This window comes from Lupinus angustifolius, chromosome LG19, assembly GCF_001865875.1.
Source record: "Lupinus angustifolius cultivar Tanjil chromosome LG19, LupAngTanjil_v1.0, whole genome shotgun sequence".
In the NCBI taxonomy this organism is placed as follows: Eukaryota; Viridiplantae; Streptophyta; class Magnoliopsida; order Fabales; family Fabaceae; genus Lupinus; species Lupinus angustifolius.
The window spans coordinates 12,950,304-13,002,662 of NC_032027.1; the positions used below are offsets into that span (position 1 = coordinate 12,950,304).

The 52,359-nt window shown below is 31.8% G+C and overlaps 3 protein-coding genes and 1 pseudogene across 3 annotated transcripts; all 4 read right to left on the reverse strand.

Moving 5' to 3' along the window:
• LOC109333997 (polygalacturonase-like) lies at positions 15,544–17,044 on the reverse strand. The gene is made up of 4 exons (XM_019569574.1): positions 16,898–17,044; positions 16,461–16,772; positions 15,838–16,356; positions 15,544–15,675 (listed from the first exon to the last, which is right to left on the reverse strand). The coding sequence occupies exons 1-4, from the start codon at positions 17,021–17,023 to the stop codon at positions 15,544–15,546; spliced, it is 1,089 nt and encodes a 362-aa protein (XP_019425119.1). The 5' UTR covers positions 17,024–17,044.
• LOC109333998 (polygalacturonase-like) lies at positions 20,538–22,125 on the reverse strand. Its single transcript, XM_019569575.1, has 4 exons — positions 21,979–22,125; positions 21,542–21,853; positions 20,919–21,437; positions 20,538–20,756 (listed from the first exon to the last, which is right to left on the reverse strand). The coding sequence occupies exons 1-4, from the start codon at positions 22,102–22,104 to the stop codon at positions 20,538–20,540; spliced, it is 1,176 nt and encodes a 391-aa protein (XP_019425120.1). The 5' UTR covers positions 22,105–22,125.
• LOC109333999 lies at positions 25,536–27,979 on the reverse strand (annotated as a pseudogene).
• On the reverse strand, positions 31,900–36,426 carry LOC109334777 (aspartic proteinase-like). The gene is made up of 14 exons (XM_019570715.1): positions 36,309–36,426; positions 35,220–35,609; positions 35,071–35,131; positions 34,610–34,704; positions 34,363–34,475; positions 34,101–34,269; positions 33,969–34,008; positions 33,774–33,838; positions 33,432–33,545; positions 33,231–33,295; positions 32,915–33,071; positions 32,713–32,832; positions 32,262–32,350; positions 31,900–32,177 (listed from the first exon to the last, which is right to left on the reverse strand). The coding sequence occupies exons 2-14, from the start codon at positions 35,601–35,603 to the stop codon at positions 32,093–32,095; spliced, it is 1,557 nt and encodes a 518-aa protein (XP_019426260.1). The 5' UTR covers positions 35,604–35,609; positions 36,309–36,426; the 3' UTR covers positions 31,900–32,092.

A 52,359-nucleotide genomic window follows, 5' to 3' on the forward strand; every position in this document is an offset into this window, starting at 1 on the left:
TTTCAAAAACCTTGCCAAACAAATCCAAAATCAGTTTAACCATAAGATAATATATATTCGATCTGATCATGGTGACGAATTTGAAAACCATCAAGTTGATAAATTTTGTGATAAATATGGTATTATGTATAAATTTTTGGCCCCTCGTACCCCTAAAAAAAATGGAGTTGTTGAGAGGAAGAATCGAGTCTTAGAGGAGCTTGCTAGAACCATGCTAAACGAAAGCAAGGTTCCTAAACATTTTTAGGCTGATGCAGTGCATACAGCTTGCTATGTGATTAACCGTATACTCTTGAGGCCTACTTTTTCAAAAACTCCTTATGAACTTTTAAAAGGCCGAAAACCTAATATTGCTCATTTACATGCTTTTGGTTGTAAATGTTTTATATTAAATAATGGAAAGAGAGCTTTAAGTAAATTTGATTCAAGAGCTGATGAGAGTATATTTTTGGAGTATTCATTGCATAGTAAAGCTTATCGAGTCTTTAATAAATATTGAATGCAAGTAGAAGAGTATATGCATGTCCATTTTGATGAATCTTCTCCAAAAGAGAGAAGCAAGGTATTTTCTGATGATGTTGCAGGTGCTTTAGAAGAAGCATACTCTATGGACATGGACCATGACAAAGAAGAAGCAGAGCAAATTGTCCAAGATGAGCATCAGGACCTGCCAAAGAAGGATCATCCACTCGGCAAAGTGATATGTGATATAACTACGGGGGTGGTAACCCGTAGCTCTTTACGCAACTTTTGTAACTTCGTTGCTTTTGTATCTCAAATCGAGCCAAAGACCATCGATGAGACCATTGAGGATGTGCACTGGGGTATAACTATGGAAGAAGAGCTAAACCATTTCAAGCGTAATAATGTATGGGACTTGGTCCCTAAGCCTAAAGAACATCCAATTATTGGTACTAGATGGGTCTTTCGTAATAAATTAGATGAATCTGGCTTGATAATAAGAAATAAAGCACGCTTAGTGGCCAAAGGCTACAACCAGGAGGAGGGCATCGATTATGATGAGACCTACACTCCTGTAGCCAGATTAGAGGCCATTAGGATGCTTTTATCCTTTGCATCGATTATGAATTTTAAGCTCTTTCGAATGGATATCAAGAGCGCCTTCTTGAATGGCTATATTCAAGAGGAGGTATATGTAGATCAACCTCCTAGCTTTGAAAATTTAAAATATCTGAATCATGTATATAAGCTCAAAAAGGCCATTTATGGCCTGAAACATGCTCCCAAAGCTTGATATGATATATTGAGCTCTTTCCTCTTGGAAAAAGGGTTCGTGAGGGGTATGGTTGATACTACCCTCTTTATTCGTCGATTAGATAATCATGTATTATTAGTTCAAATATATGTTGATGATATAATCTTCGGATCTACTAATGACATTCTATGTAACGAATTTTCTGAGATGATGCAGGGTGAATTTGAGATGTCGATGATGGGTGAGCTGACCTTCTTTCTTGGGCTACAAGTCAAACAAATGGAAAGTGACATCTTCATTCATCAATTGAAATACTGCAAGGAGTTACTGAAGAAGTTCGACATGGAAAAATATAAAAAAGCTTCAACACCTATGGTGTCCACTTGCTATGTAGACAAAGATGAAAAGGGAAAAGCAATCGAGGTAACCAAGTATCGAGGGATTATCGGCTCATTATTATACTTAACTGCGAGTCATCCCGATATTATGTTTAGTGTTTGTATGTGTGCAAGATTTCAAGCTTTGCATAAAGATTCACATTATACTGTTGTTAAATGCATCATGAGATATTTAAAAGGAACAACTAATATGAGATTATGGTATCCTAGAGATGCCTCATTATCCTTGGTAGGATATTTTGATTCCGATTTTGCGGGATGTAAGTTGGATCGGAAGAGCACTAGTGGAACTTGTCACTTTCTAGGTAGTTCCTTAGTTGCATGGCACAGTAAAAAGCAAGCGCGTGTTGTTTTGTCCACCACCGAAGCGGAATACATTGCCGCTGGTGTGTGTTGCGCTCAAATCCTATGGATGAAGCAGCAACTTAAGGACTTTAGACTTAACCTAGAAAAGATTCCTATAAAATGTGATAATACAAATGTTATAAACCTATCCAAGAATCCTGTTTTGCATTCCAGAACCAAACATATAGAAACTAGACATCATTTCTTGCGTGACCTTGTACAAAAAGGTGATTGTATGCTTGAATTTGTTGAAACTACTAAGCAATTGGCTGATATTTTCACCAAGCCCCTCTCACGAGATACTTTCTATGTTTTTCGAAGAGAACTTGGAATCCTTGATGAAAATTATCTGGATTAAAATCGTCTAAAACTTTATTATGTGCTTCACATGATTAATGTCTTATATGCTTCAAAATGTATATTTTTGTGAATGCAGTATATTCCTATTATGACTCATGAGCTTGTATGATAAGCTGAAAATGTATATGTGTTTGAGTAGAAATTGCTTGATATATGTTAGAAATCTATGCATGCTTTTAAAATCCAAAAACCTCTTGATTCTACAAATCTGATACCAGTTAATCGATTAACTATATTTATTAATCGATTAAAATGAGTTCCAGTAGCAAACATTTCATTTTTCACTAAATTTAATCGATTAAGATTCCATTTTAATCGATTACCTGGGCTCATATTTTAAAAAATCTGGAATTTTAACACTGCTTAATCGATTAAATAAAGCTCTTAATCGATTAACGGCAGCAGATAAATTAGAATCAGTAGTGTTTTTGCCATTTTTTCAAACCCTCTCTTCCCCCTTTTCTCTCAAAATCTCAAAAGTAACAACAAAATTCGAATTCATAGCTTAAAAGAAGAATTAAGTCTCATTTTTACCCATCTTTCTCTCAAATTCCCATCTTTATCTCAAATTCCCCAAGAAACCCCATTCCCAATTCCAAACCCTAAGCTTTAGGTTCCCTCCCTCATCCTTCTTCTCCTCTCATCACTCACGGTTTTCAATCCACAATGGAAAGAGGACGTTCGAAGAGGTTCAAGACAACTGCTTAATGCACTCGTAAGCCTTCTAATGCTTCATCTTCAAATCCGAACGTGAGGCACGACCGTGGAGATTTGTACTACTCACTCATACTTAAGGAGACCCTGTTGTCAAAGTTTCAGGAAAGGAAACCCATGTACATAAGGTATGTTGATCTAACCTGGATGGCAGAACAAAATTTTGAGTTTCCGTAAGGTATGCAAGCTCAGGGAGTTGTGTTGTTTTTGGAATTAACGGGTAATCTTTACCCGCGTTAATTAGAGAATTTTATACCAACTTTCGTTATAAGGATAGAAAATATTGGTCTATGGTTTCAGGAAATCTATTTGAGATGGATAGTGACATTTTTATGAATGTGGGTGGCTTATCCACTATTGGTGTTAGCTTAGCTGATTGTGAATGGCTTAAGGATTTTGATGTTGTTGAGGTTTACAAACCATGTCTGAGAGGTCCCCATCTATATGTCCATGGAGACCTAAGTAAATCTGGTTCATTATCTATAGAGAATAGATTGCTTCACTATCTGATTGCTTACATTCTAGTTCAGAGAAACACCAATCATGCACAACCAACTGTTAATGATCTGAAATTCATGTATGATGTTAAGGAGAATATAATGGTTAATTGGCTTGAGGAGATCCTGAAGGTCCTGTATAATGTCTCTACATTGCAATCCAAGTTGCTGCTCTATAGTATCTTCATATAGAGAATCATTGACTATCTGCATATTGACATATATGACACCATCGTCATAGAGACTTCTGATGAAGATCACGTTGTTGGTGAAAGCCTTATCCACAAGATGGGTATCTACAAGTATGGAAGTACTTGGCAATACCAGGAGGATTACACTATCGTGGATTTGGATCTGTCTGATGATGAGGATCAGGTTGGAACAGATCAGCCTAATGCAGAAACTCAAGGGGAGCCATCTGGAAATGCGCCGCAGGAACCATCCTTTGGATTAGCTCAGTTGGACGACATAGAGCAAAGGTTGAATAACATAATGGATTTACATTTTCAGTCGTTGAAGGACTCCTACCATACAGATTTGGAACAATTCGAGGAGCGTCAGGTTACCTACATCGATAACCACTATCAGGCTATGAGGAGCTTTATTCACAACACTGCTAAGACACAAAATGAGAGATTTTGTGTAGGATTTGAGAAGCTGAGATTCCTCATCCGTGGTGATAGTAGTCTGATTGTACCTGATGACAGAGATCCTCCTCCTCATCCCTAGATTAGAAGTCCTTAGACCTTAGGTTGCCTTAGGTTTAGTTCTTCTATATGGCTAATTTTCAGGATTTATGCTGCTTTGTACTCTTGAGACATATTTTCTCTTATGCTTTTTGGGTTGTAACTCTAACTATCTACTTTTGCTGCACTACTGTGACTTGATATGCATGCCATTTGAACTGAAATCGTTACTATTTTGATTTTTAATTTGCTTACATAACATTCCTATTTATGTCAAATATAGTATGAATACATGTTTAATGGTCCTTAATCATGTTTGGTTATATGTATGTCTTATGTTTGATTGAGCTTGCTATTTGAATGCTATAATATAAATGCTTGATCATTTCATGATTGATTAGTTCATGTATAACCTTCCATGCCATTAAATCTGTCAAATTGTTGTATTCTGTGTTTTTAATCGATTAACCTATTGTCTTAATCGATTAAACCCTAATCAATTTGTGCATGTGTTCAATTTTTCCATCAACTGGTTGATTAATTACATTCCCAATATTAATTGATTAATTACAGTTTGAGTTCACTTCATATCTCTTCTTAATTTTGACTAAAATTCATTTAGTTTATCTTTAATGTCAAAAGGGGGAGAAAGGTTGTTTTGTTGTTTGATGTGTGCAGGTTGTAAAATAAAATTCAGTTTCCATTGTCTAGCTATGTGCTTTAACTCTGAAATCAACAACCATTCATTCTATAACCATCTTCAAGCTATGCATCAAAAACAATTTGGTGTTGAGTTTGTCATCATCAAAAAGGGGGAGATTGAAAGTGTAAAAGTGTCAAGATAGCACTTAGTTTGCCTATGTTTTGATGAAGACAAAGGATTTAGTGAAAACTTAAAGATAACTCAACAAACCAACATGCCAAAGATTCAAGAGCTTCATGTCTAAACTAGAGTCTTAGATATGTGTCTTAGTTATTGAGTCTAGGTTAGGTAAACCTAGATGCAAAGCTCACAAGTTCTAAAAACCATCATATCATTTACATGAGACATGCCATCTAGTTTATTATATGTTCATGCATTAATCATACATGTTATTTGTGCATTTTAGGCATAACATAATAGTAAAACATGTATAGTTGATGAGCATAACATATAGGTAGTTTACCATTTAATATCTTAACTGAAAATATGTCAGTTAATCGATTAAGTATGGCTTTAATAGATTAACGTGAAAACAATTTTAATCAGTTTCAACAGATAACTGAAAAACAGAATTCAATTATTCTAAACAACCCGTTAATCGATTAAAAGGGCACTTAAACGATTAACTGGACATAAAACAACTTTTCTATATAAACTGTGATTTTACACCATGCTTCACACATTCATTCATTCATTTTTAGAATTGCTAAGTTGCACATTTTCGTGCTAATTGTATGTCATATAGGCAGAGAGAATAGTGAGAGATAGTATCATGGTTAGGGATTAAAATGTCATCCATTGCATGTGATTAAATGTGTTCATCATTCTATCTTTTCTTGCATGATTCTTTCATTTCTTTTAGAGATTTCTTAGGATAGAAATTACATGTTCTTCATGATTCTGATCTTATACATATTCATAATAATTTGTGAGATTTGTATAGGGTTTATAGCTTGTTCTTAATTGTAATATTTGAGCTATTTTGTGCTTCACATTGCTTTGTTTTTGTTGTATTTTTGTAACAAGGAAAGTCATCTCTTGGTGTCGTACCACCAACGAGATACAGAGAGTCTTCACCAAGACTTGGAGGTCTTGAGTTTAGAACATACTCTTGGCTGGGGCTGGATCGTAGGAAAGGTTTTCCTAGGCGATAAGTGTGGTCAAACCAAGATAGGAGTTCTGGGATTTCAAGAAGGTAGCGTTCAAGGTCTTGTAATTGGAAGTGTGTATTTAATATACATTGACTTCAGTTTTAGTGAAGAAAATCTCCCAAGATCGGAAGGGGGGATTTGATGTAGTTTTGTAGTGGACTGCAAAACGAACTAGTATAAAAACCTTGTTGCAGCTATTTCTTACCCTTATCTCTTTACTGTTTTAAGTTGTTTTTAATTGTCTATTTTACTGATAATTTGAATATAGTAACTCTGCCATATAAAGATCATTTTTGTTCAAATATATCTGTTGTATCATTTCTGTCTAATCAGTGAGTGGTTGTGCAATCGAGCCATTCAGCAACTGTCTCTTAAGTATGATTTAATCGATCAAGGCAATCCTTTAATCGATTAACTGAGTGATTTTCCAGAATAGGGTTTTGGTGTGAATAACAGTATTTGGGAACCGCGACACCTATTCAACCCCCCTTCTAGGTGTATTCTGTCACTGACACCTAAAAGATATTTATCCAAAAAAATTATTTATTTGTTCAAAAAATAAATTCTTTTATTTTTGGACTAGTCTCGATTATATATCATACAAAAAACTACATTTTTTATTTGTTAAATGGTACTATGGTATGAAAATACAAATATAATAAAAAAAGAAATAATTTTGTTTGATCGTGGGTGGGAGAGAGTATGTAGTCTTACTACACCTGGACACATGACACGGTCTGATGGGCTGAGTTGAAGGATGCACAGGTTCAACCGTGGTCTTGTGTGCGTGTGATCCTGTGCTCACACTAATGCATAGATCAAGTGTGGCAGGTTGCACCTAGACTAAGGATATGTTTCTACGTGTGATTGGAGGACTAGAAAGTCAACACCAAGGAAAGGAAAGTATGTAGATATGGCGGTTGTGATTCTGCCAGGGAAGGAGAGTTAGTTAACCAGATTTCTAAAATTAAGTTAGTTAATCTCTCAACTTCGTTAACAAGATTTCTTGATTTTAGGAGACTAACTAACACAGATTTGACCACATATTACTTGTTAGTTTTTTTTAATTCAAATAGAAGCTTATGGGAATATGACAAGCATATTTATCTAATTATTTTATAAAAATAGTTTTAATTATTTTTTATTAATTTAATATCATAATTTCGAAAATACTAAAATAAATAAAATAAAGTTACTTTATATTTGAATTTTGGTTAACCTAATCACATAGATGTAGGAACCTTAACATCATGCTAAGGCACCTGTACTGCCAAAATGATTCAGGATTTGCTAAGACACCCGTGCTACTAAAATGATTCAGGGATTTGCTGAGACACTTGTGCTGCCATAAGAAATCAGGGATTTGCTGAGGCACCCATGTTGCCGTAAGGAATAAGGGATTTGTTGAGGCACGCATGTTGCCATAAAGAATCAAGGATTTGCTAAGGCACCCATGCTACCAAAAAGAACCAGGAATTTGTTGAGGCACCTGTGTTGCCATAATGGAGGTTTTGGTGCAAAGCTAGAAAATTCACTTGCGGAATGTAATGTTCCGCACTGGTTGTTAATGCAGACATTGTGTATAAATGTATTATGAGATGTATGATATGCAATTTTTGGTTTGTTTGTTTATGTTTATTAGAGAAATGATGTAGAGATGCATGTTTAAATGTTTGGTTATATGCAATGCAATGATTTATTTACGCTTATTGGAAGAATAGTGTAGGGATGCATGTTTGAATGCTTGGTTATATGCAATGCATTGTTTTGTTTATTTGTGCTTATTAGAAGAATAATGTAGGGATACATATTTAAATGCTTGGTTATATGCAATGCAATATTCTATTTGTGTGTTTGTTTGTTTGTGTTTATAGAAAGAATAATGTGAAGATGCGTGAATGAATGTCTAGTTATATGCAATGAATGATTATGCCGTGATTTTTTTTGTTTTTGTTTGTGATATATAAATGTGATTATACATTGATAAATATAGTTATACTTTAATGTATGTATGTCATGTATGATATGAGTACTATATATTTTGTTTGAATGAAATGAGGAGTAAGATCTGTGTACAAATGTTCTAATGCATCACTTATATATATATATATATATATATATATATATTGGCGGAACTCATCAACCTTTGTAGACTCAACTAAAATGGTCCTTGTTGCTTGATGTTGATTGGCACCATAGTTTTCTTTCATCAAAATATGCCTCAGTTTACTTGAAGATGTCTTTCTCTTAAGGTGATCCATAAACCGCCCCAGTATGACCTTGAGGACAATGACTAAACCTAGCTATTTTGCTCTAGTATAGGCTTACATAGAATTTTTCTCGAAAGTGTTGATGCTTTTCGTAACAACAAAAATTTCTCCACTGTGCCTGTTATGAACTCTTGTCTTCACTCAGGAGGCTACAACTTAGATTCTCCAACAAGTTGCCCCAGTTTGGGTGATTGATGATATGCAGTAGCAAGTCTTCAACTTGGGGTGTTCATTTAATTTTTCCTAATTTTTGCCCAGAATACCATATGTAGGCATCTGTCGAAAATTCTCTTATTTTATTACGATATCAAGTCGCCTTCATAGGTTTTCGACTTAGGATCCCTCATCTTTTTCTGGGTTGTCCATGTGGGTTTTCAACCTAACACTCTTTTGATTTTTTTTTTGTTTTATTGCTTTTTTTTCTTTTTGTGAATACCCCCGATGTGGCAACTTGAATTAAAAGGAAGTAGAAGACATGTGGAGTCGTTGTTGAAGGTGTCTTTGAATATGATAACTTAAGAGCTTTCTCCTCACTTGAGGCATTTTGGCTTATTTTGATCGAATCAATTTGGAGTCAAGAAAAGTCACTTCACTATTGCCCCAATTTTAAGTTTTTTATAAACTTTCATAAGAACATGATATCAATTCCAAAAATTGCCTCAGTTTGGGCTTCTTGTGACCTTCCACTACCCTAGTGTGAGATAATCCGAGTCATTCTTCTATTCAAATTGATTTGGTAAACTTGGACTGCAAGGCTTTAGATCATGAATCATCTTAAAACCTGCCCCAGTTTGAGAGGCTTCCAATTGTCTGTTGCTTTTATTGCTCTTTATTTCGTGCATAACGTTTTTTCTAAAACAATGATCATGGAAATTTTGGTAAGTGTTTGGGCTATGAGTGGTGATGTGGTAGTGATGATAAAATTTAGGTTTGGCTTGGGTAGATATGGTGGTGATGGTAATGATAGAATTCGGTTTAGGTTTGGCTAATGTAGATCTGATGTTGACTATGATAGAATTGAATTTGTCTTTGGCTTATGAGTGATGGTGAAGTTATGAAGGATGAATGGTTGAGATTTGATTATGGTTGATGATATTTAATTTGTGTTTTGGCTTGTGTTGATATGATGATAGTGATAATGAATTTTAACTTATCATTAAAGATGAGATATTTTATCAATTTTTTGCGAGATTTGTGGAGTCAGCATTTTTTGGTCATGATGCACATCTTAAGCAAATATGTCATTGACAATGTCTTTTTAAGCTTGTACCATGGTTTGACTAGGGTTTTCAAGAAAAGGATATAAGGTTCAAAACTTGTGTTTCCCATAACCACCATTCACCTTTCTTTTTTATCCTATTTTCAACATTTTTCAAACATGACATTCAACTATTAAAAGAATTTTTCAGGTTTTGATAAGGATGACCTATGATTAAGGCGATAATTTTTCATGAAGGGTTCCTTTTGTGATCTTTGATATTGCCCTTTTGCCCTAACTTCTGTCTGAGATATTAATTGAGGATTCTCAGTGGAATTTTTTACTTCTTTTTTTTTGTTTTTTTAGGAAGGAACATTCTTTGTATTTTCTTATCCCTCGGTCACATGATTAATGTAAAAGAATATTTTTCTTTAATAATTGAATGTCAAGGAAAATTAATGAAAAGTTACTCTCTCTGGGCTATTGAAATATTGAGGGTTATTAAAAAATTATATCATTTCATAATGTCTAGACTCAAATGGGGTGACTAGGGATATCTCCAAGATGTTTAGGAATTACAAAAAATATTTTGTGTCATTAGAAACATTTGCTTGAAGATGTACATCATTTTTTTTATTCTTACATTTGAATCATCCTCCATTTTACTTTTGAATCATTTTTTCAATCAAATATCTCATATTAATGCATAGATTAATTTTATTTGGGTTATGTGTTCTCTTTTTTGGGTAAATATGATTTGTAGAGTGTAGTGTGGGATGTTAGTGTGATGTATGAGAGGTTAAAATCTGCATGATCAATGCATTAGTATATATTTGTTAAAAAGATGTGCATTTGAAAGTAAATCTTTCTGAGTGAATGCTTGAATGGTTTAACCTTGATTGTGGTCCTCAAGTGAAGAGAATTTTTCAAATTGGTCTCCTACTTTGCTGGGGTTGAAGATAACGCACTATCGAGTATGGACTCAACCACAAATTGAGAGTTCTATGTCTTCTTAAATGTCTTCAGTTTCAATATTGATTGCTTTCAATCGAGTCTAATAGTATTGTTCTTAAAATCAATCTTTCATTGATGAATGCCCTTAGCACTGAGATCATGAGATACATGTAGAAAAAATGATTTCTTATTGATGCATGATGTGCATAAAGTGAATTTTTTTATCATGTTACATGAATTGAGATGCAACTTATAACTCAAAATGATGTATGAAATGCAAGAAACGTGTATGACTATGCATATGTTTGGATGTATGAATGATGCAAGGAAGCAAATCTTTTTATTATGCATGAGATGTGAGAATGCATGTAATTTTATTTGTTCTTGAATGAATAAGACTGCTGGAAAATGCAATTTATGATATGTACGACTTTGAATGCATGAAGGTTATGATATATAGGAAGATGTATGACATTTTTTATTTTTTATTTTTATGATAATGAATGAAGATATCAAAATGGTTAATGAAATGACACAATCTTTGAATGAAGTGTTTTTTATGAATCTACGCGTGAATGAATGTATAAATAAATATGTGTATGAATGATGTACTTTTCATGAATGAATGAATGATTTTTTTCTTTTTTTGAATAATTTATTTATTTATTATTTTTTGATGAATGTATGCATAAGTGAATGTATGTATCAGTAATATGTTAATTTTTTAAAATTGCATGTATACATGAGTTAATGAATGCTTAATAAATTTTTATGCATGAATGAATGTCAAGTTTAATGAATGATTACTTTTCTTTCTGAATACATGAATGTAATTTTTTTTAGAATGATTGAGTGAATGAAAAAATGTAGATGAATGTATGATCATTATATTTTATTTTTTTAAATGAGTGTATGAATGAATGTATCATTTATTTATTTATTTACTATTTTTTTAAATGCATGTATACATGAAGTAATGAATGAATAAGTAGAAGAGTGTATGAATAATGTATGCAGGGATAATTAAATGAATGAATAAATGTATAAGCTACTTAATGAAGATTTTTGTTAATGTGACGAATGAATGAATAAGTCAATCGATTTTTTTTTTATTTTTGAATGTATGATTGAATGAATAAATGATTTTTTATTTTCGATTGCATGAGTGAATGAATGTGTGAGTAATGTACTTTTTTTAATGAATATATGAAGTCATAAGTTAATGAATATTTAAATAATGTATTTTTTTCATTTTGAGTGCATGAATGAGTAGTAGAATGAATCAATGAAGGAATAAATGTTTGAGTTATATGTGTCTTTTACATGAATGATGAATGCATGAATTATATATTTTTGATGCATAAGTGAATAGATAAATATATAAATAAATAAGAGAATGTATGAATGATGTATGTTTCTTAAAAATGCATATATGGATAGCTAATTAAAAGATTGTATGAGTAATGTCTTCTTCTTATATGCATGCATTAATGAATTATTTTGAACGATAGTTTTTTTTGAGTTAGCGTATGCATGGATGAAATGATTTTTTTTAATGATATGTTCTTTAATGTATGTATTTATGATGAATGAATAAATGTATGCATAAGTAGTGGATGATGAATTTTTATATATCAATGTATGTATGTGTACGTATAAGTCAATCAATGAATATTTTTATTTTTTGAATGCATAAATGAATGGATAATTGAGTGAATGTTTGAATATGTACTTTTTATGTTTATGCATCCATTAAGGTATTTTTTGAATGATGTATTTTTTATTAATGTATGATGAATGAAATGTTTAAAAATGTAAAATGCATGCCCCTTAGGGCAATGACTCTATCTTGGGGGTGGTTTAGTCATCATTATGATTAAACATGTATATTTTTTTTAAATTATATTTCTTTTATTTTTATCGTTCAGGCTAGCGTATGGCCAAAATAAATTGTCATATCTATTTTTATGATAATCTCCTTGTTAGGAGAATAGGAATTCCCCTCAAGGGTGCAATATTTTATATGATTTTTATTTTACATGACAAAATTTCAAACAATATACTATAATACAAATCATAAGATTCACAACAAGTACTAGGGTTCTAACATATAATGAATGTCATTGGCAAGTTTTAGACTTCCTATAAGGTGCTTATATTGTAACTCTCTCTAATAGAGAAACTCAAATATTATGATGTTAGAAACAGAAGACTAGCTCGAGCGGTTAACTCATAATAAGAGGTAATAATATGAGTGATCCACATCACCAACACTTAGAAGTGAACTTGATAGGTATAAAGTCATTTCCTAGTAGTCATGAGAAAAGTTTAGGGTGTGAAGAGTCAACTAACCATAAGTTTATATACCAACTTTAAATTTATTTCAATTTTCAAATCCCATTTTCTATATTTGAAAAGTCTATAAAAATACCCTAGACTTTGTATCATTTCCTAGTAGGCACTATAAACTACTTTTTTGCAATTGCCCATTAAACTTTAAATATTAGTTAAATTGGTCACTGCATAAACATAATGTTAAATTAATAGAAATAAAATATTTCAATTCATGTGTTTTGTTTTAACCATGACTCTTATAGTATTATTATTTTATTTTTTTATATGTATATATATATATATACCAATATTATTATTTTAGGCATTTCTAACTTTGAAATTTACTAATCATATTCTTCTCAATCACTTTAATCATTTCCTAGAATCTACCCTCTTCATCATCTAATATTTGTTATAAATTATCCCAAAGTAGGATTTGAATGTGGAAAGAATGGTGTCTCATCACAGTGTTAGGATCGGTCATCATCGATCATCCATTAGGAGCTGGGCTGATAACTAATCGGACAAGATCTAGTCTATACAACTATCAATCCTCCGAAAGTTTGATCTAACTAAGGGAAATGACGACAACTACAGAGTAGACCCAAGTCATAGCCTAGTATGACCAAAAACCATCATTCATGCCGAAGGCAATGCCACAACACCTAAGCATAGGATAGGTTCATGTTTCACCAAGGAAGAGGTATTAGTCTACTTCATCTGCAAAGCTTTAAAGGGACCATAATATCGATACCAAAAATAGGAAAAGGTTGCTTATGATCTAGCACTTATGACCGAGCGACTTAGATAATATTTCTAGTCTTACCCGACTATCTTCATGACCAACCAATGATCAAACAGGTCCTCAACAAACCTTAGCTAGCCGACAGAATCATTTTCTGGTAATTAAACTATTAGAACACAACATAGGGTACAGTCGCGTCGTGCAATCAAAAGGCATGTGCTAATCTACTTCACCATCGAACTTATAGTATCGCCAAGTGAATGTACCCAAAAATGGATGATCTATGTAGATGGATCTTCAAACATAAAGGGAGGTAGATCTTAAGTTCTATTAGACAACGGAAGGGGATAATAATTGAATGATCGTTGATTCTTAACTTCTCCACTTGTATTAACTAGGTAGATTATGTAGCATGTATAGCTGACCTTCTATTAACGACGGAGGTCAGGGCAGAAATTGTGACCATTTATGTTGGGTAAACACAGAGTAAAACACACTTATAGAGAATGGGTGGTGAATAGGTGTGACAGTTCACTATAGCCGCTTTTCCGATTGATTGAGAATATTAAAAAATAGTTCAAAATAATCGATTATTACACAGGATAATCGATTATTATCAGTAAAAACTAATCGATTATTATCAATAAAACTAATCGATTATTATCAGAGCTAATTGATTATTCTGGTTCTTAAAATCTTGAATAAAATAGTTTCTTGCAAAACAAGTTATCCCAAAAATAATCTTTACTGGTTCAGTTTTCTTAAAGAAAATATCCTAGATGCTAAACAAATAATAAGCAAGTACAAGAATCTATAAGAAAAATCAAGAACAGAAGAAAAATGTAAAGACCAAATTTTAAAGAGATAAAGGGATATGAGAGTGCGTCAAAGAATTTTATCTTGGTTCTTTTGTGGGTCCACTTGTAAACTACATCTACACCTCCTCTTATGATCTCGGGATATGTTCTTCACAATGGAATCAAATGTATGTTACAAACACACGTCTAGGGATGGCAAAAAAACCTGACCCGTGGTTACCCGTGGAAATACCCGCAATGGGTACCCACAATAATAGCTTATGGGTGGGAGCGGGTTTTGTGATACCCTCCCCGTGGGTACCCGCGAATTTATATAATTAGTTTTTAGTTAAATTTTTATATATATTTATTATTATTTTAAGATTATATATATATATATATATATATACTTTATTATTATTTCATAATAAATTATACATATTTGACTATGATCATAAATTTATCATATAAATATCATATTATTAAAGTAACAATTATTTTTACATATTGATTATTACAAATTATATAAATATATTATTAAAATTAAAAACACGTTGGGTACCCGCAAATACCCGCTACCTGCACGGGTACCTGCAAATATTGCGGGTTTGGGCATGGGAAAACACTATCTGCGCCCGCCCGCGTCCCTTGCCATCCCTACACACTTTGAATGACTTTACAAAGGCTCCTTTCTTGACCCTAGTCGGTTTGACCTCCTATCCATCTCTTAGGATATTCAATACATACTCACGATATAGCCCCAGCTACTGATCATTCTCAATCAAAACCTTTGTAAAGGCGAAGACTCGAAACCTAACATCGGCTAGATTCTCACTCTAATTCTCAACAATCTTGAGAATTTCAATTCAATTGGCTAAAAGAAAAAACTTAATAATTTGCACCTTATACGTGCTAATAGAACACTAAACTCATAAACAACCCACAGACAAAAATCTCACAAGAAACCGAAGTTTAAGTGAAGATTGATGCAAGGTTTGTGTATGTGCAATCTATAATGCACTCAATGAAAAGAATGTAAAAATAATTCATTTTCACTCTTGAAAACCTAAAGAAACTTTCATGCTATTCAACACAAGATTTCGCTCTGAGAATTTTATGAATGTTATGAAATATTGAAAACCAAGATTGTAATCACAAGAATGAAAAAACGGCTTTTATACAAAATTGATTTCGACGGATTCACATGGTACACTGCTGCTACAATCGAGAACAATTGCTTCATGAGTGGTAGAAGTTCCCCTAATGTTTTTGAAGGAGACCTGAGTAATCTTTATTTTTGATGGATACTGCAAGCAGTAAAAGATAACGTGGAGGATTAATAGTTTTTCCTCGTTTTGCTTATAAGGATGATTATTTTATTAAGAAATAACTTAGCGACTCTTTATCTTGAATTGGAATTAATTGTCTTACTCGTAATGAAAATTGTAAGTCGAATTTGGCTTAGATACCTGTTTTGTGCATTGATTCCATGGACAATATTGTTGGTCTATAAGTATAGGGTTGCTAACATTGACCATTATGATATCTTCAAAATGCATTTTAGACACCGAAGAAATTATTGGAGTGCCAGGCCAAGTCTTAATCCTTACACCATTATCTGTGTTTTTTAGTGTGCAATTCTTGACAGTAAGACCTTCTACTGGTTCTTCATTTGGATATTTTCCTAAGCTTCCAACACTAATACCATGTCCAGGTCCGCATGTCACATTTAGGACACGGATTTGTTTGCTACCGTCACCCAAAGAGATGCAATCGTCACCAGTGGCAATGTTTGAGTTATAAATATGCACTTGAGTTGATCTTCCAATGTGAATTCCATCCGTATTAAGGCTAGTTGCAGGTGCATTGATATTCATGTTTATAAATGTAAGATTATTGCATCCTAGGACATTAACATGAAAGTTCTTGCTATCCTTTGAAGTTATATCCTGAATAATTGAGTTATTGAGGAAAGCAAAGCCAAAATTCTGAAAGTTTTTCAAAAAAATATAATTTGTTAGCAACTCCGACAAAAATGCATAAACTAGAATACTAGATGCAATGTATATTGAGAAATGAGTAGTTTACTAACCATAGAAAGTCTATCGCAATTCTTGTTTTTTCCACAATCATTATGTTTCCAAGCCATTTCACCTTGGCCATCAAAAGTTCCTTCCCCAGATAAGGTAAAGAAATTAATATATCCAAACTTAACCCACTGATCTACTCCATTGAGAAGTTTTGGGTTTTTTGGTGCTAGAATTTTACCATCAACCTGAACATTGATAGGAGCTTTGCAAGGTCCTTTAAGATCTATTTGTTTCAACATGTATGAACCTTTAGGAACCACAACTCTGCTTGGAGTTGTTGATCCACATGCATCTTTCCAAGCATTTGTCAAAGCCTTGAAACACAAAGCAAAATTAAGAATAGTAAGGCATAAAATCCATCTTAATCAAAATTTGGATGATCGTAGTATATAAAATAAATATGTTTTAATTAAAATTTATGTACTTCATGTGATCTTACCTCGGTTATATCTCTATTAGGTCTTGCACCATACTTTGTCACATCAAAGCCCTTTGTTTGAGCTCTAACATTGGAAGCTAGAAATAGAAACACAGTCAATGTGGTTATACTTAGTTTTGTATCCATTTTTCTATTCTCTTTGTTCTCGATGCCTTCTATTGCTTGCTTGAAATGATTATGGTCTCCAGAATGTGATGTAATTCCTTCTTGTAGAAAATCTATTTATAATATAGTGGGGAAATTTTAAGACCAATAATCATGCAACTAATTATACATTAATTTAGTTGTGACAAGTATTTTTTGGAGGGTTACTTTTCGTTTAGAGAGAGCAACAAACCAAAGAATAAAAACAACGATAAGTTATCTAACAAAAATAGAAATATAACATAAATCAAAATCAATGGTATCTTAATCAATTCATTGTGCAATCATAAACTCCTTAACAAAAAAAAAACTGAATAACATACATTCGCTGATATTTTCATCTATTATTAAACTTTCATTTCGCTCTTTACTAAAAATGTAAATTTAGAAGGAAGTAAATAAGAGAAACAATTGGAATTTTCAATGTTGGTTTTAATTTATTGCCATGGTGGTTTCATTTATCATTTCAATACTTGTTTTGGACTAAATATGTTCTCTTTGAGTTACAATTCCCTTTTCTAATTAAAATTGGGATTCTCTCATAAAAAATTCACACATGTGGCATACTAAATAATCAATTATTGTGATTTAAATTATATAATAAATTATTGTTAAGTAAAAACAATTGGAGCTCTTCAATAGTAGAGAAGATAAATATATATTTTTTCAAACAATATTTCCATTTTCCCTTACTTTCTATCCTTTTAAAAAGTTATCACCATGAAATATATTATTATTACCATTCAATAATAAATTCATGCATAATATTGAATGTTATCACATAAAGAAACTCCACTGCTCAAACAATAAGTATTTGTTAGATTGATTAGTAAACATATAATCATTTCAAAAATAACAATATACATATAAGATTTTTTACAAACACTGTCCAATACTAATCCATAAATATATTAAATTAATCAATTAAATAATTGATGTTTCAATTAAAAAAGAATAATGATAGTCCTTTATGATATATCAAAGCAGTAGGTTTTAGGTTTTACACTTCAATATATAACCACCCTAGAACCACTTCAAATGGAACAAGTAAAAAAACATGAATCTAGGTTTCCCCTAAATGTAGGTTAATAATTAACTTGAATAATTAGAATAAAACTCAAAAAGGGGAACCACTTCAATTAGAACAGAACTCGAAAACGGGAACCACTTCAAATAGAACAATCATCTAAGGCTATAGACGAAAGAGGATTTTCATTAAATGGGTTTCCCCTCAAATCATAGAAGGTTGCCTTAGAAGACTGGACGAAGACACGTAGGTGGAAGGAAATGTGACTGGAATCGACGAACCCATAAGGACTTGACTGAACGAATCGATGAACACTAGACTGAGCGGTGAAAAGAGATCTAATTAATAAGATGCTGGTGGAAGTAGATGCGAAAATGAAGACGATTCGACGAAGATGGGACTGAACAATATTGAAGGAGATACTGGTGGAAGATTGAACCAATGTGAAATTGGTCTCAAAGAGTAGAAGTGAAGAATGAATAGAAGGAATAATGAAAAGTGAGTCAAAAACCTAGGCCAGCCAACAACTATGTTATTTTGGCTCGTTCTTTTTATTTAAAAGATATGTGTACGGACTGGGCGATTTAGTTAAAATTCGGTTGATTCACCTATTTTGACTAAAATCGTCCAGTTTGGTTTAGTTTTTACCAACTTTGTTGTGTAAGTAGAAGCTATAAGTTGTGTAAGTTGCGTATTGATCAAAAGATATTCGATACAACTAGCTCAAAAATTTGTTGAATGACTAAAAATGACGTAATATATATTTATTTATTATTTGTTTTGATTTTTCATTAATTAAATCATAGTTATTGATTGGATTAATTAAGTATGTAGACAATTAAATAAATAAATATTAGTAGTTTGCTAAAATTATTATTAATTTTTATAATTAAATAATTATTGGTAATTTGATAAAACTATTATTATTTTTACTGTAATTTATTTAATCATTTGCTAAAATTGTTAGTAATTATTTCTAATAATTATTAATTAATACTTATTTATGATAATTGAATTATTGTTGATTTTTAGCTTCCCCACTACTATTAACTCGGTAGAGTATGAAGCATGTATAGGCGGCCGTCTGTTGGCGAAGGAGGTCGCAGCAGAAATAGTGACCATTTCTAGTACTTGCAACTGGTCATTTCGAAGATCATTGACTCTTATCAAACCAAAGACCCACTACTAATAAAATACCTCACGAAAGTAAAGGAGCTCATGGCAAAATTTGAACGGGAAAAAATGGGCCATCGCCAAGGGTCGAGGTACAAACTGATTAGTCATACAAGGAATACTCCTGAGTCCGAGTGTATTTGCAATAGCATAGGTCGATCTACATCCAGATTGGAGGAAGTCAATCATCCAATTATTGAAGGGAGAAATCCTTCAATCAAACAAGTGTGAAGGTCCAAAGTTCGTCAGATCAAGTTCATGGTACACATTTTACCAATGAGAATTCTACATGAGGTGATTCTCGGTACGACATCTAAGGTTCCTTGGCCCGGAAAGGGTGGAATATGCCATGAGGGTAGTCAACGAGGGAAGTTGAACCCACCACCTAGGGGTAGCTTCGTTGATAAGAAAGATCAAAGGTTACCTCAGAAGACTGAACGAAGATGTCTCGATGGATGAATGGACCTATCAATGGAAGGAGATGCGAAGAAGAAGAAGAAGAAGAAGAAGAAGAAGAAGCTTGTGGAAGGAGATGTGAAGACGAAGACGGGCCAATGAAGACTAGACTGGACGGTGATAGGAGATGTCGATGGAAGATTGAACCAACATGAAACTAGTCTACAAGAGAAGAAGTTAAGAACGAATAGGAGAAAGTGTGAAAGATGAGTCAAAAAACCTAGGCCTACCTAAAACAATTTCGTTTTTGCTCGTTATATTAAAAATATATACTTGCAGGAACCAACTGGTTAGTCACAATTCGGTCAGTTCCTCCTTTTTGACCAAAACTGGCCGAATTGACCTTGTTTTCACTGATTTTGTTGCTTGGCTTGTACAATAATTGCATCGTACTAGTTAGTGGTCTGGTTCGCTGGTTTAATGGTAGAAACGGTTGAGACGGTCTGGTTTTTACATCACCACTTTATGGAACGAAATTTAATTTTTATTTGCGAAAATATTTCCAATAATATTTTTCAAGTATGAGATTATTGTCTTTATTAAAATATACACAAACTTCAATCCTTCCTTTTAAAAATGTTTTTATCTTAATCAATTAGGAATCTCTAATATTATTAGAATAAATTTTAAAAAGATTATAATAAAGGGGATTATATATTGATTGTTCAAATAGGAGAAGAAAATAGGTCGTAATGTCACAATGAATACTCAAGATTAAACTAAAAATATTAGGTCAAAGTGTAACAATACATCATTTATAAAGGCCGAACATGTGTACTCATAAACAATTTGGTAGTGGTAGCCTTATATATAACAAATGAAATCTTGAATTGTGGCTATCTAAGCTATAAGTTTCGGTACTTTCCCTTTAATTGTAGGTTTGGTATTAGAAAATTTAGAAGTTGTGATAGCTCCATTGAAAGTTAGATCAATATCATCCAGCTCGACGGATTCACATGGTACACTACTGCTACAATCGAGAACAATTGCTTCTTGAGTGGCAGAAGTTCCTCTAATGTTTTTGAAGGAGACCTCAGTAATCTTTATTTTTGATGGATACTGCAAGCATTAAAAGATAACGTGGAGGATTAATAGTTTTTCCTCGTTTTGCTTATAAGGATGATTATTTTATTAAGAAATAACTTAGCGACTCTTTATCTTGAATTGGAATTAATTGTCTTACTCGTAATGAAAATTGTAAGTCGAATTTGGCTTAGATACCTGTTTTGTGCATTGATTCCATGGACAATATTGTTGGTCTATAAGTATAGGGTTGCTAACATTGACCATTATGATATCTTCAAAATGCATTTTAGACACCGAAGAAATTATTGGAGTGCCAGGCCAAGTCTTAATCCTTACACCATTATCTGTGTTTTTTAGTGTGCAATTCTTGACAGTAAGACCTTCTACTGGTTCTTCATTTGGATATTTTCCTAAGCTTCCAACACTAATACCATGTCCAGGTCCGCATGTCACATTTAGGACACGGATTTGTTTGCTACCGTCACCCAAAGAGATGCAATCGTCACCAGTGGCAATGTTTGAGTTATAAATATGCACTTGAGTTGATCTTCCAATGTGAATTCCATCCGTATTAAGGCTAGTTGCAGGTGCATTGATATTCATGTTTATAAATGTAAGATTATTGCATCCTAGGACATTAACATGAAAGTTCTTGCTATCCTTTGAAGTTATATCCTGAATAATTGAGTTATTGAGGAAAGCAAAGCCAAAATTCTGAAAGTTTTTCAAAAAAATATAATTTGTTAGCAACTCCGACAAAAATGCATAAACTAGAATACTAGATGCAATGTATATTGAGAAATGAGTAGTTTACTAACCATAGAAAGTCTATCGCAATTCTTGTTTTTTCCACAATCATTATGTTTCCAAGCCATTTCACCTTGGCCATCAAAAGTTCCTTCCCCAGATAAGGTAAAGAAATTAATATATCCAAACTTAACCCACTGATCTACTCCATTGAGAAGTTTTGGGTTTTTTGGTGCTAGAATTTTACCATCAACCTGAACATTGATAGGAGCTTTGCAAGGTCCTTTAAGATCTATTTGTTTCAACATGTATGAACCTTTAGGAACCACAACTCTGCTTGGAGTTGTTGATCCACATGCATCTTTCCAAGCATTTGTCAAAGCCTTGAAACACAAAGCAAAATTAAGAATAGTAAGGCATAAAATCCATCTTAATCAAAATTTGGATGATCGTAGTATATAAAATAAATATGTTTTAATTAAAATTTATGTACTTCATGTGATCTTACCTCGGTTATATCTCTATTAGGTCTTGCACCATACTTTGTCACATCAAAGCCCTTTGTTTGAGCTCTAACATTGGAAGCTAGAAATAGAAACACAGTCAATGTGGTTATACTTAGTTTTGTATCCATTTTTCTATTCTCTTTGTTCTCGATGCCTTCTATTGCTTGCTTGAAATGATTATGGTCTCCAGAATGTGATGTAATTCCTTCTTGTAGAAAATCTATTTATAATATAGTGGGGAAATTTTAAGACCAATAATCATGCAACTAATTATACATTAATTTAGTTGTGACAAGTATTTTTTGGAGGGTTACTTTTCGTTTAGAGAGAGCAACAAACCAAAGAATAAAAACAACGATAAGTTATCTAACAAAAATAGAAATATAACATAAATCAAAATCAATGGTATCTTAATCAATTCATTGTGCAATCATAAACTCCTTAACAAAAAAAAAACTGAATAACATACATTCGCTGATATTTTCATCTATTATTAAACTTTCATTTCGCTCTTTACTAAAAATGTAAATTTAGAAGGAAGTAAATAAGAGAAACAATTGGAATTTTCAATGTTGGTTTTAATTTATTGCCATGGTGGTTTCATTTATCATTTCAATACTTGTTTTGGACTAAATATGTTCTCTTTGAGTTACAATTCCCTTTTCTAATTAAAATTGGGATTCTCTCCTAAAAAATTCACACATGTGGCATACTAAATAATCAATTATTGTGATTTAAATTATATAATAAATTATTGTTAAGTAAAAACAATTGGAGCTCTTCAATAGTAGAGAAGATAAATATATATTTTTTCAAACAATATTTCCATTTTCCCTTACTTTCTATCCTTTTAAAAAGTTATCACCATGAAATATATTATTATTACCATTCAATAATAAATTCATGCATAATATTGAATGTTATCACATAAAGAAACTCCACTGCTCAAACAATAAGTATTTGTTAGATTGATTAGTAAACATATAATCATTTCAAAAATAACAATATACATATAAGATTTTTTACAAACACTGTCCAATACTAATCCATAAATATATTAAATTAATCAATTAAATAATTGATGTTTCAATTAAAAAAAGAATAATGATAGTCTTTTATGATATATCAAAGCAGTAGGTTTTAGGTTTTACACTTCAATATATAACCATCCTAGAACCACTTCAAATGGAACAAGTAAAAAAACATGAATCTAGGTTTCCCCTAAATGTAGGTTAATAATTAACTTGAATAATTAGAATAAAACTCAAAAAGGGGAACCACTTCAATTAGAACAGAACTCGAAAACGGGAACCACTTCAAATAGAACAATCATCTAAGGCTATAGACGAAAGAGGATTTTCATTAAATGGGTTTCCCCTCAAATCATAGAAGGTTGCCTTAGAAGACTGGACGAAGACACGTAGGTGGAAGGAAATGTGACTGGAATCGACGAACCCATAAGGACTTGACTGAACGAATCGATGAACACTAGACTGAGCGGTGAAAAGAGATCTAATTAATAAGATGCTGGTGGAAGTAGATGCGAAAATGAAGACGATTCGACGAAGATGGGACTGAACAATATTGAAGGAGATACTGGTGGAAGATTGAACCAATGTGAAATTGGTCTCAAAGAGTAGAAGTGAAGAATGAATAGAAGGAATAATGAAAAGTGAGTCAAAAACCTAGGCCAGCCAACAACTATGTTATTTTGGCTCGTTCTTTTTATTTAAAAGATATGTGTACGGACTGGGCGATTTAGTTAAAATTCGGTTGATTCACCTATTTTGACTAAAATCGTCCAGTTTGGTTTAGTTTTTACCAACTTTGTTGTGTAAGTAGAAGCTACAAGTTGTGTAAGTTGCGTATTGATCAAAAGATATTCGATACAACTAGCTCAAAAAATACTTATTTATGATAATTGAATTATTGTTGATTTTTAGCTTCCCCACTACTATTAACTCGGTAGAGTGTGAAGCATGTATAGGCGGCCGTCTGTTGGCGAAGGAGGTCGCAGTAGAAATGGTGACCATTTCTAGTACTTGCAACTGGTCATTTCGAAGATCATTGACTCTTATCAAACCAAAGACCCACTACTAATAAAATACCTCACGAAAGTAAAGGAGCTCATGGCAAAATTTGAACGGGAAAAAACGGGCCATCGCCAAGGGTCGAGGTACAAACTGATCAGTCATACAAGGAATACTCCTGAGTCCTAGTGTATTTGCAATAGCATAGGTCGATCTACATCCAGATTGGAGGAAGTCAATCATCCAATTATTGAAGGGAGAAATCCTTCAATCAAACAAGTGTGAAGGTCCAAAGTTCGTCAGATCAAGTTCATGGTACACATTTTACCAATGAGAATTCTACATGAGGTGATTCTCGGTACGACATCTAAGGTTCCTTGGCCCGGAAAGGGTGGAATATGCCATGAGGGTAGTCAACGAGGGAAGTTGAACCCACCACCTAGGGGTAGCTTCGTTGATAAGAAAGATCAAAGGTTACCTCAGAAGACTGAACGAAGATGTCTCGATGGATGAATGGACCTATCAATGGAAGGAGATGCGAAGAAGAAGAAGAAGAAGAAGAAGAAGAAGAAGAAGAAGAAGAAGAAGAAGAAGAAGAAGAAGAAGAAGAAGAAGAAGAAGAAGAAGAAGAAGAAGAAGAAGAAGAAGAAGAAGAAGAAGAAGAAGAAGAAGAAGAAGAAGAAGAAGAAGAAGAAGAAGAAGAAGAAGAAGAAGAAGAAGAAGAAGAAGAAGAAGAAGAAGAAGAAGAAGAAGCTTGTGGAAGGAGATGTGAAGACGAAGACGAGCCAATGAAGACTAGACTGGACGGTGATAGGAGATGTCGATGGAAGATTTAACCAACATGAAACTAGTCTACAAGAGAAGAAGTTAAGAACGAATAGGAGAAAGTGTGAAAGATGAGTCAAAAAACCTAGGCCTACCTAAAACAATTTCGTTTTTGCTCGTTATATTAAAAATATATACTTGCAGGAACCAACTGGTTAGTCACAATTCGGTCAGTTCCTCCTTTTTGACCAAAACTGGCCGAATTGACCTTGTTTTCACTGATTTTGTTGCTTGGCATGTACAATAATTGCGTCGTACTAGTTAGTGGTCTGGTTCGCTGGTTTAATGGTAGAAACGGTTGAGACAGTCTGGTTTTTACATCACCACTTTATGGAACGAAATTTAATTTTTATTTGCGAAAATATGTCCAATAATATTTTTCAAGTATGAGATTATTGTCTTTATTAAAATATACACAAACTTCAATCCTTCCTTTTAAAAATGTTTTTGTCTTAATCAATTAGGAATCTCTAATATTATTAGAATAAATTTTAAAAGATTATAATAAAGGGGATTATATATTGATTGTTCAAATAGGATAAGAAAATAGGTCGTAATGTCACAATGAATACTCAAGATTAAACTACAAATATTAGGTCAAAGTGTAACAATACATCATTTATAAAGGCCGAACATGTGTACTCATAAGAAATTTGGTAGTGGTAGCCTTATGTGTAACAAATGAAATCTTGAATTGTGGCTATCTAAGCTATAAGTTTTGGTACTTTCCCTTTAATTGTAGGTTTGGTATTAGAAAATTTAGCAGTTGTGATAGCTCCATTGAAAGTTAGATCAATATCGTTCAGCTCGACGGATTCACATGGTGCACTGCACTACTGCTACAATCGAGAACAATTGCTTCTTGAGTGGCAGAAGTTCCTCTAATGTTTTTGAAGGAGACCTCAGTAATCTTTATTTTTGATGGATACTGCAAGCATTAAAAGATAACGTGGAGGATTAATAGTTTTTCCTCGTTTTGCTTATAAGGATGATTATTTTATTAAGAAATAACTTAGCGACTCTTTATCTTGAATTGGAATTAATTGTCTTACTCGTAATGAAAATTGTAAGTCGAATTTGGCTTAGATACCTGTTTTGTGCATTGATTCCATGGACAATATTGTTGGTCTATAAGTACAGGGTTGCTAACATTGACCATCACGATATCTTCAAAGTGCATTTTAGACACCGAAGAAATTATTGGAGTGTCAGGCCAAGTCTTAATCCTTACACCATTATACTGTGTTTTTTAGTGTGCAATTCTTGACAGTAAGACCTTCTACTGGTTCTTCATTTGGATATTTTCCTAAGCTTCCAACACTAATACCATGTCCAGGTCCGCATGTCACATTTAGGACAAGGATTTGTTTGCTACCGTCACCCAAAGAGATGCAATCGTCACCAGTGGCAATGTTTGAGTTATAAATATGCACTTGAGTTGATCTTCCAATGTGAATTCCATCCGTATTAAGGCTAGTTGCAGGTGCATTGATATTCATGTTTATAAATTTAAGATTATTGCATCCTAGGACATTAACATGAAAGTTCTTGCTATCCTTTGAAGTTATATCCTGAATAATTGAGTTATTGAGGAAAGCAAAGCCAAAATTCTGAAAGGTTGTTGCTAGTTAATGGTAAAGTTGTTGTCCCTCAAATATAAGGATGTGAATCATAAAAAATATTTTTGTCACTCAAAGATAATAAGACTATTGTCACTCAAAGATAAGTCTGTTGCCCCTAAAAAATAAGACTGATGAACTAGAAAATAAGGTTGTTACCACTCAGAGTTAAGACTATTGTAACTTAGAAAACGTTGTTGCCACTAAAAAAAAGTTGATACTAACCAATGATATTTAAGGTTGCTGTCATTCAAAGATCCTAAGAACCATAAAAAAGGAGAGAAATTGGCTAGAAATTATATAAGAATAAAGAGAGATAAGAGAAAGTTGAAAAATGTAATTCAAACGGTGCACCTTTTTGCAAAAGAGGAGGGTTCTGATGGAAGATCAATTACAACGATTCGATAAAAAGCTCATTGAGATAGATATAGATGAATAATACACACTCCTAAAAACATCTAAGAAGTTTTCATCTCATGCAACGTATAAGCTACCCACTATGGGAATTCCCTTTTTCAGTTGACTCTAAAATATTACCTACCCAATATGAGACTTCTAATTTTAATTCCACTCTATGTTTCATCAATCTCCCACTTGAAATCAAAAAATAAATTTTGAAAAGAAACAATAATCTCTATAAGATTGCGCATAGATAAAGATGTCACTTAACTTGAACTGTTACATAGTGAATAAGGATCATATTTTACTAGTATGACTCGTAATCTAACTCTATCTCTAGTATCAAACAACACACAAAATTTTCAAGAGTGTATTGTACAAAGCTTGAACGATAAAAGCCATGCACATTTATATTAGGATAGTTGGTAAACACAATATAAATTTATCTCATTTATTTCATAAGAAGTAGCTCACACTTCCACTTTCACATAGGTGAATTTATCAAGTATACTCTTGTAATATAGATATTTCACTCCAAAAAAGAGTCTATATTTCATTAAGAGTTTCTATTAACTCAAAATCTCATTATTTCAAGAATAATACATCTTTAATTTATAATAGCACATTTTTTATTGGCAAAAGGAAAATGAATTATTAAAAATAATTAAAAGTTATAGAAGATGCAAAAGCATAGAACAAATGTGGAAAACCAGAAACAATTACAGGCCGAGGTTAAGACAAGTTAAAGGTTTAGAAATTCAATCTGAATAATTAAATGAGTCATCCACCCTCTTACCTTTGATCCAAAGCCAAGGTTTTAACCCTTGTAGATTCGAGAATTTTCTATACGGAAAGTTTGATAGAGTTAAAAATGAAATCATCCATAGAAAACCAAATAGCCTAGATAATGGCTAATCAGATGACACTCCAAACTTTCGAATAACGCATGTGAGGTATCATTCTCATGCAAGTTGTAAAATGTTGAATGGGATGAAGAGGTAGAGCAATGTTGATGTTCAACCAATTATAGATAACTTGTCAGACTGAATAAGTGGGGGTGCATAAAGAGAAAAGGTGTTAAGTACTTTCTGAATACTCTTTGCAAATGAAGCATAAGGTATCTCCTCCATGAGCTAAAGAAACTCCCCTCTTGATGAGAGTGTCCCTAGTTGGAAGCTTGTCCTGGAATAATTTCTACACAAAGGTAGTGACCTTCAAAGGAGCTTTGGATTGCCAAAGGTAATGAAGGTGGTTGTTATTGAGAGCATCTTGGTGAGTATTCTGAGTGAGAATGTTGTAGGCGCTCCCAAGAATCAGGCATGTTTTCCTTAAACACGACTTGTTGAAGTTCCTACAAAAAAATTCAATTAGTTCATGTTCCCAATTAAAAAGTTGTCGTCTCTATGTTAGGTTCCAAATCCAACTACCCCCAACCAATAACCTAAACCTATAGGACAAGTTGGCAGTGCGAATCCATTTATCATACTAGAAACTAGTCAATGTCTCATCCCCAACACGACGAACAATGCCATGCCATAACCAATGGATATTATTGATACCCCTAGGATGGAGATAACCTATATACCTAACCCAAGTAGATTTATTAAGATCGGAAGACCTAAACCCAACACTTGAAGGATTAGCAAAATCCTCACCATACTTAGAATGCAACACTTTGCACTAAAGACTATCTTTTTCATTGAGTAGACATCAATTCCTTTACCCAAGGAGAGCAAGATTGAAAATGTGGATATCTTTCCCCTAATCTATCCATAGACTTAGGATTGCATACCTTATCCTACTTAACCCAAGAGATCTTCCTTTTGCTATCAACCCCACCCTAAAGAAAATTCATCTGGATTTTTTGAATAGCATGAATGACCATTAGAGGAGCTTTGTAGAAAGACAAATAGTACACAGGAAGAATGAAGCAAAGACCGCGACCAGTGATGCTAGTGTCCTTTCTATCCAAAAAGGTATCACTATGTGTGGGACATATGTGTGTGCCTAAAATGTGTATATTATATATCACAAATAACAAAAACAATACATACATGCACATATAATTTATACATGCAACATATAATCACTAATTAAGCATGTCATTCATACAATTAATAATTAAGCATGTAATACATATCTATACATACAACTAATAATTAAGTATGTAATTCATTCAACTACTAGTTAAGCATGCAATTTTCATATTTATAACATATAATTAATAATTAAGCATATAGTTCATATTGATATCATAACGCACGATTAATAATTAAGCATGCAATTTTCGTGTTGTTGGAAATTAACTAATTAACCAAATAGAAAAAATAATAATAAACAACAATCACACATTTTATTGATTATGAGTTGGACTCTCTCAAAAAAGTCCACACCAGAGTCGCCAGCTGTCGCGTCCCGATTTTTGGCTGCATGACTTATTTAGAGTCACCACTACATTTTATAGTTAAAAATGTAGAAATATATTTTAAGTTCAATTACCTTGAGCTTTTGGATTTTTAATATCCAAGTTCAGGAGTCGGTTACAAGGTAGGGAAGGTATTAGCATCTTACCCGTCCTAGGCGATACCCTTCTCTAAAATATAAGACTTTATTATTATTATTTTTTGTTATTAAATTATATGGTTAATTAATTAATTTAAAAGGAACAAATTTATTTATTTTTATTATTGTGTCTGACAAGATTGACCTTAGTTTTACATATTCTTATTAAGGGAATTAAGGCTTACGTAGTTCTTTAGGTAGAAAAAGGTTTGTTGGTTGAGTTATTTTAATTAAAGAAAATAAATTTTTAGTCAAAAATATTTATTTTGCATGTGTATTTATTGGTGAAAAAAGTTTTTGTTTGGTTAACTTTTGTTATTTATTTAATTAAGAAAATGGAATTTAATCGATTTTGAGATTAAATTGGTTAAAAATAAGTGTCGTAGCGCGACATTTTTGAAGATGATTTGAAAAGTACTTGTTGTCATGTTTTATTTATAAAAAAATGTTCAATTTTTTATTGAAAATAATTTTTGCTATTAACATTTTTTTGGTAATGTGATTATGAAATTAGAAAAAAAATATAAAATAAAGTGTTTTAAGAAAAAAAGATTGCTACTTTATTGATATTTTGTTGATTTTTAGTTATTGATATTTATCCAAAAAATATATTTATTTATTCAAAAAATATATTTTTTATTTTTGGACTAGTCTCTATTAGATATCATATAAAAAACTACATTTTTTTATTTGTTAAATGGTACTATGGTATGCAAATACAAATACAAACATAATAAAAAAAGAAATAAACTTGTTTGATCGTGTGTGAGAAAATATGGAGCCTTACTGCACCTGGACACATGGCATGGTCTGATGGGCTGAGTTGAAGGGTGCACGGGTTCAACTATGGTCTTGTTTGCGTGTGATCCTGCGCTCACACTAGTGTAGTAATCAAGTATAGCAGGTTGCACCTATACTAGGGATATGTTTCTGCGTGTGATTGGAGGACTAGAAAGTCAACGCCAAGGTAAGGAAAGTATGTAGATCTGACGGTTCTGATTCAGCCAGGGAAGGAGAGTACCACACCAAGATGTGTTCGTCTACACTGGACCTTTTTGGTGTTATTTCACATTATTCCCCTATTTCTAGTGTATTTTACAGTGTAGTTTTTTGTTTAACCTAAGTTCTATTTGTAGTAAAAATTATATCAACCGTATTCCTAAAATTAAGTTAGTTAATCTCTCAACTTTGTTAACCAGATTTCTTGATTTTAGGAGACTAACTAACACAAATTTGACCATCTATTACTTGTTAGTTTTTTTTATAATTCAAATGAAATGGGAATATGTCAAGCATATTTATCTAATTATTTTAATAAATTCAAAAATAATTATAAAAACCATAAAAATAGTTTCAATTATTTTTTATTATTTTAATATCATAAGTTCGAAAATACTAAAATAAATAAAATAAAGTTACTTTAGATTTGAATTTTGGTTAACCTTTTATTATTTTTTGAATTTTGGTTAACCTAATCACTTAGAGTTAATAATCTTAACAATATTGATTTCCAAAATGGGTGTTCACAACTAGCTATATATTAAAAATAACTTTAAAAATGTTAACTTAATCAAACAAGTCATTGTTGAAAATAAGTTACTAAATCATTTACCATCAGTGAAAAAAAGGTACTAAAGGTCCATGCCGTCAAGGATTATTTAATAAACACATATTATTTATATATTCTTTACGAATGAAGCATCTCTCTAAGATTGTACTCGAGTCTTCACAAATGAGAACAATATATACAAGGACAAAACCGATACGTTGCTGGAAACTGTTACAACTTCAGCAATCAAATAAAATGGTAAATCTTAAGGCAGGAAATGTGTCGAATCCAGTTTGATTGAACTCAACTACTTAAGTATTGGCTCAAGTTGAGCCAAATTCAATATGAAGTATTTTTTTTTTCCAATTCGAGATCAACTTAATTAAGGTTTAAATTCTTTCGAACGAATTATAAGTTTAAAGTTAAAATTCCTCAACTCAAATGATAAACATATATATAGAAAGTGATAAATGTGACTTTAAATCAATTTGCATGAAATTTTAACTTTAATATATATAATATAAAATGTATAATATTTATAAAGAATAATTATAACATATATTTTTATAAATATGTACAAATATAGAGTTAGTTCATCAAAGTATTAAATCTATTTATATTTGACTCAAGTTTAACTCATTTATTACTCAATTTTTCTTTCTAAAAAAGACTTAAACGATTACTACCCTTGTGAGCATGAATTAGGAACTTATTGTTCAAATTCAACCACTTAACTGGCGCAGAGACCACTGAGCCAGTAACAACTATCTTACTGGGTGATAAAATTATTCCTCCCCAAGTAGTTGATAACTTGATATATAACTATACTTAATCTGCAGATACGATCTCAGCAACATATAAGAAATTAATCTCATACGTACCACTCCACAAAACATATTCTCAATGTTGATCTACTTCATATAGAGGAGAGAATGCAAGAGTACTTGTTGATGTATATATACAAGCCACAATTTTTTGTCCATTATGATTCAGAGGGTATGCAAATTACAATAGCAAATAACAGTAGCTAATTTTCAATACAAAGCTGCATTTCCCCACTATATGCATGTCCTGTTTGGTTCTACAAATTTTCTGAAGGAATACAAACAAATACTAGCAAATAACATTTTCTCTATGCTGCTTCTGCAAATCCAACTCTCTGTTTACCATAGTCAAATACTGTGTGATAGCGCCCCATGAAGATATCTCCAAGGATCCTGCATTAATGCAGATAACATTATAGAATCATAGGGGAAATGCCATAGCGCATGTCTCAAGCAAGTAGAATAAGTTTAATGTACCAGAGAGGGCCGCGTGGAGGAGGAACATCCAAAGCAGTAAAGCCACTAATGCATTGAGCTGCAGAACCTTCTCCTACCTTGAGTATGTACTGAAGAAACCAAATAGAAAACAGGATGAGGACATCATAAACTTAACGCATGCGAATTCTTTGTGCCCCATCCTTTTAAAATAACAAGTTAAGGAGTTCTACACGAGCATCCAACGATATTTCGGCAAATCAGCATTTATAGCCATTTATCTTTTATTATTAAAATAAAAGCATACATACCAAAATATCAAAATAAAAGTTTTATACTAACAATGCATATTACTTTAATGGTTAAAGAATTTCTGTGCATTAACATTAGTTCCATAGAATGAATGACTTGTTTTTATTTCTAGATACTCAGGGTTGGAGAAATATGGAGAGAAAAAGACATTGGTGGGATCATAGGATAGTGAACATTATACCTCTTCTGGTGCAAGGTCAAAAGTTTTTCCACCAATGGAAAAGGAAACAATAGGCATTGATGAGAGCTTTCCACAGTCAACAGATGATTCTCCCATTGGGCTAGGCAGTTTATCACAAAGCTGCAACATAATCATATGAGGCCGGGGTCAAGAAGAGAAGTCGGATTTGAATACTCGAATAGCAAAATTAAGACCAACTCACCTCATTGATGTAGCTTATTATCCGCTCTCGTGTCTGATTCTGGCTCACCTGGTTCTGCATCCAAACAACAGCCATCTCGCATGCAGAACAAGTAGCATCATGAAACCCACCAGTTGATTGTCTTTCATTCTTATTCACCACACTCTCAATACCCGTACTATTAGAAGAAAAAATCAAATAATTATCAGTAAAATGTCAATCAGTGTGCATCACATATATTAAGATCTCTAAGTAATTGATATAAGGTTGAGAGCCTCGTGCACTGGGCCACCTTTTTTAAGTAATTGATATACAGTATAATATTCTCGGGGCATACCTAACACCCTGAGTCCCATCGAAGGTGCACAATCCAATTTGGGAGCAGATTTTCTTTGGTGGTGCCTACAGGACCAAGTGAAAACCATAAGAAAAATCATTATGAAAGAAGACCAGATGCCGGATCACTCATGAGTCATGTCTATAGGCAAGAATATGATCAACCAAAAGATGCTAACAGTGAATTAAAAATGTTGCTTACATTGGAGAAAAGCAAGTCCAGGATTGTTTGTCCATACTTGTCGACAACAGACTTGCATTCTTGGCTTGCAACTCCAGATGCTCCGATAGCTTGATTTATCATAGTAATTACAGCCTACAAGAACAAAATCATATATTTGATCACAGAAACAAGATGATTGAAAACATTTTTATCTTTGTCCTCATCTGGTATTATAAAAATGCGATCACAAGGAAGCCCAGGAATCCTGAATTTTGCTAGACGTTTTCTCGTTTAGTGAAAAGCATTAATCACAGGACAAGAAATTGTGGTCAGAAATGTAAATCTAAACAGCAGACTATATCTACAAGCATTTATCCATACCGTTGGACCTGCCAACAAAGAAGTCCCTGAGTCTGCAATAGCTGAACAGTCTTTGGCACAATAACCTGGATAACAATATGCTCAAGTCAGCATCAATGAACTAAAATCATGAACCATTTATGCTATCAGTGATTCAGTATCATGTCATAGGAGAAACAAATATGTATTTTTCTGCTAATATGTTTCTACACGTACCAGTGGGTTTACCAGCAATAAGTACATCTTCCATGTCAAACTGTCCAGAAAAAGAAGATACAATTAACAAAGAGAATGAAAACAAATAACAACTTATGTATAAGTATGATGAACAGATATGTGATAACTAACCTGCCAATATCCTTTTCGTGTCACGGGCACATAAGTATGTTCACCTTTAAAGTGAGCATGATCAACACCACCAAAAACAATTTCGCCCCCTTGCTCTTCTTCTGGGTTACGATTAAGCCAAAATGAAAACACCGGTTCCTTAACAAGGCCTTGTTTAACCATACCATACCTGTTAACAGGAAAGTGTCTCATAAGTTAGTGAAGTAGAGATTAAATAAAATATTAACAAAATGATAAACCAAAGCTTAAATGCACAAAATACCACACTGGAACAGCATTTCCAACTGATATCTCTTGAAATCCAAGTCCTAGGATACCATCAAACTTAGCTGCTACAAATGTAACCCCAGGCTCTTTAGTTGCTTCAATAAATATCTGGTGGGGATCACAACATACTTTAATGTCAATTGATTAATCAATATATTAGGAAAGAATTCAACTCACATCCTCCTCCACTGTAAGAAGGAAAAGTAAAAAGAAAATTAAAAAGGATCGACAATCAGCATTACCTGGTTCTTGACAAGTACGTCACCAACTCTGACATCATCGTAGCTGAAGAACCCAGAAATTGCTCCAGTCCCATATTGAATTGCAGCAGAAGTCCCTAAGTAACAGCAAGACAAATTTGTGCAAGTTAATAAAAGGACAGCATCCCAATTCCCAGCAGATGCAAAATGTCAAATGGCCCAAATTAAATGAAGAATTAAACAAATACGGCTTCGTTCTGATTGTGTTACCTGCTTACCGTTACGAAATGGCAGAACCACATAAAACAAAGAACTTTCAACCTTAAACAATCAAATTACAAATACTTGTCATTTTTTATTATGCTATGTAATCCCATGTAGACTTCATATGATAGAAGCTTGATTTTCCACTTTTCAATCATGTGGATAGGAATACATGTTTGTTTATACATACCAGTCCAAACGAAATTAAAGCTTTATTAAACAAGAACAAGAAAACAAACCGTTTGCCTTGTAACTACTAGATTGGCTAGACTTGTACTTGGCATGGAAAAGGCATGCAACCTGCATCAATATGCAAAATTCCATGAATAAATCGACAAAATGAGTGAATAACATAACGCATTTTGATAACATGTTTTAAAAAACTCACTGAGAAGTAACATTTAGTTGATGGCACCCACAAATTAGAGCTACCAGTGTCGAAAATGACAGTGAATTTCTGAGCAGGGGTACCAACAGAAATTTCACCATAGTACTGAGCATCCAAGTAATTCTTTAATCCAACAATATCGGTTTCCGCGGCTCCTAGGAGATTGCTTTTCAGGTGATACTTTCTAATAGCAGAGCTCAAGGTTGCAGCTTCCTTGAACCCGAGACGAGCGGCTAAGCGCTCATCTGGGTTCGAATCCAACTTAACCTTTTTCAGTCCGATCCTATGCAACTGCAACCCATCATCATTGGGTGCACAAGAGACCAGAGAAAACAAGGTTGAAAGACATAAACCCAACACAATAACATTAAACATGTTCCCCATGTTTACCTGTTCATCCAAATTCCAAAATTCAAACTCATATAACAAAAATTACAGCCAAAAAACCGATCCTAATAAAAATTACATTGAAAAAAAAAAATTAGGGTGCTTCAACAGAGTAATTGAGAAAGATGTAACAATATTAAATTTGTTGTGTCAGTGTGTGATTGCGCATGTTTCCTAGCAATATAGGTGTTAAACCATTAATAAACCCTATTAATTCCTTCAGCAATTCATGTATTGCAAATAAATAACAAAAACATTCATAAAGAAATAAAATCCATCTAATCTAGAAAGAAAGACTTACATGGTGACGAAACCAGGTATAGATAAGCAATAAGATCACCATTACACATTAATATTTTAATTCTAATTAAATTTAATCTTAAATGAGATGGGATCAAAAACCATAATTATCTCCGACGTGTTACATGCATCTTCATATATTTTTTTTTTTTTCTAACTTAGAAATAGTTGCTTCAAAAGCCTACCGTGGGGATAAAAATATTTAAAACAATGCATACGTTAACAACAATGTTTTACGATTGTGACACAATATTGCGGTTTTAGTTGAAATTGCAGTCATAGATACATATTCACATAAAACCCAGGGAACATTACTAAAATTGTGAATGAGTAAAATAAAATAAAATTGTGAAATGAGAGATTGCAAGAAGAAGAAGAAGAAAAAATAAAAAATGAGGTTACCAAATTGTGGAGGGTGATAAGAGAAGGAAGGCAATGCAAGAATTGAGAAAAGGTTGATGAAGAGAGTGGAGAATTTAAACTCTCAAAAAAGGGACATGGCAATGTGTGTAAAAATAGGTGGGGCCAGGTAAGAGATTAAAATAAAATTTCTATTAATGATTATGTAAAAGCGTTGATACATTTATAACCGTAATGATGAAAGGAAGGGTGGGGGGTTTCGCGTGAGGGATGAATGTGTAACTGAATGGTTACGTGCGTGAGAAGTACAACACGCATCCCCATATTACTTTCCTTAGCACGCGGCAGATACCCCCAATCCCCTTTTATTCTCTCTCTCTCTCTCCTGGGGTGGGTTCAACTTGTTTTCTTTTTTTAGGTTTGTTTTACTAGTTAACTTTTCCCAGAGAATGAAGGGAAAAAGAAAGATTGCGAGTCCTCAAATGTATTTGTTAAATGGTTTTGTATCATTTATATTTTTAGAATGTAGTATGTATGTACTCATAATAAGTATTTATTCATAATTTTAGTATATCATTCACAAAATCATTTCTATTACTTTATTTATGAGTTAATGATTATTGAAAATAAATGATAAATATTGATATAAAAACTTTTACATTGTTAGTGTATGAATAAATATTTATATCATGGTTTTATTCTTTTCTCTACAAGACTGGGTGCATAAGTATTTTTCAAATATTATCTTTATTTATTTTTAAAATTGTTGTTATAATATGTTGAGAAGTTGTGAACTTGATTTCAATAATAATTTTCTTCTTTTGTAACATTCCTTATATTATAGTGTATAACACAACTTTTGTTTTTATTTATAACCGCATGTGGAGAGACAATTCATATTTGTTGACCTACGTTTTCATATATTTCTTTTATATAATTAGAATGTCTTTTTTGTATTTGTTGTTTTTTATATTATAATTTTTTATTGGATATACTTTAAATTATAATTTTTATTAGAATATTCAATTTAAGGTGAGAAGAATAATTTTAACTTGCAATTAATATTTTAGTGGTTATTACCCATAATTATATGATTTTTTGTAGAAAATAAAACATGTTAAGGGCAAAATAGGAATTTAGAAATTAAATAGTTACACAATGTTTTGACTTTATATATAGTATAGATAGAATTATAGATGTGTCGATAGGCAATTTATGATTGTCGATCCACATTTTTATATAATTAATATGTCTTTTTTTGTATTTGGTATTTTTATATTATATATTTTTTATTGGATATACTTTAAATTGTAATTTTTTATTAGAATATCAAATTTAAGGTGAGATGAGTAATTTTAACTTGCAATTAATATTTTAGTAATTGTTACATATGATTATATGATTTTTTATAGAGAATAAAACATGTTAAGGACAAAATAGGAATTTAGAGATTACACTATGGTGGCAGTTACACCATGTTTTGGTTTTATATATAACTAGCGTGTTGACAGGCATTACCGTGCCTGTCAACTCGCTTTCCTTTTGTTTATAATGTGTATTCTACATATTAAGTTGTATTATATATTGTAATTTGCAGTTGAATATATATTCGTTTGAGGTAATTCTTCAATCTTAAAGAAATGATGCATATACAATTGTGTTCATCAAGAATAGAGTCTTGATATCTTCACTTAATTTTATATTCTAGCGTGTTGACATGTACTACTATGTCTGTCAACCTGCTTTCATATTGTTTGTAACGTGTAGTCTGGATGTGTTAAATGTCAAATATTCACATACTCTAAAATCTATTGAGTAAATCTATTGCATTGGTCACAATGTATATCCATTAAATTAAAAAATAGGAATGCATGAAATATATTGCATTGGTCACAATGTATGCAATTGAGTAAAGAGTATGTGAATATTTGACATTTAAAACATCCAGACTACATGTTACAAACAATATGAAAGCGGGTTGACAGACACAGTAGTACCTATCAACACGCTAGAAAATAAAATTAAGTGAAGAAATCAAAACTCTATTCTTGATGAACACAATTGTATATGTATCTTTTCTTTAAGATTGAACAATTACCTCAAACGAATATATATTCAACTGCAAATTACAATATATAATACAACTTAATATGTAGAATATACATTACAAACAACTGGAAAGTGGGTTGATAGGCACGGTAGTGCCTGTCAACACGCTAGTGCCTGTCAACACGCTAGTAAAGATAAAATTAGAAGTTATAAAATATGAAATAAATGTTTATTGGTATAAGTATATATAAAAATGAAATTAGAAGTTATAGAGTATGAAATAAATGTTTATTAATATAAGTATATATAAAGATGAAATTAGAAATTAATGAATGAAATTAGAAGTTATAAAATAAAATTAGAAGTTATAAAATATGAAATAAATGTTTATTGGTATAAGTATATATAAAGATGAAATTAGAAGTTATAAAATAAAATTAGAAAGTTATAAAATATGAAATAAATGATTATTAATATAAGAATATATAAAGATGAAATTAGAAGTTATAAAGATGAAATTAGAAGTTATAAAATAAAATTAGAAGTTATAAAATATGAAATAAATGTTTAGTAGTATAAGTATATATAAAGATGAAAGTATAACTTATACAATAAAATTAGAAGTTATAAAATATGAAATAGGAAAACCCAATATAACTTCATGAAAGTTAGGTTAGGTTTTTCCTTTATTAAGTAGTATATATATGCAACTTATAGTTAATATATTTGAGGTGGTTATATAGGATTATATGATTTTTTAAATTAAAATTTTGAAGGGCAAAATAGGAATATATAAATTATGCCATGGTGGTGGTTACACCATGTTTTGGCTTTATATATAGTATAGATATAGATATATAGTATAGATATAGTAAGTATAGTATAGAAGTATAGATGTGTCGGGAGATAATTCATGTTTGTCGATCCACATTTTTATATATTTCATTTTATATAATTAGAATGTCTTTTTAGTATTTAATGTTTTTATATTATAATTTTTTATTAGATATACTTTAAATCTATATGGGAGAATTAGGCTGTGTCCATATATAACAAATACAATGTGAATATATGTGTGCACGCTTAAAAAATAAAATCCACAAAAATCGTTTTTAATAATAACACCTTTTTAATTTATTGTTTGACACTTTGACCCCCTACTATCATAAGTATATTGTTTAACAAATAATGAAATAAACTTCCTTTATTAGAAAACTAATTATATCACTTTTAATTAATCCTAAAAAAACATATTAAACCCATAATTGAAGACTGATTCCTTTCAAGAAATAGAAATCATCCTAACCGTATTGACTCAACTAACAAAATAATTTTCATACACATGGCATATATGGAACCCCGTAGTCAATTATATTAAATACATTATTTTGTCATGTAACTTTTTTTTTTTGAGTAGGTAACTAGTACCTTAATAGCACTCCCAAGTTAAAATTAGAAAACAATGTGGAAGTATAAATATATGAGGTAAGAAGCACCTTCAAGAAAGAGTGGGCAAAAAGGAAAATCAAAAAAATTATGGAGTAGACGCTAAGCAATGGAAGACATTCCTAAGAAGCAAAGTTAAATAATAGTGTAGTACTATGAAGTGCAAGTAATAATAGTATAGTTGGGTTGTCATATGAGCAAGAATCAACAACACTCATTGCTGCCTATTCTAAAAACAGAGATGATAGTTAATAATGAAGCATATAGACATAAAAAAGCTCCCAATGATTATTTAAGTTAATGATGCAAAGTTTGATCACTATGTCACATACATTAATAGCCACACGCGAGTTTTTTTTCGTTCGGTAATCGTTCCCTTCTTTATCATTTTTCTTTCTCTTATAAGCATCACAAGTAAAAAAATGAAATAGGATAAGATAGTAATATTTATGTATTGTTAATGTAAAGACTTATACATATTTATTATTTAATTTACTATTCATTTATATTATTTATTTTGAAGGAAGTCAATAATGCATAAGTGTGACCGCTCAAAATCCACGATGATAAGATGTTTGTTTTTTCAAAATAATTTTTATTTTTCTGTTTTATTTTATTAATATATATTTATTTTTATAAATCAAATAATAGTCCTAATATATTTCATACTTCTACTTTAACTTCATTTGTTAAATATGATAATAGGGATGAGATGAATAATACTTCAAGACTCATCGAAATTTGAAATTTATAAATTAATATTTTGTTTAACTATTGGTGTTAAGTTTTAGACAGTCTAAAAAAAGCAATTTTTTTTGATAAAATGCTAACACATAGAGTCTAAGAACTTGTTCTACAATTTCTTCAATCCCATGAAAAATTGGCTATAAAATTCTTTAAAAATAAATGTAGGCTCATATTCTTTTAACTGCATGAGATATGTTATGACCAAACCCGATAAGGTTTTCATTTTTTAAGAAAAGAGAGAGAAATATATTGTGACACTTTACCAAACAAACTAATTTAGTAATTTATCTAGACATTTGTCTTTCTATGTTTTAATTAAATTTTTGATATAACATAAGTTAGATGGGATGATTTAATATGTATATACTTGACACTACCTCACTTTTGTGGGTGCAACGAAAAATATTCAATTAAATGTAATGAAGTCAAAAAACCAATTTTTAGAAAAAAGTTCGGTCTGCTCGCACAGAGAAATTAAGTTCGAAAGTCGGTTACGGATAAGGAAGGTATTAGACATCTCATACCGCTCATTATAAAAACAGTACCTAGATTAATTATGTCAATATTTATTCAAAATATTAATTTTACCATCACATTATTAAACAAATTAAGAAAGACAAAAAATATTTTTTATTTTTGGTGCCTGACAGAGAAATCTGCTCATACGTATCTCTAGCTGCAATAGAGAAATCAATGATACGTAGTTCTTTTGAAAATAAGTTTTATTAATGATATTTTTTTATTTTTTTATTTTTATTATGAAATTCATAACATGAAATAACGCGACAAGGCACTAGGCCTATAATGGGCTACTTCATTTTGCTTTAAAGTTGAAAATATATTACAATATAAGGTAACGTGACAAGACACTTGACCTATAGTGGGTTACCTCATATTGTTTTAAAAAATTACTTCAAAAGAAATTACAACATAAGGTAACGCGACAACACATTAGGCTATAGTGAGTTACCTCATATTGCTTTAAAATTTATTTGAAAAAAATTACAACATAAGGTAACGCGACAAGGCACTACACCTATAGTGAGTTACATCATATTGCTTTAAAATATTATTTGATAAAATTATAACATAAGGTAACGCGACAAGACACTAGGCCTATAGTGGGTTACCTCATATTCCTTTAAAAATTATTTGAAAAGAAATTACAACATAAAAAATTATTTCAAAAAAAATACAACATAAGGTAACGCGACGACAAGTCATTGGGACTATAGTGGGTTACCTCATGTTGCTTTTGAAAATTATTTGAAAATATATTACAACATAAGTTAATGCGACAAGACATTTGGCCTATAGTGGGTTACCTTTTGCTTTAAAAAATTATTTGATAAAAATTACAAGATAAGGTAATGCGACAAGGCACTAGGCCTATAATAGGTTACCTCATATTGCTTTGAACAATTATTTGAAAAGATATTACAACATAAGGTAATGTGACAAAGCATTTGCCTATAGTGGGTTACCTCATGTTGCTTTTAGAAATTATTTGAAAATAAATTTACAATATAAGGTAACGCGACAATGCACTATGCCTATAGTAGCTTACCTCATATTGATTTTGAAAATTATTTGAAAAGATATTATAACATAAGGTAACACGACAAGGCACTGAGACTAACGTGGGCTACCTCATATTACTTTTGAAGATTATTTGAAGAAATTTGCAACATAAGATAACGCGACAAGGCACTAGGCCTATAATGGCTTACCTCACATTTGTATATAACATTCGTTATTAAGTAATCAAATAATAATTATTATAAAACAAAATAACATAACATAATAATAATAATTAAAAAATAAATAAAATAATAAGAACAGTAACATAAACAGAAAAAATTAAGTTAATAAATATATAATAATCAAAAGGAAAAAACAAATTGAGGATTTAGGGTAAAGTTTGGAATTGATTTGGGGATTTAGGTCAAAATTAATTTGGAGTTTAGGGTCAAATTACATCAATTTGGGGCTAAGTGTTTTAAAATCAATTTGGGGTTAAGAGTTTTAAAATCAATTTGGGGATTAGCTTTTAAAATCAATTTGGGGATTAGAGTTAGAGTAAATTAAATTGAGGGTTATGGTTAACAATGAAATTAGTTTTCAAACACAATTATTAGACAACACACATTATAATAACAAAAAGAGAATGAAACAAATGAAAAGAAAAATACGTGCTTATGGAAGATGAAGAAGATGACATCATTGTTTTAGTTTATCCTTTCTCTACTTATCAAATGTATTTTTCATGTGAGCCTCCTTCTCCCTCCTTTTTTAATCTACCTCTCTATTAAAAAACTAAGGTTGCCTCCTCCCTCTATTATTTTAAAAATTATGAATCCCCTCTCTTAGTTGCTAACTTTAGGTTTATAAAGGGAGTGTGATTAAGGTTTCCAATCCTAATCTGGTAAGGCCAAAGGGGACCAATTTCTTTTCAAATTTTTTCCACATTTCCACTTAATTCAAAATTTACTCATAAGTTAAAAAAAAATTAAAACCAAATTTTTACCCTAATCAAAATTAGGTGTTTATAGTTGCCCATCTTTACTTGCTTTTCATCATTAGATAATAGGAGTGACAAATGTTACTAAAGTTATCATGGTTAGAAGGAAGTAAAGTTAAAAAATGTCAAATTTTGACCGGGGAATAACACATGGAAGAAAAAGCCTCAAGCTCAAGCATACAACATGAGCTCGAGGTTAGAGGGTAAAGAGCTCACGAGTCCAAAGGTTAACCAAAAGAGACCACTGAGGGGTTGAAGAACAATCACGCAATCGCTAAGGGGTCAGGGTGCAAAAGGATAAAAGAGACCATTGAGGGGTGGAGGCACAATCCCACGACCGCTGAGGGGTCGGGGTGCAAAATGATTAAAGAGACCACTGAGGGATCGAAGCACAATCGCACGACCGTTGAGGGGTCGGGGTGCAAATGGGAGACCACGGGAACGCACGGATGATGAGGAACTCTAGGTCAAAAACGAAAGAACGCTTGTGGTCAAGACTTTCAACCATGCATGCATATGATAGTGCTAATGCAAATATTGTATGAGTAATGTGAAAATGTTTGTAATGATACATGCATGATGGGTTACACATACGTGAATGACTTGATTATCATTATAAAGTTTGATTAATATGAAACCATGACGCTTCCTCGGTAGACAACAACTTATCAAGTCGATATCGACCACATTCTCTTTTTTTCTTTTTTTCTTCCTTTTTTTTATTTTCTTTTTTTATTCTTGGAATCCCCTTGGGGTGCTGCCTTCTTTCCTTATGGTTATGTTCCTCGTTGATATACACCTCGAGACTTAGTTCCGATGAGTTTTGTTTGCTTGAACCGCTAGTGTAAGACAATATCATAAGAGTTACCTGATTATGCAGTTCGAACATAATATTTATATAACTCGAGACTTATATAAGTGAACGTGCACACATTAATGTATAGTAGGGAGATGAATAAATTTTCTTATATTCAAGGAATTTTAATATGAAGATCTATGGATCAATGTGTTACGAGAAGTATTACAAGTTACAAAAGTTTGCAAAATTTTTGCCCTAGTATAAGGTATTTGCTTATTTATCAATTGACCTCCCGATATGGCCGAATAACTGGACCATCGTGCTAGCCTTATTTGGTACTCCCAAGAACTTCATATTACATCCCATAATGTCAGAAACTTCTACAATTCCAACTTGATGTGCAGACATATGGAGGATTATGGCTGACCCCTATAGTAATAGACTTTCAAGAGAGTCACCTTTTCATTTCGCTAACTTTTGCTTAGGTTTCTCTTTCAGGTTTTCAACCTAACGAGCTTTTCATTCTTACCCTAACTTTTGCTTAGGTTGCCCTTTCGAGTTTTCAACTTAACATGTTTCTCATTCATACACTAATTTTTGCTTAGACTGACCATTTTGGTTTTGAACCTAACGTGCTTTTCTTTTATTTCAAGATAATGTAACGCAACATAAGGTTGCAACATAAGGTAACGCTAAAAGGCATTACGCCTATAGTAGGCTACCTCATATTGCTTTAAAATATTATTTGATAAAATTACAGCATAAGGTAACGCGACAAGGCACTACGCCTATAGTGAGTTACATCATATTGCTTTAAAATATTATTTGATAAAATTATAGCATAAAGTAACGCGACAAGACCCTAGGCATATAGTGGGTTACCTCATGTTCCTTTAAAAATTATTTGAAAAAAATTACAACATAAGGTAACGCGACAAGACACTAGGTCTATAGTGGGTTACCTCATATTACTTTAAAAAATCATTTCAAAAAATTACAACATAAGGTAACGCGACAAGTTATTGGGACTATAGTGGGTTACCTCATATTGCTTTTGAAAATTATTTGAAAATATATTACAACATAAGGTAATGCGACAAAACATTTGGCCTATAGTGGGTTACCTTTTGCTTTAAAAAATTATTTGATAAAAATTACAAGATAACGTAACGCGACAAGGCACTGAGACTAAAGTGGGCTACCTCATATTGCTTTTGAAGATTATTTGGAAAGAAATTTACAACATAAGGTAACGCGACAACGTACTAGGCCTACAGTACCTTACCTCGTATCGTTTTTAAAATTTTTTTTTTACTACATTTTACACACACGTATATATATATATATATACATTCAAGAAAAAATAATAATTATAAAACAAAATAACATAACATAATAATAATAATTAAAAAAATAAGTTATATAAATAAAATAATAAGAACAATAACTGAAACAAAAAAAATAAGGTAATAAATATATAATAATCAAAAGGAAAAAACAAATTGAGGATTTAGGGGTATGGTTTGAAATTAATTTGGGGATTTAGGTCAAAATTAATTTGAGGTTTAGGGTTAAATTACATCAATTTGGGGCTAAGTGTTTTAAAATTAATTTGGGTCTAAGAGTTTTAAAATCAATTTGGGGATTAGCTTTTAAAATCAATTTTGGGATTAGAGTTAAAGTAAAATTAAATTGAGGGTTAGGGTTAACAATAATGTGAGATGTTCAACAATGAAATTAGTTTTCAAACACAATTACTAGACAACACACATTATAATAACAAAAAGAGTGAAACAAATGAGAAGAAAAATACTTGCTTATGGAAGATGAAGAAGATGATATCATTATTTTAGTTTATTCTTTCTCTACTTATCAAATATTTTTTCATGTGTGCTTCATGTAAGAACGATATTGCAACTAAGAGGGTGTGAATTAGTTGACTTAAAATTATGGCCAATTTTTCTGCAGAATCAAGAGTTAATGTACAGCGCAAAATATATGCAGAAAAATAATCAAGATAAATTGAAAGAGATAAGGGAGAAGAAAGTACACAGGGATTTTATATTAGTTCACTTTCTTGTTCACCGAAGGCTACATCCAGTACTCTTGTATCACAAAAGATTTCTTCACTAAGAATTATGAGTTGTAATTACAATATCTCACACCGAGATTTCTATGTACCTTACACACTCCCTAATTCTTATTCACTCTTGGAAAACACATTTCCAAGTGATTATAATCCCCTTTCTTTTCACACCCTGTGAAAGAAAGTATTCTGCAATAATATTAAAGAATGTACAACAATGACAGATTGCATTTACAAGTATGACAATAGTATAACATACAATCCAATAAACTCTTTAAGTATGCTAAATAATAATGCTCTTTTAGAAAACTTTGAACACACTTCTAAGCAACTTCAGAAAATTAACTTTTTGAAAGTTTGAGTGCTAGTTGCAAAAAGTGTAGAGAAATAAATTCAGAATAAGTTTAAGAGCTTTTGGAAATTTTATAAGAGTTGTGTATTGTTGTGTGTTTTTGTTTTGAAAGTTAGAGCCTTTATATAGACCTTCCAAACACTCATGGTGTCTTTCTGAAAGTGTAGGAGTTGTTTGAAGTGAAGATATTTCGTTTGGAGTGAAAACAATTCATTTTGAAATCTAAAATCTCATGCAACAGCTCTCAGTAATCGATTACTGATAGTGGGTAATCGATTACCCAAACTCTCTGTCCACTGTTTTTAAAAATGAATTTAGAGTAATTGATTACACCATTTGGGTAATTGGTTACTCAACTTTTTCAAAACTGGTAATCTGTTACTCAAAGGCATTACTCTGAACAGTTTTAAGTTGGATAACTCTTTTTCTTACACGTAACTATTTTTTTGAAAAATGTTGTAAGTATTTTTAAAGTGTTTCATTTTTCTTTAAAAATAGTTTTAGCATTACTACTTTGTATATTTAAGAATTTTAGGATAGAAGTACCTATAAAGACTTAATCTAATTTTCTTGAAGCTTTAATCTTCTTTTTCTTTATAAGTATTCTTTTTTTCTTCTTTTTGGTGATGTTGATGTCTTCATCAAAACCTTGCCAAGGTCAGGAGCAAAGATCTTTTTCACATTTCCTTCTCCCTCCTTTTTGAATCTACCTCTCCATTAAAAACTAGGGTTATCTCCTCCCTCTATTATTTAAAAAAATTTGAATCCCCTCTCTCAGTTAGTAACTTTATGTTCATAAACGGAGTGTGATTAGGGTTTGCAATCCCAATCTGGTTCGGCCAAAGGGGCCCAACTTCTTTTCAAATTTTCCCAAATTTCCACTTAATTCAAAATTTATTCATAAATTCAATGTTTTTGAAAACCAAATTTTTGCCCCGTCAAAATTAGGTGTTTACAATACTCACAGTGTAAGTATTTTACACTATTAATCACTCATCCGTTATTGATTTATTATCTATCATTAACTCTCAAACATAATACAAATTAATAGTGGATGACGTATTGGCAGTGTAAAAAAATTTATCATATGAGTATATAGATTTTAAACTGAAGATGGAATGGGTTGCATGTGTTTATTTCTTTTGGCTATAGATATACATGACAGATTTATCTGTAGGTATATGATTAGCACGTAAGGTTGAGCCACGTTTAACACTATACAAGGGTAATCTCAAACATATAGGCTGAACTATATGTCTAATATCAGTAATGTAAAGTACTATTACCTCCTTCCTTAAAAACCTCTCAAAAACTACAAATAAAAATATTAAAAAATATATATTTTTTGGCATGGAAAGAGTTGTTTACAAAATTACTTGATTGTGAAAAAGTGAGAATGATTTAATTTTTAACTAAGAGCAATACTTGTTGGGAGAGACAATCACACATTCATCTCGAAATAAAAGATGAATGAATGTTATGCCATCTTTTATTTATTAATAAAGTAGATTACAGATTTCAAAACAGGGGATATTCTTCACGGGCTAGATGCGACTATAAGAAGCCCATACTATTGTTTTTGGTCAACCGAATGTCTGAAGACTTTTAATAGAATCTAACAAATTAAGTTATAGCCCATAACTTAACAGAAAAGGGTTACTTGTGCTAGCATAGCATTAGTGCTACTCACCACAGTGATAAATTGCTTATATTTGGGTGCAGAAGCCATATCTAACTGAAAAAGTTTACATGGCTGATCATCACTATAGCCATGTTATTTTGAACCAAAATTTAACTGGCTGTTTGTCAGTTTATAAAAAAAATATTTCAGTAATAATGGTAGTAATAATATATACATGTATTTGTTTTAAATTGTAAAAAACATTTCATGAATATATTCACATGCTTCAATGTTTTTTATTCTCATTGAATAGCTTGTTTCATTCCCACATATAAAAATTGTAATTTTTCAATTGCACTAACATTTCCACCAAGGTTCCACTTCTGGCTAATTCTCCATTACCCACTCCATTTTCCTTCTTGCCTTTTTCCATCTCCATACATTAGATTTACTTAGTAAATTTGTTTTTTTGTACTATTAAGGATATTCTCTCACCTTTTTGGATAAGAAATTAATCTCTTTCGAAATTCGTGATTGCCCCTCCTAACAAGTGTCGTTTACAGGAATCGAATCTTCGATCTTGAAATTCAATAATGTCTTACATCAGATCAACGTCTTGTTGGTACATATTAAATTTTTTTTGGAATTGGATTTATAGGTTTTCTGTTTATTTGAATTTACATATTATATATTATATATGTAGTGTCAACGGATGAAAGAATAATAATTAGTTTTTATTTACGTTAGTATTATTTGATCAAATCAATTCTTGAATTTTTAGAAATATTATATTCATTCTTCTAATCTTGATTCATTCTCTAACTAAGGTTAATGTAAGTAACTAAAGAATATTATATATACAATAAGTAATAATATAAAAATTGTTAAGACTTTGAATGTATTTAGGAACATGATAACGAATTTCAAGAGCCTCCAAGAGAGACGGGTTTGTAGGTATTTTCAAGGGGAAGACAAAGATTGAAGAAAGATGGGAACAAGACTTAAAAATTAACAAAAGATTTCTATATCCATTATTATTTATTACTATCTTTGTGGCCAATAAAATATAATATATAATAATGAGTGGATAAGTGAGAAGAGGGGAACAACTTTAGGTGTTATGTTTTCACACTAAAATATCTCATCATAATAGTAGATAAGTTATATCACTTGATTACTAAAATTTTGACATATGTACTATTTTTTGCTTTAAGAAATATTTTTTGTAAAAATAATTAAATGTGGTATATTTCATTGTTTACTATGTTTTGTTATTAAGTGTCAAAACTGTGTTGGGTGGAAAAATGATTAGTATATGCTCTTGGGATGGTGAGTATGGTGAGAACGTGTGAACATATTCCTATGTTGAATGGAGATTATATGTCTCCATTTGTGTCCTTATTCAATTAAAAAAATCATAAAAATAGAAATTAACATTTAATATTACTTATTAAAATTTGATTGACAATCAACCGATAGAGATAAAAAAATTTGGAACATTATATCTTTGTTTCCATTACAAGACATGTCTTGCTCTATTCCTTCTTTAAATATTATACCATGTTGATTAGGGTTGGCAAAAAAACATGTCCTGTAGGTACCCGTGGAAATATCCGTAATGAGTACCTGCAATAATAACTTATGGGTGGGAGCGGGTTTTATGATACCCGCCTCGCAGGTACTCGCAAATTTATATATTTAATTTATATATTTATTATTATTTTAAGATTATATATCATATACTTTATTATTATTTTACAATAAATTACACATATTTAACTATGATCATACATTTATCATATAAATATCATATTATTCATGTAATAATTATTTTTACATATTGATTATTATAAATTATATAAATATAATTAAAATTAAAAACTCGTTGGGTACCCGCAAATACCCGTTATCCACACGGGTACCCACAAATATTACGGGTTTGGGCACGGGAAAGCACTACCTATACCCGCCCGTGCTCGTTGTCATCCCTAATGTTGATGTAATATTAGTATAAATATTTATACATATTCAATATATAATTCATTATTTATTTGTATTATTTTCTTTTAAAAAAATTAATAATATATAAAATTCTTATAATATCAAATATGAGACCATATATTTATTTTCATAAAATAATTAGTCAAATGGAACCATGGTGACACTAACGTGAACGCAACTCCATTAAAGCCCCAGAGCACGTCAACGCTATCATAATTTCCTCCTATTAAAGTCCACCACTTAGGTTGACATAAATATTAATCAATGATACTATTCTTCAACTCACGTGATTAATTAAGCTCCGTCAAAAATTGTCCTTAACTTAGTGAACCAAACAAATTGGATATTATATTGGTTCATCAAATACCATATTTATTATAAACTTAATCATTCAAAGAAGCTTGTCATTACACTAGTTTGTTAAAGATTCAATTTATCACTAACTCCATTCAGAACGAATAATTGCTGGTTTTCAAAAGCTGGTTTTGATAAGTTTGTTGAAGATGAATGAAAAAAGTTGGAGATCCTTGATAGGGGTCTTTTGTTTTAAAGGAAAAATTGAAAAAAACTGAAAGGGTCTTTGAAGGTTTAGAATAAGGAGCATTTTGGAATGTTGGATAAAAAAATTGGTGATCAGGTATCTATAATTAATGTAATTGATGAAAAAGGGGGTGATGATATTTTAACTGAAGAAGACCTTTCCGCTAGGATGATAGCTACATAAGATCTTTGGTGCCTCTCAAGACAAAAAGACAATCTGCTTCTTCAAAAATCTAGACAGAAATGTCTTCATGAAGGTGACTCAAATGCTAAATTCTTTCATGCATCTATTAATAGGAATCGAAGATTTAAGGAAGTTAACGATTTGGTATTGATGAGGAATGGGTTGAAGATCCGAAAGACCACATTAGGTCTTTCTTTTAGGATAGATTTGCTGAGAATCATTGGAATAGGCCTTTGCGTGATGGGATCGATTTTAGATGAATCTTAGAGGAGGAGAATCTTTTTTCTAACTTCAAGGTTTTGGGAAGATGAGATAAAAGATGCTATTTGAAGTTGTGAAGGTGATAAAAGTCCAAGTCCTGATGGATACAATTTTACTTTTATAAAAAAATCTTGGGATTGTATGAAGAAAGACAGTATTGCCATGGTGGACAATTTCTTCTCTTCTAGTAATCTTTCTAGAGGTGGCAATGTCTCTTTTATTGTGTTGATTCCAAAGAACAACTGCCCACAGGGCCTTGGTGAATATTGACCCATCTCTCTCGTAGGGTGCATTCATAAGATCATCTCAAAGCTTCTTACTGGTTGCCTAAAAAAGGTCATCCACTTGGTTATCTCAGAATGCCGAAATGCATTTATCAAAGGGAGATTTATTGTGGATGGTGTTTTTATTGCTAATGAGGTTATTAATCAGGCTAGAAAAAAGAAAAAAGGAGATTGTTTCATCTTTAAAGTGGACTTTAAAAAAGCGTACGACACTGTGAATTGGAGTTTCATTCCTTATATGTTGGAGAGGATGTGTTTTAGTTTCGAATGGTAGAGTTGGATAAAGAGCCGCCTTCAATCAAGCTCTGTGTCTATCCTTGTTAATGATAGCCCAACTATGGACTTTAACATGGCTCGAGGCTTAAGGCAAGGTGACCTAATTGCACTGTTTCTTTTCCTAATTGTTGCTGAAGGCCTTATTGGTATTATGAGATCAGCTATGATGAAGAATATATTCAAAGCTTATAAGGTTGGGAAAGATGATGTTGTGATTTCCCACCTTCAATATGTTGATGATACACTACTGATTGGGGAGAACTCTATTGCTAGTGCCATGGTTCTCAAAAGTATCCTAAAATGCTTTGAGTTGATGTCTAGGCTAAAAATAACTTTCATAAGAACAATTTTATCGGTGTTAAATGAAATCGAGACTTTGTAGAGATGGCAGTTAATAAATTGTGATCTTATGTGGGCTCTATTCCTTTCAAAATTTAGGAAATCCTATTAGTGCTAATCCAAAAAGGCTCTCCACTTGGTCTCTCGTAATCGACTCTTTTAAAAAGAAATCATCTTTTTGGCATCAGAAGCTTATTTCCTTTGGTGGTCGAGTAACTCTCCTAAAGTCGGTACCATGCTCTTTACCTATATATTAATTTTTTTAAAGCCCTAATTTCTGTTATTCATGAACTTGACAAAATCCAAAGGCATTTTCTTTGGTGTAGAAGAGATGAGAATAAAGGCACACATTGGTGAGTTGGAAAAATGTGTGTAGGACCAAAGAGGAAGGGGGTCTAGGGATTAAAAATCAGTTTGTGTTCAATTTATCTTTATTAGCTAAGTGGAGATGGATAATTCTTATTGAGAGAGTCCCTTTGGGTAAAAGTGTTGAGATCTAGATATAGTGATGGGGTGCTTCGTAGAGGTGAGATCAGTGACTTTGAGTGTTTTAAGAGAGGTTCTTCTTGGTGGAGAGATCTTGGTAG

Bases quoted from the DNA above. Each gene is read 5' to 3' on its own strand.
- LOC109333997 (XM_019569574.1), bottom strand. From the start codon at position 17,023: ATGGATACAAAACTAAGTATAACCACATTGACTGTGTTTCTATTTCTA. The intron at 16,773-16,897 runs GTAAGATCACAT...TTGTGTTTCAAG, and splicing joins CTAATAGAGATATAACCGAG to GCTTTGACAAATGCTTGGAA. The intron at 16,357-16,460 runs GTTAGTAAACTA...AAAAACTTTCAG, and splicing joins ATTGCGATAGACTTTCTATG to AATTTTGGCTTTGCTTTCCT.
- LOC109333998 (XM_019569575.1), bottom strand. From the start codon at position 22,104: ATGGATACAAAACTAAGTATAACCACATTGACTGTGTTTCTATTTCTA. The intron at 21,854-21,978 runs GTAAGATCACAT...TTGTGTTTCAAG, and splicing joins CTAATAGAGATATAACCGAG to GCTTTGACAAATGCTTGGAA. The intron at 21,438-21,541 runs GTTAGTAAACTA...AAAAACTTTCAG, and splicing joins ATTGCGATAGACTTTCTATG to AATTTTGGCTTTGCTTTCCT.
- LOC109334777 (XM_019570715.1), bottom strand. From the start codon at position 35,603: ATGGGGAACATGTTTAATGTTATTGTGTTGGGTTTATGTCTTTCAACC. The intron at 34,705-35,070 runs GTTTGTTTTCTT...GCTGTTACTTAG, and splicing joins TAGTAGTTACAAGGCAAACG to GGACTTCTGCTGCAATTCAA. The intron at 32,833-32,914 runs GTGAGTTGGTCT...ATTATGTTGCAG, and splicing joins TAATAAGCTACATCAATGAG to CTTTGTGATAAACTGCCTAG.